Source organism: Aquarana catesbeiana, linkage group LG06 (assembly GCF_042186555.1).
Source record: "Aquarana catesbeiana isolate 2022-GZ linkage group LG06, ASM4218655v1, whole genome shotgun sequence".
In the NCBI taxonomy this organism is placed as follows: domain Eukaryota; kingdom Metazoa; phylum Chordata; class Amphibia; order Anura; family Ranidae; genus Aquarana; species Aquarana catesbeiana.
The window spans coordinates 105,938,472-106,005,885 of record NC_133329.1 but is presented as its reverse complement, the minus strand read 5'-3'; the positions used below and the strand labels follow the sequence as shown (position 1 = coordinate 106,005,885).

The window sequence follows — 67,414 nt, the reverse complement described above, 5'->3', positions numbered from 1 at the left end:
GGGGAAAAATCACTCAGCCAACAAGAAGACAGTCCACCCCAAGCCAAACATGATTGGGAAATCAGCCCAAGTCCCACTGAGGATGTGGAGGAAGGAGAGGTGGGCGACATGGGCACCCCACCAGGTGAGTGTCTGACACACCAGCTTACGGTAATCTATGCATGGCTGTCTTTTCTTTAATGTCATTTTTCTACTCTATTTTAGGGGATCTGGTTGTGCTTGATTCAAGCAACAGTGCCACCCCCGAGGATGTGGAGGAATTATGCTACATGGGCACCCCACCAGGTCAGTGTCTGAGAAAACAGCTTTATTATGGTAAGGTAAACTATGTATGTGTGCATATTTCTAAACACATTTTTTGGTTTCATTCCACTTTAGGTACAAGAAGTGACTATTTCACCTCAGACAGTGCCCAACGGCTAATTGGTCAGATAATGGCCTGGAACAGGGAGATCGATGAAATGCGTAATCGGCTGGATCGTATGCAGCAGGAAATGAAGGACATGATTGATGTTTTGGGTAGAATCTAAATGCCCTTTTTGAAAGCCCAAAACATCGATCATGTCCTTCATTTCCTGTTTTGCTGACCCCATTCTGGGCCTTCTCTTTTTTTTTTTGGCTGAACATATATGGCTGTTTAACATAATTTAAAAAAGGAGGGCTGTTTCTAGAAAATACATACAAAATCCACAAAAAAATAAAACTTGATTTAAAAAAAAAAAAAAAAACTTGATTTAAAAAAAAACAAAAAAAGATAAAACTTGATTTTAAAAAAAACAAAAAAATAAAAAAACTTGATTTAAAAAAAAACAAAAAAAAGATAAAACTTGATTTTAAAAAAACCAAAAAAAAAAAAAAAACTTGATTTAAAAAAAAACAAAAAAAAGATAAAACTTGATTTTAAAAAAATCAAAAAAAAAAAAAACTTGATTTAAAAAAAAACAAAAAAAGATAAAACTTGATTTTAAAAAAAACAAAAAATAAAAAAACTTGATTTAAAAAAAAACAAAAAAAAGATAAAACTTGATTTAAAAAAAACAAAAAAATAAAAAAACTTGATTTAAAAAAAAAACAAAAAAAAGATAAAACTTGATTTAAAAAAAAACAAAAAAAAAAATATTGATTTTCCAAAAAAAAAAAAAAAAAATTAAAAAACTTGATTTTCCAAAAAACCTAAAAAAAAAAAAAAAAATAAAAAAAAGCCTGTTTGCGAAAATCAAAAAGGCAAAAAAATTTTTTTGTGGATTATGTAGAAATATTTAAATATAATAATATTTTTGCTAATTATTAAGATATCATTATATTTTTGTCTATGAACATTTTCTACTAAATGCATAACTGAATGCATAACAACGATTAATAAAAACATCTCCTTATAGGAATTAAATAAATGTGTGGTTTGTTATTTCAATGCTCAGTATCAGTTTGGTTATAATTGTAAAAAAGTTGTTTACAGTGGCAATGGAGCTTATTTAGACATTTAAAAGGAAAATACAGTTGGCACTACAACTGCTCGACCATAACCTAGGAGAAAGCCCAAAAGAAAGGCAAGCAATAAATATAATTCCAGATTTCATCAATATTTTTTTTATTTTAAAAAATTAAATATCCTGGCCCATTGCAATGGCCCCCCTACCCATAAAATAATTAACATATTGCTGTCTAACTTGACGGGCACTTTGGGGGGCCAAGCCAGTACGGACAGTATCCAGGCCCGTAAGGTTGTCATCTATAAGTCCGGTCTCAGGCTCAACTGCTCCTATATAATTTACAGAATGTTTGTGTAAAAAGTTGTGCAGAATGCAGCACGATAAAATGATAAAATTAAGTTTGTATTCCGCCAAATTAATGGATGTTTGAAACAGGCGGAACCGGCTGGCCAGAATTCCAAACGCATTCTCAACCACTCTTCTAGCTCTGGCCAGCCGGAAATTAAAAACCCTCCTCTCCGGGGTGAGGGCTCTTTGGGGGAATGGCCTCATGAGGTGCTTGCTGAGAGCGAAGGCTTCATCGGCAATGAAGACAAAGGGGAGTCCTTCCACGTTATCCGCATCAGGTGGCCATCCCAGGCCACCACTCTGGAGACGCTGGCAGAACTCCGTCTGGGCAAATACTCCTCCATCCGACATCCGGCCATTCTTCCCCACGTCCACATATAAAAATTCATAGTGTGCCGACACCACCGCCATTAAAACAATACTGTGGAACCCCTTATAATTAAAATAGTATGACCCCGAATGGGGTGGTGGCACGATGTGGACATGTTTCCCATCTATAGCCCCTCCACAATTGGGAAAGTCCCAACGGCTGGCAAAATGGGATGCCACAGTCTGCCATTCCTGTGGCGTTGAAGGAAACTGGGGAATCAAACAAGAAAACCAAAATCATTAATTTTGAAGCTAACATTGCAAGAAAATTATACAATTAAAAACATTATTCCCCAGCATCAGTATAACATTAAATAATTTAATTCTTCTGGAATAACTAATATGGAAAGGCACACTTATCAGATTGCTCACCCCCTCTGATGGAACATTGGAAAAAGATTACTTTTAGGACACGCAGGAATTTAGGGACTAAAAAGGCTACAAGACTGCAGTTGTCGCACTCTGCAGGTGCAGTTGCTAACCAGCTTACAGTAAATGAGGTAAGGTAAAAAGGCATTCATGTTGCAAGGAGTACACAATCACATGCAAGGGCAATTAATGAAAACACTTTGTGGCTTGCATATGATTTGATGATGGAAATCAGCAGAGCTTCTGCTCATTTACTAAAGCACTGGAACAAATGCACTTGTAGAGTGCACATGCATTTTGCAAAGTGCAACATATATTTGCTTTAGACAAATCAACACCACAGAACATTCAAGCAAATTTTTACGAGGGTGGGGGAGGGTGGGGGGGGGGTGGGGGGGTTGGGAAATCAAGCTAATTGCTAATTATAACCACACTAAATACACTCAAACAAAATACATTCAAAATGAGTAGACTAGGTGGATATGTTCCCATCATTGCATGCTGGGGAGGTTATTGAAGGAAAATATACATGCATGACAAAAAATAACAGGAAAAAAATCCAGCATGTGTGAGGATAAAAAGGGGACATTCACACTATATTGCAATGATGGTAAGTAGTGTTTGAAGCAAGAAATACATTACATTATCAAAGATTACATAAAAGAACATGTGATGCTAATAAAAGAAAAATATCTTACCTTAATATAGTCCTTCTGCAGGACCTGGATGATGGCAGAACAGGTCTCTGGGATAATGATCCCCAGAGCCTGGGGGGAGATGCCTGTCGAGAACTTGAGGTCCTGCAGGCTTCTCCCTGTCGCCAAGTACCGCAACGTGGCAACTAGCCTCTGCTCCGGAGTGATGGCTTGCCTCATGCAGGTATCCTGCCTGCTGATATAGGGGGTCAGCAAAGCCAACAAACGGTCAAAAACGGGGTCCGTCATCCGGAGAAAGTTCCTGAAATCCTCAGGATTATTCTCACGGATCTCACGGAGCAATGGCATGTGACAGAACTGGTCACGCTGGAGCAACCAATTCTTGGTCCATGAACTCCTCCTCGCCCTGTTCATGGACTGGTCTTGGTCTGAAGAATAAACTACAGCACCAAGCACATACAATGCACGAGCTCAACGACGAGTACGTACAGGTAACATGGCTTCAAAACGGTCGGCTGGTCAGAACGCACTTAACAGAACGCACTGAAGAACAGCAAGGCCTGTGAAGAACGACCTGAAAATCAGGAACGAGCGGACAATAAAACAAAGATTTCTCAATGCCAACTGACCAAACGCACTGAAAAGCAGATACAAACCTCACAAGCACAGACTGAACAACAGTTAAAACGAACTGAAAAATACGAGTCTCACAAGCGCGAATCGTCTCTCACCAAACTTCTACTAACACGAGATAAACACGAGATTAGCAGAAGGAGCCCAAAGGGTGTCGTACGGGCTATTGAACTTCCGTTTTATAGTCTCGTCGGACTTGGTGTACGTCACCGCGTACTAGGCTGTCGTACTTTTGTGTGGTCGTGTGTAGGCAAGTCCGTTTGTTAGAAAGTCTGCTGCAAGTCCGCCGAAGGTACGCCGGAAGTATGTCGGACAGGCTGTCGGACTTTTGTAGCTGAAAAGTCCGACCGTGTGTACGCGGCATTAGAGGTTTGTTAGAGAATCTTAGTGAACAAACAGCATCATAAAGGTCAAGGAACACACCAGGGAGGTCGGGGATAAAGTTGTGGAGAAGATTAAAGCAGGGTCAGGTTATAAAAAAAATATCCCAAGCTATCCCATTCTCCCACCTGAGCTGTGGATCTCTGCAGCTCCTTCAGAGTTACCATGGCCCTCTTGGCTGCTTCTCTGATTAATGCTCTCCTTGCCCAGCTTGTCAGTTTAGGTGGATGGCCATGTCTTGGTAGGTTTGCAGTTGTGCAATACTCTTTCCATTTTCCGATGATGGATTGAACGTCTCAAGGAGCACTGTTCAATCCATCAAAATAGAAAGAGTATGGCACAACTGCAAACCTACCAAGACATGGCTGTCCACTTAAACTGACAGGCCAGGAACATAGCTCCCAACTGTCCCTGATTTGGAGGGAATGTCCCTGATGTGGAGCAATGTCCTTCTGTCCCTCTTTCCCCCTCATTTGTCCCTCATTTTGGTCTGATCTATATAGTTGTATATAAAATGCACTTTTTATCTTTCAAAAAGTGTTTCCCAGTGATAAACCTTTCATTCAAATTATAAATTGCTGCATTTGTAAATTTTAAAAGCCAAAATAAAACAGAATAGTAGTGGTGTAAAAAAAAGTCCCTTGTGGATTTAATTAACCTTTTTTTTGGTTAATTCTCCTTTAAGGGGGTGTGGCAGGGGGCATGACCTATGCCTACATACATTTGCTAGTAGGTGTCCCTCATTCCCATCTCAAAATGTTGAGAGGTATGAGGCAAGGAGAGCATTAATCAGAGAAGCAGCCAAGAGGCCCATGGTAACTCTGGAGGAGCTGCAGAGATCCACAGCTCAGGTGGGAGAATCTGTCCACAGGACAACTATTAGTTGTGCACTCCACAAATCTGGCCTTTATGGAAGAGTGGCAAGAAGAAAGCCATTGTTAAAAGAAAGCCATAGGAAGTCCCGTTTGCAGTTTGTGAGAAGCCATGTGGGGGACACAGAAAACATGTAGAAGAAGGTGCTCTGGTCAGATGAGACCAAAATTTTACATTTGGCCTAAAAGCAATACACTATGTGTGGTGGAACACTAACACTGCACATCACCCTGAACACACCATACCCACTGTGAAACATGGTGGTGGCAGCATCATGTTGTGGGGATGCTTTCCTTCAGCAGGGACAGGGAAGCTGGTCAGAGTTGATGGGAAGATGGATGGAGCCAAATACAGGGAAATTTTAGCAGAAAACCTGTTATAGTCTGTAAAAGACTTGAGACTGGGGCGGAGGTTCACCTTTTAGCAGGACAACGCCCCTAAACATACAGCCAGAGCTGTTTAGATCAAAGCATATTCATGTGTTAGAATGGCCCAGTCAAAGTCCAGACCTAAATCCAATTGAGAATTTGTGGCAAGACTTGAAAATTGCTGTTTACAGGTGCTCTCTATCCAATCTGACAGAGCTTGAGCTATTTTGCAAAGAAGAATGGGCAAAAATGTCACTCTCTAGATGTGCAAAGCTGGTAGAGACATCCCCAAAAAGACTTGCAGCTGTAATTGCAGAGAAAGGTGGATCTACAAAGTATTGACTCAGGGGTACTGAACACAAATGCACACCACACTTTTCACATATTTATTTGTAAAACATTTTGAAAACCATTTATCATTTTCCTTCCACTTCACAATTATGTGCCACTTTGTGTTGGTCTATCACATAAAATCCCAATAAAATACATTTACGTTTTTGGTTGTAACATGACAAAATGTGGAAAATTTCAAGGGGTATGAATACTTTTTCAAAGCACTGTATCCCTTAGCACAGAAGCAGAGATCACTATGGTCTGGTGGCAGAGGTGATGGTGTAGGTGTGCCCAATAACAATGGGAATAATCAGACTCAAGCACAGTTCAGTTCAACCATGCCCAGTGTGAGGGCACCCTGATTGTTATTCTTAATGGCGTTATGTTATACAATCGTTCTAAGTTCATAGAGTGCTGTAAGCCTACACACATCACAATGCATCAGACCCCAAAATTTAGCTATAGAAGTGTATATTTGCCGTTTCCATTCATGGTTGTCTGTTGTTTTGGACCATAAGGTCTTAGCATTGACTATGCTAGCTCCTATTTCAGTTTACTGTCTAACAATACTTATTATATAATTGGATCTGTTGCATGGAACTAGAGGCTACGTGACCCCCTGATGAATATTTTATAAGACCTGAAACTTGTTGCTCCTAAGATTACATAAATTGAAATGGCTGCAAGTGTTCTGGTTCCAGAGCCTGAAGAATAAGAGTGTATCACAACTTCATTAAAACTTTATAACGATGTCAGAGCCAGGAATTCTAATCCTTTCTCTTAATCCAGGTCCTGTGTATTCGACTGAGTACGGGTAGACTTTATAGAACAGCTGCCCAACCTCAGGGCTAAGGCTCTGCAGAGCTGTTCACAGAACCATACCTTTGGCTTGGCAAGCAAACAAATCTATGTCAATAGAAAGGATGGGGAGGGAGGAATCACAGTCGATCGTAGAAAAGTAGATAGTAAATAGTAGTAGTAGATGGTAGTGGAGCCTGTAGAGTCAGAATGGAATAATGTGATCAATTAATACTTCCCAACATTCTAATGCACAGAATCTGGGCATGTGGAGAGAGAAGATAAGAAGACCAGGTCAAAATGAGTGTGACACCATGATGATGCCTTCAAGAAGCTTAATAATTTGGTCATTATTCACACAAAGCACAGCTTGCCACCCTGCCTACCATTTCAGATATAAACTAGCCACTTCCTCTGGTTTCCATTTTTTTCAAACTATTGCAGCCACAATTTTCAGCCATTTGAAGATCCTGCCTTTGGACAAGGCAGAGGAGAGGGACAGGTGATGTCACTGTTTCTGCCTCGTCTATAGCTCCCAATTTTCTGTCATTTGGAACCTACGTTTACACTGACTGCGGGAATGAAATGGTGTGAGTTCAGCTGAACTCGCACCATTTCATTCCCGCATGTCAGTCCCGACTTTGGGGCCAATTTCAGAGACAACTGTGTGAGTTTCTGCACAGATGTCAATGGAAATCGCACCCCGAAATCGCCAAAAGTAGTACAGAAACTACTTTCTGGAAATCAGTGCGGCGCTGCAAAGTTGGCGCCGCACCGATTCGGACGGTTCCATTGCCGGCAATGTGAACCAGGGCGGAGGGACTGTCCCTCTACTGGAACTACACGCCTCTGTTCTCCCCAGTTGTCGCTGTTTTTTGGACCTCTATATATTTTATTGTAGCACAGACTCAGGACCAATCTGGTTGTTTGGTCCCAGGTTTATATTCCCCGATAGGCACGCAGCAGCCAGACACATGGTAGCTCACAGTCAATTAAAGGGGTTGTAAAGGGGTTTAAAAAACAAAAAAAAACAAACATGTTATACTTACCTCCACTGTGCAGTTCGTTTTGTACAGAGTGGCCCCCAAACTCTTCTTCAGGGGTCCCTCGGCGCTGGTGGCTCCTCCCCGCATTGTCAACATTGGAGAAGCGCTCTCCTTAGCGGGCACCCATGCGGGTGCGCTCCCGAGTCCCGCATCTGTGTCCATTCACACAGAATGCAGGACTCGGCCCCCGCCCCCCGGCGCCGCGTCATTGGATTTGATTGACAGCAGCGGGAGCCAATGGCTGCACTGCTATCAGTCTATCCAATCAGGACACAAGACACCAGGTAGAGCTGGTGTGCTCGTTCCCAGCCGGAGAAGGATCGGGGTCAGGTAAGTAAAATGGGAGGGCTCGAGGGGACTGCAGCACCACAGACGGTTTTTCACCTTAATGCATAGAATGCATTAAAGTGAAAAACCATGAGGGTTTACAACCCCTTTAAGTCAGATAAAAAAAGGCTTTACATGTTTTTTTGCAGTTTATTTTGCTAAAAGAACTGGGATAGGGTGAGGGCGAGCCTCGGGATCAGGGGCGGACTGACCATTGAGCCACTCAGGCACTGCCCGAGGGCCCTGGGCCACTAGGGGGCCCCATCAGGGTTGCCAGCCTCAGTAAAACCAGGGACAGCATGTATAAATCTGTGTTTTTTTTACATCTGTCTGTGTATACATGTATGTATATACTGTGTGATTGTATACTGTGTGTGTGTATACTGTGTGGCCCCATAATCTCTGATTGCCTGGGGGCCCCATAATCTCCTATTGCCCGGGGGCCCCATGAGTTATCAGTCCACCCCTGCTCGGGATACTTCAAAAACTGGTAAATTGTAATGGAGGACTCTAAATCTGATCTGCTCCTTCAAGGTGAGAACCACCCACTTGAATATGAAGGTTAGCTAGATTCCAAACAAACTCCTCGACAGGAGTATAATCCTAGATGTACTGCTGTAAACTCTCCCATATAGGGCAAAGGAAAATCTCTGGAATCCACATGGCAGGTACTCATAGCTCCCAACTGTCCCTGACTTTGAGGAACTGTCCCTGATTTGGAGCAATGTCCCTCTGTCCCTCATTCCTCCTCATTTGTCCCTCATTTTGGTCTGATCTGTATAGTTGTATATAAAATGCACTTTTTATCTATAAAAAAGTGTTTTCCAGCGCTAAACCTTTCATCTTATTTCTAAATGGCTGCATATGTAAATTCCAAAAGCCAGTATTAAAGCGGGGTTTCACCCACACCGCCAAAAAAAAAAAATATTAAAAGCCAGCAGCTACAAATACTGCAGCTGCTGACTTTTAATACATGGCCACTTACCTGTCCCAGGGTCCAGCGATGTCGGCAGGCGACGCCGAGAACCCGCTCGGTTCTCGGCAGCTGCCGCCGCCATCCTAGGTTAGGGAATCAGGAAGTGAAGCGTTGCGGCTTCACTTCCCGGTTCCCTACTGCGCATGCGCGAGTCGCGCTGCGCGTCCCAAGTGGTCCCCGCTCTCTCCTGGGAGCTGTGTGTTCCCAGGAGACAGCGCGGTGGGGACGGGAAGAGGCGTAGACTCCCATGGGAGTCTATGCCGGAAGTGGGTGCAAATACCTGTCTTAGACAGGTATCTGCACCCCCCTCCCCCCTGAAAGGTGCCAAATGTGACACCGGAGGGGGGGAGGGTTCCGAAAAGCGGAAGTTCCATTTTTGTGTGGAACTCCGCTTTAAGGAATAGTAGTGGTAAAAAAAGGACTCGTGGGTTTAACCAATCTTGTTTTTTTGTACAATTCTCCTTTAAGGGGGCGTTGCAAGGGGTGTGTCCTATGCCTGCATATTTTTGCTGATAGGTCTCCCTCATTCCCATCTCAAAAAGTTGGGAGGTAGGGGTACTTACTGTGCCCATTATACTGAGTAGTCACCAGCAGTACCAGTCAGCTTCTGTATTTGTTCCCTGCATCCTGGATCCCTTGGATAAGCTTTCTACATGCTTTCAAGAGGCAAGACCAAAGGTCCTCCAGCCCAAGCAGTAGCTGGAACACCAAAAATAATATTTTGAAGCTGCAGCGAGTCTCCCAGGGATGCCTCAGCCTTCAATCTGGGTCTTACTCCCCCCAGAAACAAGAGGAAGCTGTTCAGGCCCCAGCTTATTTATCCCCCTCTCAGCCTCCTGCTGGCAACTCACTCTCCTGAGCAGGGATTGGCTGAAAAGATATGGATATGCAAACCAGGGTCAAAGCTCCTATGCCCACTATATTCCATAGTTCAGTGGGATGCAGGAGAAAGTAGCTGAGCCTGCACCAGCAGAACCTAGAGCAAACACTAACAAACAACTGCCCCCCTGATTACAAGGAAGCCAAAAACAAAATTTACCAAACACTAGAAGCCTACTGGGGGCGCTACATTATTATAACTACCAATCCTGTCACACAACACTTTAGGGCCAGTTCACACTATAGAAACACAACCTGGATGCGTTCTAGTGTGTTTTTGATGCGTTATTGATGCAGTCCAGTGCAATGTTTTCCCCTCTTTTTTCTTAACCTTAAATAATGACATGTGTGTTTCAGTGTGTTTTTGATGCGTTTAGGTGTGTTCCGGTGCGTTTTTGATGCGTTTTACACCGTTCCAGTACAGTCCAGTTCAGGAAAAATGCAGCATGTTCTACTTTTTATTTTCTGGAACTGGAACGCACTGGAACTTCAAACACTGGTGTGAACTATGAAAACCATAAAACCTACTTTTCATGCGTTTTTGATGCAGAAAAAAGGCCCTGGACTGCATGTAGTGTCAACTGGCCCTTATACTATCATTTTACACTCATGAGTTCTTTGTGAGCCCTAAAAAGGGGGCATGGCAGGGAGTGTGTCCTTTTGTCTTCATACCTTGTGCTAAATGTCCCCTATTCCCATAGATCCCAACTGTCTCTGATTTCAAGGGACTGTCCCACATTTGGAACAATGTCCCTCTTTCGTCCCTCATTTTGGTCTGATCTATATAGTTGTATATAAAATGCACTATTTATCTATCAAAAAGAGTTTCCCCAGTGCTAAACCTTTCATCCAATTTCTAAATTGCTGCATTTCTAAATTCCAAAAGCCAATATAAAGGAATAGTATTGGTAAAAAAAAAAAAAATCACTTGTGGGTTTAACTAATCTTTATTTTTTGTATAATTTCTCCTTTAAGGGGGCGTGGCATGGGGTGTGTCCTATGCCTACATACTTTGGCTAATTGGTGTCCCTCATTCTTATCTCCAAACCTTGGAAGATATGGCCTCGACCAATCAGAAAACGGCTTGTATTCACTGGAAAAAATACAAAATGTTCTCTGAATGGCAGAGGTAAACATGCAACACTTTTAGTAGTTGAATATTACATCTTCATAGACATCTGTCCATCAGACCAAAAAGAGGCACAATTGAGAAGGAAAGAGGGACAGGGGGATTTGGTTCCACAAGAGAGACAGTTAGGAGGTATACAAGAATAGCGGAGAAATCTTTCGATGGGGACACTTATTGCAGTGACAGATAAGGGCCTATTTTCACCAATCTATCCTGGTGAACTGCAGAAATGCATGTGTGATCTTGCTGTTTGTTTTAACAATTTTTTTGACTGCTCTATCCTGCAGCCACATGTGTGCACTGTGAAAGGGGCGGAGCCAATACTTTAAAAGGACACAGCACACTGTTTACTTTTTTAACCACTTCCAGCCCAACCTATAGAAAAATAACAGCCGGGCGGTGGTTCCATTAGCCTGACTGGACGTCTTTCATGATAACAGCCAGCGCACGCCCGCAGGGGCGCACGGCAATCGGTGGTGCGACGTGTCAGTTTGACACACTGCAAAACCAATCTCGGTAAAGAGTTTCTGACGGAGACTCTTTACCACGTGATCAGCTGTGTCCAATCACAGCTGATCACGATGTAAACAGGAAGGGCCGTGTATTGGCTTTTCCGCATTTGCGTTTGACAGACGCGAGTAGAGGAAAGCCAATCGGCTGTTCTGACAGAGGGGGTCTGTGCTGATTATCAGGGCAGCCCCCCGTGGTTGCCCACCCAGGACCGCCAGGGATGCCCACCAATGATGACCACCAGGTATGCCACCCATGGCTACCAGGGATTATGCCAATCAGTGCCCATCAGTAATGCCTGCCAGTGCCTCCTTTACAGTGATGCCCATCAGTGCCACCCATCAGTGTCTATCAATGCCACCCATAAGTACCTATCAGTGCAGCCTTTCAGTGCCCATCAGTGTTGCCTATGAGTGCCGCCTATCAATGCCCATCAGTGCTCATCAGTGCTGCATATTAGTGCCCATCATCGGTTCCCAGTAGTGCCACCTACGAGTACCCATAAGTACCTATCCGTGCAGCCTTTCAGTGCCCATCAGTGTTGCCTATGAGTGCCCATAAATGCTGCCTATCAATGCCCATCAGTGCTGCATATTAGTGCCCATCATCAGTGCCCAGTAGTGCCACCTATCAATGCCCATCAGTGCTGCATATTAGTGCCCATCATCGGTGCCCATAAGTGCTGCCTATCAATGCCCATCAGAGCCCATCATCAGTGCCCAGTAGTGCAGTCTCATCAGTGCCTATCAGTGAAGGAGCAAACTTACTTATTTACAAAATTTTATAACAGAAATTAAGAAAAACATATTTATTTTTTCAACATTCTTGGTCTTTTTTTATTTGTTTAGCAAAAAATAAAAACCACAGAGGTGATCAAATACAACCAAAAGAAAGCTCTATTTATGGGAACAAAATGATAAAAATTGTGTTTGGGTACAGTGTTGCATGACCGCGCAATTGTCATTTAAACAGTGGTTAAACTTTATTGGAATGTAACAAAATGACTTCTTGTGCATGTTTATCCACTTCACCTCCGGAAGATTTACCCCCCTTTCTGACCAGGTCATTTTTTGCGATATGGCACTGCATTAATTTAACTGACAATTGCGCGGTCGGGCGACGCTGTACCCAAATAAAATGTATCCAATCCTGATATTCCCTACGCGCACGTTCATGGAAATGGCTGTAATAATGCTGGGTGCTGTAATGACAACAGGCTGGAAACCACCAACAATCTGAATGGAGAAATGTCATCAGCACACCAAGGATTCCTCAGAAGGGTCCAAAGCTCTATTTACATGGTCACAAGGTTACGCATACGGCAACGTTTTGGCACCACGCAGGGCCCCTTCGGCAGGCAAGCTTTGGACCTTTCTGAGGAATCCCTGATGTGCTGATGACATTTCTCCATGCAAATAAAATGAATGTCCCACAAATAGAGCTTTCTTATGGTGGTATTTGATCACCTCTTCGGTTTTCATTTTTTGCTCTATAAACCAAAAACGGCAATTTTGAAAAAACAAAACAAAAAAAAAACAATATTTTTTACTTTCTGCTCTAAACCACAAACAATAAAAAAAATGTAAAAAAAAATCGAATTACTTTATCAGTTTAGGCAAATATGTATCCTGCTACAGATTTTTGGTAAAAAAAAAAATCCCAATAAGCGTATATTGATTAGTTTGCGCAAAAGTTATAGCGTCTACAAACTAGGGGATAGATTTATAGATGTTTTATTTCTTTTTTTACTAGTAATGGCAGTGATCAGCGACTTATAGCGGGACTGCGATGTTGTGGTGGACAAATCGGACACCTAATGGACACTTTTTTGGGGACCATTGACACCAAGGGGTTATTTAATAAAACCAAAGAGTGCAAAATCTGGTGCAACTCCACATAGAAACCAATCAGCTTCCAGGTTTTATTGTCAAAGCTTAATTGAACAAGCTGATGTTAGAAGCTGATTGGCTACCATGCACAGCTGTACCAGATTCTGAGTGCTTCAGTTTTAGTAAATCTACCCATAAGGCTAAAAGGTGTACTAAAGCGCTGATATGAACTAGTAAATAAATAAGTGACAAATACTGGAAGATGACCAAATAATATAGCTGCAATTATTGTGTATGTGAACTGATATCACACAAAAAATATACTTTCTGAATATAATCTACCCATAAGGCTGCATTCACATTACAGCATTTTGAATTGCGGGCAGATCTGCCCACAAAATGACAGCGCTGATGTGTGAATGACAAAACACGGAACTTGCATTTGTGATGCCGTTCATTTGAATGACACCTCAAATCGCGGTGGGGGTCTGCCGCGCGATAAAACCTGCTGCAATTGCGGCAACCCACATCCCGGGACGCATGTCGCCCCAAAGTAGCTCCTGAACTATTTTGGGGGCGACGTGCGGGTTGCCGTGATTGCAGCACATTTTATCGCAAGGCAGAGCCGCACCGCGATTTGAGGGGTCATTCAAATGAATGGCATCTCAAATGTAAGTTTTACGTTTTGCCATTCACACATCAGCGCTGTCAAATCGCGGGCAGATCTGCCCCGTGATTCAAAACGCTGTAGCGTTGATGCAGCCTAATAGAGTGATCAGTGCTAAAAAAAAATATGCACTGTCAATGTACTAATGACACTGGCTGGGAAGGGGGTTAACATTAGAGGTGATCAAAGGTGCGTCTAACTAGTGATTCAGTGTAGTGCGGGGAGGTGCTTTGACTAGCGGAAGGCATGGATTGGTTTTCCTGCATTCTGTACTGACAGAACGGTGATCTGCCTGTGTACAGGATGATCAGCGGGGCCGGTGAACGTTGGGACCCGCTGGTCAGCTCCCGATACCCGGAAGTGCAGGATCTTGTGTGTGTGTGTATGTATGTATATATATATATATATATATATATATATATATATATATATATGTATATGTGTGTGATTCTGCGCAGTGCGGCCGCCCTGTAGCAGTAAATGTAATATGGGTTACGCAGCAGTTGTATTACAAGACGCTGCGCAAAAATACAACATGTCCTTTTTTTTACAGTGTAGATCACTGCAGCACAATGCTGCCCCATGCGTAGGACGCCCAGCACAAGCCAATCAATATGGTGTGAATGGGCCCTAATGGTTCTGTCTAGAGGGGCCCTCTGTGATGGAGGAGGAAGGGGTCTGACTTTTCCTATACACTCCCTGGACTGGACATGTCTCCACGCCCCTCCTCTCCATTACCATGGTAACTGAGAAGTCGCAGAACCATCCTCAGGCCCCTCCTCCCAGTTTAAAGAGCCGAGCCCCGCCCCCCGCCCAATCAGAACCCCAGCGTGTTTCGAATTTCCTCGCGGGCTTCACCCTAGCGCGTGCTGGAGTACAACTCAGTCCTCAGATAACCTCTGCCGCTTCCGGCTTCCCTCTGATTGGGCGCACCACGTGACGCCAGCACGCAACAGGTCCGGCCCGCCCACAGGCCAATACCAGCAAGCCTGCCTGAAGTTCAAAAAAATACGCGCTGCCCTCTGGGACAAGGCGTGGCTTACTCGGCGTGGACCGCCTCGCCGCCATGGTTACTAAGGGCACGCCGCGCAGTACTGCCCCGAATTACGTGATATAGTGGTGCTGGCGCACCAACAGGTACAGCGAGCATTGACTCACTTGGCACACCGAGCAGTGTGTTTAGTTTTGAGTGCACACCGAGGTAACAGTATCAAATGTAAAGCTTTCGGAATTTCTGCTGGGTTTCCATAGAAACGCTTCCGCCCTTTCTTAGCGTGCAGCGATAGGCTAGTCGCAGGATAGGGGGCGTGGCGAAGCTTTCATAGTAGTATAGTGAATGGCAATGGGGGAGGGGGTGTGGCCTGAGAGGTGGTGGAAGCGCGGCCCCGGCTGGGAGATCACACCGGAATCTGACTGCTGGACCAGGAGGCCGCGCTGCACTCTGTTCTCCATCCATCTACCTCACCCACCTACCAGGATGAAGGGAGGCGGTAAGTTACTGTCATCTGTCCCTGGGATTTGCTGCCACCCAACTACAATCACTCAACAAACTGGGTGAAACAGCTCCCCTTATCCCCAGGATTTCCTCTGCTAAACCTGATCGTGCACTGTACGATCTGATTGTATCGGCTACTATAGATTGATGATACACTGTACGATCTCCCATAGACTGAGGACAAAACCCCCTGTACCAGAGATTGTACAATCAGATTGTATAGTGTAGGGTCTGCTGGGTTTAGAAGTTTCCCCAGCTATAGGAACTCTACCATTTATAATTGGACATCTGATGTCCAGCAGGGAGAGTTTAGTACGAGATCTCAGGTGACAGGTCCTCTTATGCTGGGGGGGGGGTCCTTATCCCGATTTCTAACTGCCCCTCCAATAATAATTGCCCCCCCTCCTCTAATAATACTATACAATCTGATTGTACAATCTTGTTTAGGTCTCCCATCGGCCTGACTGATTTGTTGGGGGGGGTTCCTAGTTTTGATGAATCTAAAAGATTGTACAGTGAGGTTGCATAGTGTATGGCCAGCTGGGTGTGAACCCTGCTCTGATAACCGTGGATGATCTTGTACTTTCTGAGCTGTGATATACCGGAGGAATACAAGTCCCGTCATGTCTCTCTCTGTATCCTCTATAAGGGCTTCCTGGTACTTGTAGTTCCCCCCTGTAGTGACTGGTTGATGGCTGTTAGTGGACTTCCCTCCTTTTTCAGAATAAAGATATAATAGGATCATTTATAGGGGGGGGGGGGGGGGCAGATCTCAGGATTGGAAATTTTATAATGATGAACTACAAGTCTCAGCATGTCTCTTTATCCTCTTTCAGGGCTTCCTGATACTTGTAGTTCCTTCAGGTTGGTGGCTATTGGTAAACTGTTCCCTCCCTTTTTCAGAATAACGATCTAAAAGGATCATTATATGATTGGGGGGGCGGCAGTGGCGTTTGTTCAGATCTCAGGATTGAAAATCTTGTATTAATAAACTGTGATGAACTACAAGTCCCAGCATGTCTCTGTACTATATCAGGGATTCCTGGTACTTGTAGTTCCCTCTTTCTAGCAACAGGTTGATGACTATTGGTAAACTTTTCCCTCCCTTTAGTATGACAATGTATATTGGAGTGGGGGGGGGGGTGATGGATTTATACAAACTCCTATAATGAAGTGCTGGAATTCTGCAGTGTGGCCTGTCTGTGCCCCCCCTGCTGTGCTCAGCCCTCTGCCCCAATAGTCAGCCACTTCCTGCTTTAAGCAGTTTAAATCTCCCTCCAAAGTTGGTGGAGAGTTGAGGAGGAGGAGGGGCAGCTTCTCTCCAGAATTGTCACATCTGATTGGCTGCATGCCTGGAGGGAATCGCATTACTTACTGGGCACTTCTCCTAGAAGCCCCCTACTTGTTCCTTCTACTGGAAGACCCTCCATTAATAAAGTCCTCCAGTCCCAGCATGTCCAATGACTTCACTTCTCCTCTATAGAATCTATACATTGTTTCTGTTTTTTTTACATAGTAATGTAACAGTTTCCAGAATTCTGTCTTCCAGCTCTGTATAAGTTGTGATATAAAATGTGTGAGTTGTATATAAAAAGTACAATAAACTGTGAGATCTTTCTATATATAAAAAAAGTCGAATTGTGTCGTGTGTGTGATCTTAGTATGAAAAGTGAAGAGAATTGTGTGGTTTGCATATAAATAAAATTACATGAATTGTACTTCTTTTATAGAAAGATCCCACACATGTCTCACAATTTATTGTACTTTTATATACAGAGATCTCTCACATATCACCATTTATTGTACTTTTATATACAGAGATCTCATACATATCACCATTTATTGTACTTTTATATACAGAGATCTCTCACATATCACCATTTATTGTACTTTTATATACAGAGATCTCTCACATATCACCATTTATTGTACTTTTATATACAGAGATCTCTCACATATCACCATTTATTGTACTTTTATATACAGAGATCTCTCACATATCACCATTTATTGTACTTTTATATACAGAGATCTCTCACATATCACCATTTATTGTACTTTTATATACAGAGGTCTCGTACATATCACCATTTATTGTACTTTTATATACAGAGATCTCTCACATATCACCATTTATTGTACTTTTATATACAGAGGTCTCGTACATATCACCATTTATTGTACTTTTATATACAGAGGTCTCGTACATATCACCATTTATTGTACTTTTATATACAGAGATCTCATACATATCACCATTTATTGTACTTTTATATACAGAGGTCTCGTACATATCACAATTTATTGTACTTTTATATACAGAGGTCTCGTACATATCACAATTTATTGTACTTTTATATACAGAGATCTCACACATATCACCATTTATTGTACTTTTATATACAGAGATCTCGTACATATCACAATTTATTGTACCTTTCTATACAGAGATCTCACACATCGCCATTTATTGTACTGTTATATACAGAAATCTCATACAAACATCCTTTTATTGTACTTTTATATACAGAGATCTCATACATATCACCATGTATTGTGCTTTTATATACAGAGATCTCATACATATCACCATTTATTGTACTTTTATATACAGAGATCTCATACATATCACCATGTATTGTGCTTTTATATACAGAGATCTCATACATATCACCATTTATTGTACTTTTATATACAGAGATCTCACACATATCACCATTTATTGTACTTTTATATACAGAGATCTCATACATATCACCATGTATTGTACTTTTATATACAGAGATCTCATACATATCACCATGTATTGTACTTTTATATACAGAGATCTCATACATATCACCATGTATTGTACTTTTATATACAGAGATCTCATACATATCACCATGTATTGTGCTTTTATATACAGAGATCTCTCACATATCATCATTTAGTCCTCATTGACATTGACTGCGGCTTTGAAACCGTGCGACTTCATCTGAAATTGCACAATTTCAAAGCCGCGTGTCAGTGCAACTTGGAAAACATCTGTGCGGCTTCATCCACAGATATGCAAGTTGCACCTGGAATCGGCAAAAGCAGTGCAGGAACTACTTTTTCAAATTGGTGCGAAGTTCGAAGTCGCACCACTTTGAACAGTGCGACTGTCGGCAATAGGGTGTGACTTGTCGTGCGATTTGACCTGTCAAATTGCAAGACAAACTGCTCCAATGTGAACGAGGGATTATTGTACTTTACAGAGATCTCACAAATATCACCATTTATTGTATGGTTATATACAAAGATTTTACACGTCACACAATTTATTGTACTTTTTTTTGTTTTTTGTTTTTTTTTTTTTCAAAGATCACACACACCACGCAATTCGTTGTACTTTTTATACATTATACACAAATATCGCACGCTCCTCAATTTTTGTTGTACTTTTAAAGATCCCGCATATTACACAGTTGTGTGTGATCCCTTTGGAAAAAAGTATGTGATCTTGTGCAGTGAGTTGTATAGTGTGTGAGATCTTTCTATAAAAGAGATACGATTGTGTGATACATGAAATCTTTCATGTATAAAGTACAGTTGTGTGTGTTTGTGTGATCTTTATGTAAAACAAGGATAAAAGCTTGTGTGTGTGTGTGTGTGTGTGTGTATATGTATGTATGTATGTATGTATGTATGTATATATATATATATATATATATATATATATATATATATATATATATATATATATATTATAAAAAGTTCAGTCGTTTTTGAAAACACAAGTACAATAAATTGTGTAAAGTGTGTGATCTTTGTGTATAAAATAACACAATAAACTGTAATCTTTTTGTATACAGTACAGTTGTGTGTGTAAAACCAGTACAATTGATTGTGTGATGTGAGAGATCTTTGTATAAAAAGTGACTTGATTTGTGTTGATTGCATATAAAAATGACAATAGGTCGTGTGATCTATTTATGTAAAAAGCCCAGATAATTGTGCAGTGTGTTTGATCATTGTATAAAAGGTGCAATCTTTGTATACTACATTTAGTAGATGATTAGGCTGAGTTTTGGGCTGGGAGTTTCATATGGAGTCTGCTGGTATTTGGCCATTGTCTGGATTCAGATGTAAATAGGCGAGAGTACATGAAGTACAATTGTTGGTTTTTGTGGATGGGGGGGGGGGGGGTTAATTGATTGTGAATGCGCTGTGAGTGTTGGGCGGGGGAGGTTTGAAAATAAACTTACTGGCAGCCAGTAGCTGGTCTGGGTGTGTGGGGAGGGCTCGGGGATCATTGAGTAATCTCTTCCTGAAAGGGTGTGCTCATTTATCAATGGTATGTATGGAGTCACGTGGGCCGTATTCACTATATATCATAATATAGGTATCCCACTGATTACATTTTTTTTTTTTACATCACTTACTAAAACTGAAAAAAAACAAAGCTGTGGCACCTCAATTTTTCTTTAACAGCAGTTTGGATTTATCCCCGTTCACGCCGTCGGGTATCGCACGTTTGCATGCTTTTTTTTTTTTGCCCCCCCACACATGACAAAATGTGGCAACGAGGCTCATGCACCTCCTTGAGCTTCAAACGAAAAACCTGCGTCTTTGCTGCGTTTTGGGTTGCTGTTAACAATAAATGGCGCCGTAAGCACGACGGCATCATTTTGCACTCGTTCATATGCTCTGTACATGTGAATGCTATTAACGTAAAATAAGAAACCTAACTCATAAAGACCAGAAAGTTTGATCCATAACCACTTGAAGACCGGGTCTTTTCTGGCACTTTTTGTTCACAAGATAAAATCAGTATTTTTTGCTCGAAAATTACTTAGAACTCCCAGATAGAGATATATATCTATATATAGATATATATCTATCTATCTATCTCTAACTTCATCTGCTTTGATGTCTCTTTAGCTAACCCATAGTGCTCCGGGATGCTTTTGTCATGTATTAAATGTTAAAGTTATAAAAAAAATTATATATGTATATGTACCAAATACACGGGGTGTGTGTGTGTGTGTGTGTATATATATATATATATTATTTTATACCTTTTTTTTTTTTTTTTTTTTTTTTTTTTTTTTTTTTTAGCAGAGTCCCTAGGGAATGAAATGGCAATCATTGCAATTTTTATGTCACACGGTATTTGCGTAGTGGTTTTTTTAAACACAATTTTTTCGGGAAAAAATACATTTTAATCAAAAATAAAAACAAAAAATATATATATAACCCAATTTTTTTGTATAATATGAAAGACAATGTTACGCCGAGTAAATAGATACCTAACATATCGCTCTTTAAAATTACGCACACTTGTGGAATGGGGACAAACTACGGTACTTGAAAGTGTTGCCTATAGAGATTTTTAACGCCTTTACAGGTTACCTGTTTAGAGTTACTGAGGACGTCTAGCGCTAGAATTCTTGCTCTCACTCTAAGACCCCTTTCACACTGAGGTGGTTTTAAGGCATTTTAACGCTAGAAATAGCTCCTGAAAAACGCCTCCTATTCATTTCAGTGTGGCTTTTCACAATGGGGCGGTGTGCTTGCGGGAGGTTAGGAAAAATTCTGCAAGCAGCATCTTTGGGGCGGTTTAGGAGTGCTGTATTTGGCGCTTCCAAAACGCCCTGCTCATTGAAATGAATGAAAAGCGTTTCGGAAGCAGAGCAACACGGGTGCTTGTAACCACTTTTTTGGGGTTAAAAGCGCCACTTAAACAGCGCTAAGCGCCGCGAAAATGAGCAACGCTTTAGCGCTGCCGTGGCCCCAGTGTGAGAGGGGTCTTATGTTCATGGCAATACTTCACATGTGTGGTATGAACACCGTTTACATGTGCGTGCACGACTTGTGTATACGTTGGTTCTGAGCGCGGAGGGATAGGCGTGCTTTAAAAAAAAATTTTCCCTTTTTTTTTTTTTTTTTTTTTTAAATTTTTTTTTATTTTTTTTTTTTACACTTTCCGTTTAATTTTTTTGATCTCTTTTAGGCTGGGTTCACACTGATGGGATGCGGGAAACCCATTGCAGGTTCCCGCATTGCATCTGAATCGCAGGCGGCTCATGCTGACAACCGTTTCGGGTGTCTATGTAAAGCTAATGATACTCTCCAAATCGGTTCGCAGATTGCAGTGTGAACTGTGAAATGGCACAGGAATCGGATCACATAGGTGTGAACACCCCATGCGATCCGATTCCAGTGCAGTCCATCAGCTCATGAGCCGCTCAGAGCGCTTTTGAGAGAGAGCCAAATTGCATGAGAATGAGTGCGGGATCCTCAGATTTCCAGGGATACCATGGTGAGCTCAAGTGATAGCAGTGATTCATTTGAAGAGTAAGGTGAAGGGGTTGTGTTTTTTTTTTTTTTTTTTTTTCTCTTGTTTTTCCCATACATTTTTTTTATTTATGCTTGTGATAGTTTGGCATAATAGGTGAGAAAATCCCCCTCCTAATCCACGTATGGAATTTGTACTGGTTTCTGCATGTTTTCTTTATTAGGGTATTTTTTTTAAAAAAATCATATCTTTAACCAGCAGGTGGCACTTTTTTTTTTTTGTTTGTTTTTGTTTGTTTCTCTTTTTAAAAAAAAAAAAAAAAAAAAAAAAAAAAGCATTTAAAAAAAAATGTCGGCTATGCAGTTTACAGAACTTAGTGAGTCACCACAGCACTGAGTCATTTCTTATCAGATGCCTGCATTAGACATTACAGTCAGGCAAACCGCTTTAAAGGGAAAACAAAAGAAATTCCCATACACACTATTAGATTTTCTGCAGATTTTTGTCTTTAGATTTACCAAAACCATATAAATATGAGGTCAAACCTTAAGAGTTTCAATTTGTATGCAGTCAGGCAGGCACTTGCACTACATATTTTTGGTAAATCTGAAGACAAAAATCTGCAGAAAATCTAACAGTTTGTATGGGGGTCTTAGACTTCCCCCATCAAAGGTTATTTGCTTGTATATGCCCTGGGTATTTTGCTGGGTTCACAGTGGTGCGAACTAGGGCTGAAACAACTAATCGATTAATCGACAACTAATCGATTATGAAATTAATCGATTACTATTTTCATAATCGATTAATCGGCCAGTAACATAATGGGGTTAAAAATAATAAAATTAGCCCTTTATAGTACAAAAAGAGCAAATAATCGCTACTGTAAATATTACTTTCACAGTTCTACATTAAAAAAATTAACCCCTTACAGTAGTGATCATTTGCTTTTTTTGTACTATAAAGGGCTCATTTTAGTTTTTTTTAACCCCATTATGTTACTAAACATTTTAGACCTGGTTTACATCTTTGTGTTTTTTGGTGCTTTTTGCAGAAACACACTACAGTTCATTTAACATGGTTTTCTATAGGACACGTTCACAACTATACTTTTTTTCAGCCGCTGCGTATTTGGAAAGGGTCAGGGACTTTTTTTTTTTTTTTTAACGCAAAACGGTGCTTTTTTGGTTCAATATACTTCAATGGAGAAGCTGCAGAAAAGCATGTAATTTGTTTTTGCAGCAATTTGTATTTTTTAATCTGCCCAACAACAAATTGGCCAAAAACTGTATTTCTCTTCTAATAGTGTATATATAGTATATCTCTTCTGTCTGTTATTCTCAGAGTGGATTTAATATTTTGCTCCCTAACCATATAGTTGGTTGTTTATATTTACCACTGCATAGAGATATTTAAGAATACATTGTTTTTTTTTAAAAAAACTTTACATACTAACTAAATTATACACCACACTTTTTTTTAAGGTTATTAACCGATTAATCGATTAATCGAAACAATAATCGACCAACTAATCGATTATGAAAATAATCGTTAGTTGCAGCCCTAGTGCGAACACAGGCATCGCGTGTGATTTGCACCGCATTGCTGTGATGTCTGCAATGCAAATTTTGCCATACAAACTCTATGGCTAAAATTGCATTTGCACCAAAATTACGCTGGTTCCTGCATAGCAAATGTGTGAACGCAACCTTCCCCCCCGCCATCATCACTGCAATGATGCCTTGGGTAGCAGCATATTGCCGTTTCCCCTTTCCCTTGGCAGCTGGCACTCCAATATTCTCCCTGATGCTTCCAGTTATGGACAGTCTTATGACATCCCCACCTACAGTGCGGAGCTCATGGCTACTTGATGACATCACAGTGGCTGGGAGAGGAGGCTGCGGGGGCCAATCTTAGTGAGGAGGAAGCCTGTGGAAGTGAGGAACTGGGGTAAGTAAGGCAAGCCATGGATTATTCAAGTTTCTTTCTTTCTACCACAAGTTGAAGGAAAACAAATCACTCATTTTTTTTCCCATCAAAACAGTCAGTGTTGATGGGGAAATCCCTCCCACTGCGCTATTGTGTTCTGCAGGAAGCCTTCCCGGCCAGCAGAACTCAATGATTAGTGCTAGGGGCTAGAGCTGCCAGCAGTAATTGTAGGTAAAAAAAAACATCAGGCTGGTTGTACTGAAGTTGATCGATGGCTCGACTTTGGTACAACCAACCTGCCCGAAGACAAATCAAATCTCAGCTGGTCCCTGCTGAACTCAATCCATCTATGGCTGGCTTAAAGTGGAACTACTATTTACAGTGATTGTAAACGGTCACCTTATAAAAAAAAAACCCATTCAGTTTAAAATAGAAATGAAATGCAAAACATTTGTTTATAGATATAAAAAGCAAACATTATAAATACTTTTTTTCCCCCTTTTTTATAAGTGATCACATTCCCTCTGTTCTCAGCTGCATAAGAGCTGGAGGAGGAGGAGAAGCAGCAGCACACTGAGCTTCCCAGTGAATGGCTGTGCAGCAGGGGCACGTCCGGAGAAGTCTGATCATTGGAGGAGAGCACACACTGAGTTCCCAGCACAGCTAGAGAACTGACCACGCTGTGCTCTCCTGCTTAGTGTGGTCAGTTTTTAATAGGAAATCAAGGGGACTGGCAGGAACACCAGGGATTTCACACAAAGGAAGCAATACAAAGAGAACAGGATACTTTCTCATACAAGTACATGGTACACCAGGCACATATCAGGAATATGAAATGTTGGGGTAAAAAAAGCTTTAAAGTGGTTGTAAACCCTTACAGACCACTTTTTGCTACAGGTAAGCCTATAATAAGGCTTACCTGTAGCTACCCCAGATATTTCCTAAACCTGAACAGTTTAGGAGATATCCCCTGTATTTGCATGTGCCGACGTCATCAGCACATGCGCACTTAAGCAATGGCATGTACGAGGATGGCTGCGGAAGCTTTGATCTCAGGTAAGTAGTTCATTAATGAGCTAGTATGCTATGCATACTAGCTCATTATGCCTTTGTCTTGCCTTTGTCTTGCAGTTTACAACCACTTTAATTCATTTTTAATATTCAAAGCAAACTACCCCACCCATCCATGTCTTTGGGCTTTATTTTGCTGAGAAATCACTTTGAAAAACACCCCCCCAGCATTTCTGGCCATGACAATCTTAAAGCGGAGCGCCGCCGAAAAAATTTGTTTTAAAAGTCAGCAGCTACAAATACTGCAGCTGCTGACTTTTAAAACATGGACACTTACCTGTCCAGGGCGCCCGCGATGTCGGCACCCGAGGTCGAAGCGTCTCTCCGTCCTCTGGGTGCTGCCACCTCCATCTTCGGTAAGGGAATCAGGAAGTGAAGCCGTGCAGCTTCACTTCCCGGTTCCCTACTGCGCATGCGCGAGTCGCGCCGCGCAATACGAATGCTCCCTGCTGCCTCTGGGACCCGTGTGTTTCCCAGCAGGCAGCGGGGAGGGAGCAGGAAGTGGCGTAAATAACCGCAGATTCTGCGGCTATCTACGCCGGAAGTGGGTACAGATACCTGTAATATACAGGTATCTGTACCCCCCTCCCCCCTGAAAGGTGCCAACTGTGTCACCGGAGGGGGGGAGGAATCTGATGAGTGGAAGTTCCACTTTTGGGTGGAACTCCACTTTAAGTAAGGGTAGATGATTCAAGTAGCATTGACTTCCTGGAATCCATCTGCCTTCAGCTCAGGCATACAAGCAGGAAGGTGTGCTTAGCTGAGAAATCCCCCCCAGAAGACTCCTGGGATGTATGACTTCATTTGCCTAGGACTGGAAACCAGGAAGTTACTGAAGAAATGTAAAAAAAAAAAAAATGGTTTAAAACAAATACATATGATATACAGTACTTGCCTATCCATTTACCAATGCTAGCCATGTTGGTACACCCCGCACTGCTCAGCGCTCACACGATCCGAAAATCGTAAGAAAAATTCTGCATTCGGATCGTTAGTACAGAGCTTTCGAGAGCCGATCAGGACAGTTTATACGATATTATTCTATCGGACATGCACGGAAATTTTTTTTCGTACGATGCCAGATCGTACGATTTTCGTTTAATCAGTACAGCTATCGTTCAAAAATGCAATACAAATGCCTTACAACACATGACATGACTTCAGAATTTTTATTCTGTCGTACGGGAATTTTCGTGACTTTAGTAAACTCATCAGATTCGACGTGAGATTAGCATGCAAAAAAAAAAAAAAACGGACGATCATTCTTCCGCTAATCATGTCATGTGTACGGGGCATTAGGCTTTCAAAATTAAACCGCATCAGAGATGTCTATATACTATATTTATATACACTCACTTTATTACTGAAATTACTCTGAAATTCAAGCCGTAGCTGGGTGTAGTAAGATGTCCACTGCCACTGTTGTCAGCCAATCTGGCTCTGTTGCTAGTGAAGTGGAGAAATGTGTGAAACGCATAGCGCCGTGGAGCGCATAGCACATGCGCAGTAAGTATTTTTTGGTCGGAAAGTCGCTTCCGTTACACGGTCCGATGGGTAGTGGTAATAATCTGATAGAACACCGGCCTTAAAGCAAGCTGCATCTGCTTTGACGTTTCTTTAGCTAACCCATAGTGCTCTGGGATGCTTTTGTCATGTATTAAATGTTGAAGGAATAAAAAGTGTGTATGTGTGTGTGTGTGTGTATATATATATATAGATAGATAGATAGATATAGAGACAAACCTTCACCCTGTTCGTCCATTAGAGCCCTTGGAAATGCATACTCGGGTCAAAGGGAAAAAAAATATTCTTGGGCTCTAGTCACACCTGGGCAATTTGAATTGCAGCGATTCTGCCCACGATTCAGAATCGTGGCAGAATGCGGGTCAGGTTTGTGATGCCATTGTTTCTCAGTGGCACTCAAAACGCAGTTCAGTTTCTTTGCTGCGATTGTCGCGCTCAAAATCGTGTGTCGCACAAAAGAAGTTTCGGAACTTTTTGAGCGACACACCTCCTGTGATTTTGTCATGCGACAATGGCGGCAGAATCGCACCATGTTTAGGGTGCCGTTGAGAAATAATGGCATTGCAAACACGTCCCTCGTGCCACGATTCTGCCCGCAATTCAAATCGCTCGGGTGCTGCTGTTTATGATCCCATGTGTGAGCCTGGCAGATATAAAATAATATACGGTAGAAGTACATCGTGTATTTGGTATGATCAGGGCTATTGGTGTCGCAGACAGCCACCCTCTCTGCTCGGGCAGCACAAGCTCGCCATGCTGTAATCGGCAGTTGAAGAGTGTTGGCGTGGGGAAGTTCCGTCTCGCTTTTTGAAATCTGGAAGAGGAAGCTCCCCATCTCTCACATATTAGTGAGCCCACACATTGCACATTTCATTTATAACTGTTAGGTCAGACGGGTGTTAGATATCCGCTGGCAGCATGCCATCAACAGACTCACATGACCCGCAAGAATGCATTTCCTTTTAAATGTAGAGATGTATAACTGACAGCATATGGTGGGGACAATGGAGGGAGGAGGACCAGCTGCTTTCATGAATAATGTACAATCAGGGTGGCTTGTATAGAGCTTGTACCATTCTATTTGTATAATTGCGATGCTCTGCATAGGATATGAATCGCTAGTGTTGGCATTGCTCTGGTTCAGGTGTGTGCGGTCACCTGGATCTGCTCTGCACACATCTGTTGGCTGTCCTATTAGGAAACAATCCCTTCACTTTGACCGCTTTCATACATGTGGATGGTAAAAACAGGGAGTTGAGCCGTGGTTTTACACCCCCCCCCCAGCCTACAAATAGCTAGAGCTGGCTGTTCACATGTTGCATCGCTGCACCTGTAACGTGGCATGTTGAGTTGACAGGTGGCACCATAAACTTTCCCTTCTCTTTAGCCTCCATAACACAAAGATTGGATGGGGGGTAGGTAGGCTGTTCACATGCCGCACACAGTTGCAGCATCCTAGTACAGGATTCAAGGGGTTAAAACAAGCAGTGAGGAGGTGATACAACCCCTCCTCTTTGAAGGGCAGTCCAATGTTGATCACTCTTCAGAGATTAAAACACATGTGATTGTGCCCTTAAAGTGGTTGTAAAGGTTCACATTTAAAAAAAAAAATGAAAATAACAAACATGTTATACTTACCTGCTCTGTGCAAGGGTTTTGCACAGAGCGGCCCTGATTCTCCTCTTCTGGGGTGCCCCGTTGGCGCTCCAGGCCCCTCCTCTTCATTGGGTGCCCCCACGGAGAGCCGCTTTGATGTGAACTTTGCTATTGAAATCCATGTAACCTACTGTCCATGTGCAGAAAAAAAACGTACTGGACTGCATGTGGTGTGAACCGGCCCTGAATCTTGGTGTGCTTTGTGTATTTCTTCCAGATCTATGCGGTAATAAAGACTGCTCACTGCTGCTCTCTCTCCTCGTGCAGGGTGACAGGTCTTGTCTCCGCCCCCTCCTGACGTTTTCTGCAGGCAGCCTGTAGTGGGTTGAGCCTGCTGGGCCCCTCCCACACCTGCTCTCTGCACAGGCTGTGTACAGCACAGTGATGTCACTGCTACATTTTACAAGACAATATCTGGGTTTGCAAAGGCATTTGGTACACACAAAGTTGAGCTATATCCTTTGTGATTATTGATATATATATATATATATATATATATATATATATATATATATATATATATATATCTCTCATATAGCTTATCCAGTTTCCACCCAGGCCAATTCTGACATTTCTCTCTTCTGTGTAAAAATCTGTAATTTTTTTGCTAGAAAATTACTCAGAATCCCCAAACATTATATAACTTTTTTTTTTTTTTTTTTTTTTTTTTTTAGCAGAAGCACTAAAAAAAAAAAAGTGGTCGTTGCAATTTTTATGTCAAATGGTATTTGTGCTGCATTTTTTTTTTTTTTTTTTTCACAATTTTTGGGGGAAAAATCATATTTTAATGCAAAAAAACAAAATCTATAACCCAATTTTTAGGGGAAAATATTAACGCTGTTAAGCCGAGTAAATCAATACCTAACATGTCATGCTTTAAAATTGCTCATGCTTGTGGAATAGCGCCAAACTTCAGTACCTAAAAATCTCCATAGGTGATGCTTTAAACATTTTTTACAGGTTACCTGTTTAGAGCTACAGAGGAGGTCTAGTGCTAGAATTATTGCTCTTGCTATAATGTTCGCAGCGATACCTCACATGTGTGGTGCAAATACAGTTTACATATGTAGGCGTGAGAGGCGGAGTTTATGAGGATGTGATCGTGGCTCCCAATCGCAAGTAGCAATCATGAGCTTTCAGTTAGCCACCAGTAACTGCCGGGAGCGCGCAGGGCACCTGCTCTTGGCACAGCTGCATTCGCCCAAATATGCGGCCACTATGTGCCAAGGCCCCCCTGCTGAGAGGCTGCATATTTGCGTGTGGCTGGCACCAAGGGGTTAAACAAAAATGTGTTTTTTCTTTTTACACTGTCCCTTTTAAGATAAAAAAAATATTTTGATCGCTTTTGTTCCTATCGCAAGAAATGTAAACATCCCCAAAGGTCCTCTTTATGGAGATTTCTGGGGTCTATATGACCCCAGATGTCGGATATAAATCATTGCCATTTTTTCCCCCTAGAAGGCAGAGATCAATTTTTTTTTTTTTTTTGATCTCATGCTTTCCAGGGTAGAGGAGATATCTGGGGTCTATATGACCCCAGATATCTCCTCTACCCTGGAAAGCATGAGATCAAAAAAAAAAAATAGATCTCTGCCTTCTAGGGGGAAAAAATGGCAATGATTTACATCCGACATGTCATAATGTTGATTCCGACCTCCTAGGATCATAGAGCTTGCTGGGGACCATCTGGTCCACAGCTAGCTCTGTGGTAACCAGCCAACGGATCCCGGAGGGAGGGGGGCATCCCCTCCTGCTGCCTATAAAAGCAATCCAGCGGCTAATCGGCAACTAGGATGGCTTTTATATTGTAGAGAATTGCTGGTTGAAAAGAAAGATATCTGGATGATGCTTGTAGCTGAAGGCATCATCCAGATATCTCCACTTCAAGTCCACAATGTCATATGGTGTCCTACAGGTGGGACATGGTTAATGACTACTTACAGCACACGTCAAATTTAAAGAGGAGACAAAGTCTTCCTCTTCCTCTTTAATTGTACCTATAAGTAAGCCTATAATAAGACTTACCTGTAGGTACTGCAAATCTCTCTTAAACTTGCACCGTTTAGGAGATATTTACTATATGCATTGCCGCCGACGTCATCGGCGCACTGAAGGAACGGCCCGTGCCGTGAGCGGCGACACCCGCGCGCATGTGTGAGTGACGTAATTACGGCTCTGGCCAATCACCGCACCAGAGCCCACGAACCCGGAAGTAACTCCGGGAAACATGTCAGATGTGTGAGTGGTGTGCAGATCCAAGGCTTCGTTCTAACGTGAGTATTTCATAATGAGCTAGTATGCGATGTATACTAGCTTGTTGTGTCTTTTTGTCTTGCAGGTTTTTATTCATTTTATTTTTTGAGTTTTACAACCTCCTTTAAAGGTTTCCGCCTTTCCATTAACAGTTCCTCTGGTGAGATATACACTTTGAAATCTGTGACATGGTCAAAAGCTTCTACCATTCCACCAGGGGCCCTCTGCGATCGATGCTGTCAGCACTGTGTTGACAGTCGGTCTCTCGGCACAGCACAGGATTCTAAATGACTGCTGACACCTGTGACCACTAGAGAGAAGCACTAGATATTGGACGCATTATTGTTCCTGGGGGACTAAACACAGATGTTGGGAGTACATTTTGTACGCGTCAAAGAAGTGTAAAAAACCATCGATGTTTGAGTCATTGATACTGCAGTCAGTAGGAGCTCATAAAGCTGCCGGAATACAGTCCCATTACACCGCAATGAAGGATTTTGTGCCGGCGTGTGTATTGACGCATGCCTTGATTTATACAACTCTGCTTTTTCTTTTTTTTTTTTTTTTTTTTTTTAAACCTTAAAATGGAATAAAGCTCCCGCGGATAATATGCAGCGATCGGTGACGGAGTGTGACAATGACTTAAAGCTGTGGTTATTATTTTTAATTCAAACTTTTCAAGGAACATTGCCGAGCTAATGCAAAGCCATTACTTATAAATCTGCCAGATGCAGCATTAGGAGTGTGCGTGGGATTCTAATTAAGATTGTGACATTGTAGCAAATGATAGCAGAACTGAATTAAAGGATAGATGGACTCTTATCACACCCAGGCACATACCAAGCAGCCATGCATATATAACTTTATACTGCTGCCTTTTCTTTTCTATTGGCACACGGGCCACTGCAAGCATTGCTCTGCATTACATTAACCACATGCCTACTGCATATTTACTGCAGCAGGTTGCCGCTATTGCGCAAAATTGCGTACCTGTATGTCATTTCGTGCAATAGCCACTGGGTGGCGCACGTGCATATTTTTAGCACTGATTACTGTAATCAGGTCACTGGTCCCCCAAAAAAGTGTCAGGTTCCGAATTGTCCACCGTAATGTTGCGGTCACGCTAAAAATCGCTGATCGTCGCCATTGCTAGTAATAAAAAAAAAAAAAAAAAAAAAGCCATAAAAATATCCCGTAGTTTGTGGACGGGATACTTTTGTGCAAACCAATCAATATACGCTTATTGGGATTTTTTTTTTTTAACAAATATATGTAGCAGAATACATATTGGCCTAAATTGATGAAGAAATTTAGATTTTTTTTTTTTATAGCAGAAAGTAAAAAAATGTGTTTTTTTTTTTTTTTTCTTCAAAATTGTCGCTCTTTGTTTATAGCGCAAAAAATTAAATCCGCAGAGGTGATCAAATGCCAACAAAAGAAAGTGCTGTATCGCAAAAAAAATGGTCTGGTCATGAAGGGGGTAAAACCTTCCAGGGCTGAAGTGGTTAAAAAAGAGCTTCTTCCAAAAAAAAATTAAATAAAAGTCAGAAACTACAAACTGTAGCTGCTGACTTTTTTTAACCACTTTGTACACGGGCCATTTCTGACACTTCGCTCCTACATGGAAAAATCAACTTTTTTTTTTTTTTTTTTACTAGAAAATTAGAACCCCCAAAAATGATAGATATATATATATATATATATATATATATTTTTTTTTTTTTTTGGCAGAGACTCCATAAAATAAAATGTTGGGTGTTGCAATTTTTTATGTCACACAGTATTTATTTGTGCAGCAGTTTTTGAAATGCAATTTTTTTTGGGGGGGGGACACTTTCATGAATTAAAAAAAAAAAAAAAAAACATTAAAGTTAGCCCAAATTTTTTTTTGGGATGATGTAAAAGATGTTACGCCAAGTAAGTACATACCTAAAATTGCGTCTGCCCATACATCCGTTGTGACAGCATGGGCCATGACAGGTCCTCTTTATGGAGAGTTTTGGGGTCTATTAGACCCCAAATTTCTCCTCTGGCTACCCCCCCATGCAGCAAATCAGACAGAGATCCGGTCCGTTTCCTGGCTGCTTGTGGCCAGGTAAACAAAGGGGCGGAACCAGAAGTGACGAACTACTTGTCTCTCCTGGGTTACAGGGAGAGGAGAAATCTCTCTGTACAGGGCAACCATCCACGATGGTACAGGAGAGCCGGGAGAGGCAGCGGTGGGAGGGGGGTGGGACCCTCTTCCGCCACCCACAGAAGTAATTAAGTGGCTAATTAATTAGTCACTCAGATCAGTTCTGCCTGAAAGAGAATCACTGGCTGAAAAGAATGTAGTTGCAGGCATCATCCCGGTATAACCACTGAAACCCGAGGACGTACGTACCTTGGGTGGAAAGTGGTTAATGAAAGGACACTTACCTGTCCAGGTATCCAGAGCTCTCCTTACCCGGGCCGCTTCTTCAGCAGTCTTCAGGTGGTCCCCGGCACCGACATGTTAATTAAAGAAAGCCGGATGTGATTCCTTGCGGCTTCCTACTGCGCATGCCCGAGCCACACTGTTCCTTGTGAATAGACCCACAGCCTTCTGGGACCTGTGACGTGTCCCAGAAGGCTGCAGGCAAGTAGAGGGTGGGGCCAAACTTCCCCTCAGATCATCTAGACCAGGGGGTCTCCAAAATTTTTAATCTGAGGGCCATTTTACTGTCCTTGAAGCCCTGTATAAACGGGTCGAATGTCGGGCAGCATCGGCCGCTTCAATAAAAACCATCCAACATTCGGCCCGTTTGTACCGCAGCCGGTCCGACAGAAGCCGGCCGTTTGACCAGCTTCTTTTGAAGGGGCGTGACCAAAGAAGGTCTGCCAACTGACTCCCGATCAGCACTCTCAGCCAATGGCTATCCAGAGTGTTCTGGTGGGGGTCAGAACACAATAGAACAATAGGGAAGATCGCTGTGCTAACACCGGATTGTTAGTAGTACTAACATCGGATTGTTAGTACAGCCACTCTGCCCTGAGCTATCAGTTTTTTTTTTCATTCAGCCCGCTGGATTGAACGAAAGAAAATAGCAGTGTGTGTATGAGGCTTTAGACTTTAGGGGGTTGCCAGACTTGTCAGTAGGAGTAAAAAAATTTACATAGCGCTTATGGTCAGTAGAAGGAGGAATTGTGCCCCATCTTTGGTGTCATTGGGAGGAATTCTGCCCCTTGGTGTCAGTGGGGGAGAATTGTGCCCCATTGTTGGTATTCGTGGATTAAAATAGTGCCCCAAGGGCCAGATAAATGCAAGCAAAGGGCCAAATCTGGCAACGGTTTGGAGACCACTGCTCTAGGTCAACATGCCTTACTGCGTTGGACACGGTGTTGTCACGTGATCTATTATACCCAGAAATACCAAGCGGTTCCCTTCATTTCCTGCAGAAAACTGATTGATGGGGGCGTGAAGGGATGATGAATATATGCAAGCAGATTGTTGATTGCATGGTGACATAAGCCGGTCCATAATATTCTTGGTGACCTTGACAGCCTTTGCCTCTGCAAGAGCAGTGTTGTCACCCTAGCACAGGCTTGTTGGCTATGCACGTACGTGTGTGTGTGTGTGTGTGTGTGTGTGTGTATGTGTGTGTGTGTAACCAGCCTGTCCTACGGCTACTGTTCTGCCCATGTGCACGACTTATTCACTCCTAGTGGCAGCACCTGAGTGTAAACCTGGGAGACTGATACTCCAGGCTTGGAGCGTCACCGACTGTTATCGTATTACATAGAGAAAGGCGGTTATATTTGTTACTGTTGGTTTAGTTACCCATTTAATATCATTTTTTTTAGCTTAGCCTTCTAATACTGTCTTTCTCCCTACAGTCCTGCATTGTCGCTGCTCAAAATGCTTTACGGCCCCACCCAAGCGGAGGGTGAAACGACGTCCGCGTCTTCTAACGCTGCTCAATCTTCCAGAAGATGTCCTCTTGTATATCCTGGAGTGCCTGCCTGCCACGGATATCCTCTCAATGCGAAATGTAAGAGTATGAACTTTCATTATTAAGTAGTTCTATAGCACCGACAATTTACACAGCACTTTACCTACTGTATATTCACATCAGTCCCTGCCCCCAAGGAGCTTGCAATCTAATCTCGCATACATATTAGGGCCAATTCAGACAAGCGCTAAAAGGGGGGAAAAGCTATACTAACACAGAACATGCACAGGCTATGCAGGTGGTGGAACTCCAGGGTCCGGTTGCAAGTGGGACCTTTGCAACCCTGGTAGTTCCACCACCGGCATAGAATGTGCAAGAGATGTTGGGAGGGGCCCAAGATGGCAGGAAGGGGCCTGCTATGGGACGTAAAGACAGGACCACAATGTTATGCAATCGCACCAAAGTCGCAGAAATTTAGTGCAGGAAACTTTTTTTTTTCTTTCTGACTTGAGTTGCATTGATTAAGACAGCACCCATTGAAATATGTAGATGTGAGCGCTATGTTCACTATAGTCAGAAAACAGTTGTGGCCCCCAAACAATCTAACTGCAAATAAATGGGGTGATTAGATACTGTACAGATAATATCATGAAATAACAATCTGAAACTGTAAAATTATATAGGTAATCAAACAGCAAACTGTAAGCTGTTAGAGTCCAAAAAGAAACTGGGTTAAAGTCCAATTAAAACAGTTGTAGAAGGCAGCCCTGTTGGTAAAGAAGAAGCAATCCTCTGGAAACTGTAGAAGAAGAACAACAATGGCGCCACTCTAAGTGTAGTATTAAAAAAGGATTTTAATAAATCTTTAAAAACAGGTACTCACAAAGGTACATATGATCAGGCATGTAAAGTGTTGGACAGGTAGTGCCAGGTGTCCCAAGGGTATCATCCGGTCACCTCCTCAGATATCGTTCCGCTGTGGAGACAGGCTGCGCTGCTGTATGGACGGCAGATCCGGCCGCTGGAACGCACTGTGTGTGATCTGGGGGAGCGAAGGCACTTCCGGGTCCATGCAGGGGTAGCGAATAGGCGACGCGTTTGCGGAGCTACGCTCCTTCCTCAGGCCTAACGTGACCCGTGATTGGTCGAACGAGTTATAGTCTAAGACGGGCTGGGATTGGGGGAGATCTGTCTGTCACTGTGAGGCATAGGCTATGAGCTGGATGCTGTGTGCTAGTGTGTCAGCGTCTACAGCTGTGTCAAAACTTTACACAAGACTGCGCCGTGTACATGTGAATGGGAAAAAGGAGATGATGATACTTGTTCTATTTTCCATTAGGATAGTGTTATCTATGAAAGAAAAAAAAAGGGGTTTTTTGTTGTAACTCATAAGGAAAAGGCATGTATAGGTAGAATGTGTAGCTGGAACTAATGCTATTGAATGCACTAACTTTAATAGCCATGTGGTAGAATAGGGGATATGCGTACCTAGTAGGATGGGAAATAGGGAGATAAAAAAGCCTCAATGGACTATGGTGAACAAGAAAACTCATTGAAAATAAAATAACAATAAAAATAAGAAAAAGAAAAAGTGTTTATAGAATAATTATAATAGTAGAATAATGATGATGAACTGATAAATAAAATAATAAAAATATTATTATTGAAAAAATCTGAAAATGGATTGAAATACTTATAGTATTGGGGTGATATTGATGTTCTTGCAGAACTGCTAAATTATAAAAGGGGTGGAATATACTTTGATCGTATTTGGCTTTTTCCAATTGTTGTAACCACTCCATGATTGGCTACAATGCACAACTGCACCAGATTTGCACTCTTCAGTTTCGTAAATCAACCCCAATGTGTCATATGATAAGTCACAGCAGTGTGAGCCGGGGCTTCTAAAGGGCCCTGCGGTGGGAGTAAAGGAACCCGGGCTTGGAGGGAAGGCCCCCTGGACCGATGGAAGGTCAGGCCAGGGGGTCCCCTCATGGCTTTTTGCACTGTAGCCCTGAAGGTTCTGGTTATGCCTCTGCTTCGTACAGATAGTGTCCTGGTTGGAATTTAGATTGAGAACCCCAGCGCTGCAAGGCAGAAGTGCTATCCACTAAGCCACTGTGTGTCATTTTCTTATTTAATGTACCTGGGAGGGTGGAAGGGGTATACCGCTCGCATTGGTTAATGTGATTTTATTGTGTTTCTAGGTTCATCCTCACCTGAGGTCCCTGGTGGACACTCACAGCAGTGTTTGGGCTCGAGCCTGTTTTCAAGACGTGTGGCCTTCTCCAGAAAACCTGCAACTCTTTGAAAGGTAAATGTAGACAATTGGCACTTCTCTAAAAAAATCAATTCTTTCTCTTTTGGTACTAAAAGTTCAATCCACCCAAGGTGAAGTTTTAGTTATAAATGAAGTGTGAAGAGATGAGTCCATCTGCTGCTGCTTACATATTTTCGGGACTTCAAGTGAATGAATGTGCAGGGTTTAGAAACCCTGTTGGGTTTATGTTGCTGCCTGTGTCCCCGTTCAGGAGATTTACCCTCTTGACTTTCTCTGGTGACCATTGTCACAGAGACAGATGGTGAAATGCAAAATATAGAGTTGTCAGCAGAAGAAAAGGTGAGGGGGGGAATCTTCCAATATGGGACACCATATGGGGATGGGTTTGAGAAGCACTGCTGTACATGATAATGACTTCTTTTTCTTCTGATTTCTTCAGGGCAGCAGAATGTGGGAACTTTGAAGCTTGTGTGAAGCTGGGAATCGCGTACTTGTATAATGAGGGCTGTAAGTGCCTTTTTTGTCTTAATATTTATATCAGTATCTTTTAATCCTTTTAGTTAAGGCATCTTTTAGAAATGTGCACAATCCTGGGGCTCACCAGCCTGAGGGCTTGTTCACACCAGGAGGTGCGTCCTAAGCGCTCGCATGTGCTTAATTGCATGATCCCGCACATTGCAGTTTTTTAATGGGCACATACATACACGCATTTTGCTAGATTCATGGGGGTATCATTAAGAATTAATGCCACCCACGCAGGACTGCAAAAGCAGCACATTTTTCTGTGGTACAGAAAAACATGCAATTTCCCATGTGTTACCGCACTGCACCTGGTGCAAACAAGCCCTAAAATGTAGTCTGTAAGGCAGAGTTCAGTGATCTTCCCCAATTCCCCCTCCTAGCACAAATCCCCTCCCACGCCCCCAAATTCCTCCTCCTAGTACAAACCCCGCCTCAAACTCCCCTCCTCTAATGCCGCCTCCTGCTTCTAGCACAAATGCCCTCCTAGCACAAGTCCCCACTCCCCCAAACTCCTTATCCTAGCGCAAATTCACCCCCCACCCCAGAGCACAAATTCCTCCTCCTTGCACAAACCCCTCCCCCCTCTAATCCCCCCCCCCAAATCTCCTCCTAGCACAAGTCCCCACTCCTAGCGCAAACCCCGCTCCCAAAAAACGCCCTCCTACTACAACCCCACCCCCGGCACAAAACCCCCCTCCTACAGAAACAGTGTAGGGAGGAGATAGGGGGCATCAAACCCTGCACACTGAGATGTGAAAAGGACTCTATGTAAACTCCCTTGCACAAAGAGGAGACAGAGCACGCCTCACAGCCCTCTCCTCCTCCCTGCTGCTATGCGTACTATTGCGGGAAAGACAAAAAGATGTGTGTCGCCCAACGTATCCTTGGGAACCAATGACGTCATCGGTTGGCGGGCGGCCCGCACACTTTTTTTTTTTTGCAGACAATAGTACACATAGCAGCCAGGAGGAGGTGTGCGGTGTGTTCTCTCTCTTTCCCCTCTCTGTGCGTGGGAGTTTACACAGGGTCTCACCCAGACTGGGATGTTTCCGTGGCACCCCGGTTAAAAAACCACTGATTTATATACACTGTTTGGCCAAAAGTTTGTGAGCGTTTCTCCATCACACCTACCTATATGTGCAAAAGTGGATACTTAAACTTTACTTCAAACACTAGAACTAAATTTTAAACTGCTTCCGGACCAGCCGCCGCAGTTACACTGCAGCAGGTTGGCTCCGCTGTCGTAGCTGTACGCCGGCTCTTTAAGACGCTTCCAGAGGCTCTTTAAGACGCTCCCGCGATCGCTCGTGACAGAGCGAGAACCAGGATCTGTGACTGTAAACACACAAATCCTGGTTCTCTCAGGGGAGTAGAGACTACTAAGTAGGAACACCGATCAGTCTCCTCCCCTGGTCAGTCCCATCCCCCCCCACAGTTAGAACACACCTAGGGAACACAGTTAACCCCTTGATCGCCCCCCTAGTGTTAACCCCTTCCCTGCCAGTGACATTTATACAGTAGTCAATGGCTATTTTTAGCTCTGATCGCTGTATAAATGTATGATCTGTCCGTCACAGTCACAATAATAATTGAAGATCGTCACCATTACTAGTTAAAAAAAAAAAAATAATAAAAATGCCATAAATCTATCCTCGATTTTGTAGGAGCTATAACTTTTGCGCAAACCAATCAATATATGCTTATTGCGTGTTTGTTTTTTTTTTTTTTTTGTTTTTGTTTATTTACCAAAAATATGTAGAATACATATCGGCCTAAACTCAGAGGAAAACTTTTTTTTTTTTTTTTTTTCAAAATTGTCGCTCTTTTTTTGTTTAAAGCGCAAAAAAATATAAACCGCAGAGGTGATCAAATGCCACCAAAAGAAATCTCTATTTGTGGGGAAAAAAAGGACATCAATTTTGTTTGGGTCCAACGTCGCATGACCGCGCAATTGTCAGTTAAAGCGATACAGTGCTGAATTGCAAAAAATGGCCTGGTCAGGAAGGGGGTAAATTCTTCCGGGGCTGAAGTGGTTAATGTTAAAGTATAACTAAAGCCAAAACTTATTTTTATTTTTTTGTATCTTTGGATAGAGTGGAGAGGGATTAGAACATGTCAGGTTTTTATTGCTATCTGTGTCCCCGTTAGGAAGGTTCACCCCCTCTGTTTGTCATGTTTATCATTTTTAAAAGCGAAAGTAAAAAAATGTACATTTTTTTTTTTTTTTTTTTCCTAGTGTCTATGTCGGATGATGGCCGAGCTGAGGTGAATGGGTTGAAGGCCTCTCGCTTCTTTGCCTTAACCGAAAAGCTGAATTCTTCTGCGTACCCTTTTGTTTGGCTGTTCATTCGGCCACCTTGGTCAGCCTCCGGAAGCTGCTGTAAAGCTGTCGTCTTTGACAGCCTAAAGGAGGAGTGCCAAGGGGAGGCCAAGGAGGGAGAAAGCGTTACAGGGGTAAGTGATATCTGAATGTCGGCTTTCCTTTTTGATGACTGACATTTGTACGTTGTTCTATGATGTAAAAGTGGAGATAATCAAGTAGGGATCGACCGATACCGATATTTTGGCAGCCTCTCAGGCCGATAAACGATATTGTTTGCTGATATTCTGTAGATTTAAAAAAAAAAAAAAAATTACTTTTTTTTTTTTTTTTTTTATTACTGTTATTGCTGTCACAAGGAATGTAAACATCCCTTGTGACAGTAATAGGTGATGACAGGTACTCTTTATGGGGGGATTGGGGTTCTATAAGACCCCAAACACCTCCTCTGCACTTGAAAGTATTCAAAACGTCAAGATCTGTGTTTTTTGAATACTTTCTATTTTTTAAAACTGGCGCCTTTTAAGATGTCAGTAATCCGGGAAGTGATGTCATGACATCGCTTCCGGGTTTCTAGATCCGGGACCCGAACGAAGCATCGCCTTTGTTTGGATCTTCAGCCAGCGGACGTGTCAGCTGGTTGCTCAGGCCTCCCAGTGCGACGGGAGAGCCCAGGCGAGCGGCGGCAGGAGGGGGGATGTCCCTTCCTGCTGTTTGTAATAACAGCCAAGCGGCTGCTGAACCGCATTGGTTGTTATCACAATAAAGCCAACCGTCTGCTCTAAAAAACGGTACTGGGGTGGGGGGGGTGCCTGCAGCTGCAGGCATCCCCCCGGTAAAACCCCTTGAAGCAATATCGGTCTAGCTTGTGACCGATACCGATTTTTCAGAAAATGCTGATATCGGCCTTACCGATAATCGGTCGACCCCTTTTAATCAAGGCAAACTCTCTTTTGCCATACAGAGAGAGAAACTGGCTGAGACAGATTTTGCAAAAGTGTCTCTCGTGCATTCTAAAAGTGGCACAGCAGGGGGCCAAATTCAAGTACAAGTTCTATACAGGTATATGAATTTGTCGCATTCTGCACCACTTTTAGAACGCATTGAGAGACCCTTTCTCAAAATCTGCCTCCCCCAGTCTTTATAAATTCCAGGGATTCTATTTTTGGGCGGTTTAGTAATCTTCAGGCCCAAAATGATTTTAAACCTGAGCAAAACATGAAAAAATGGCTCTGGGAGTAAAATGTTTAAAGGAGAAGTCCAGCCTGAGCTCATTTGGCTGGGCTTCTATGCGCAGTTCGTTTTGCACTCCTATGACCCATTTTCAGCAGAGAGCAGGCCGATGTCCACTCTGCTGACATCACTAGAATCTGTCCAGGCACCGCGTTCTCGCGACAATGGGAGTCTGGAGCTGCCTGGACTAACACCCTCCTCAGCCTCTCAGCGAGGCACTGAGAGCCAGACGACCGCTCCCAGCCCCCCTCTACAGCTCAGCGCTCCAGCGAGCGTGGAGGAGCAGAGAAGAGAGATGCTGATTGACAGTCTACAGCTCTCTGCTCGGGGAGCTGTGAGAACCGAGCCATCGGCGATGCTGGATCGATTGGTTCTCAGTGTAGAGGCGCCAGGAACAGATGCAGTGTCGGACTGATGCTGCATGCACCTAGGTAGTTAGACATCAAAGACATTCGGGACAGTCACACTCCAAAAATATTTGCCTTTATTAAATAAAGTGTCATCCAAAAAGAGGTCACAGCAAAATGGAACAAAACTTACGCGTTTCGCACTACAAGGAGTGCTTAGTCATCAGCTATTGTAGTGCGAAACGCGTAAGCTTTGTTCCATTTTGCTATGACCTGTATTTTGGATGACACCTTATTGAATAAAGGCAAATATTTTTGGAGTGCGGCTGTCCAGAATTTCTTTAATGTCTAATTGCCAGCACTTGGACTTCTAGACTGAAGGAGATGCCTTTTACCTTGATCTGACCCACCTGGAGCGGTGATTCTCTCGCTCTCTCTCTCTACCTAGGTAAATATGAATGGGCAAAAAAAAAAAAAAACCCTTCTCTTTTTAAAGTGTATCTAAACCCAGAAAATTTTTATATATTGCAGCCTACCAATCCTTGGATGTGGTAGCTGCGTTAGTTTTCATTTTTCAGGCTGAGAACATTTTCAGGAAGTACAAAAAATACTTACTGATCTTGCCAGAAATTCAGTTTCCTTGTCACCTGTGAACTGAAAGAACCAAACATCCTTATCTTTCTTGTGTAAACCACTAATCCTATCAATCCTCCATGTAATCATGTAATGGAGATTAACAAAGGCAGAAGTATAAAGTTCAGCCTGTGTAACAACTATGGCTGACCCCATAAATGGTCTAATGAGCGTAGACATGAAGATATAGGAAGTGTGTTATTTGAAGGATCACCAGGTGAAATGAAGTAAAAAAAAAAAAAAAAAAAAAAAAAGGCCAGAAAAATGAAAATGAATGCAGCCACCACATCTAAGAATGGGAAAGCTACAATGATATACAATATTGGTTTTGGATTTATGTGTTCTTTTCTCTAGGTAATGATTCTGTGTAGTTTTTCATTATATGGCTTATTTTTTATGACTGTTTTGTGTGCAGATAGTTTCAAGTGTATTTTTACCTACATTCCCAATAATATGTAATGAATAATACATGTTTCTTTCTGTTTTTAAGGGTCTCCAGGGATCTTTACAGTATTGTCTGGCAAAGGTCCTAAGCCTGTTTGAGGTAAGAATCTGGCTTAACAAGTCGCCAGGCTTGTCCTATAATTGATTTTGTTCAAGTTGTTTACTATTCAGGAAGGAAGGAGCTTTACTGTCTACATTTTTTTTTTTTTTGTGCCAGTAAATCTTTGCGTGAAATATTGTGACAAATAACACTGCAAATTTGAAAAAAATATGTAATGTGTCAAAAATGGAAAAGTTGTAGGTAAATAAATTATCTGCAGTTCTAGGTTTTGCCTGCAGGAACACCTACTGGTGACTTTATGGTATTACAGTACAACCTAAAGGGAGCAGCTCACTTGCCAACCGGGCTCCTGTACATATATGTCGGCACTTTAAAGATCGATATCTCGGTAACGGCAGCAGCTGCTGCCACAACCGAGGTATCCAACTTTTCAGTGAGCGGTCCTGTTTATGATAATGGTGGTCTCTGCGGCATATTCGCCGCAAGATCACCACTATCGGCGGCGGGAGAGGGCCCCCACCCGTCTCCATACCATAGCAGGGCAGAAGCAACGTCAAAGCATCACTTCCGCCCATACGTCTTAAAGCGGAGTTGCACCCTAAAGTGGAACTTCCGCTCATCGGATCCCCCCCCCCCCCCCCCCTCTGGTGTCACAATTGGCACCTTTCAGGGGGGAGGGGGGTGCAGATACCTGTATAATACAGGTATCTGCACCCACTTCCGGGTATAGCTAGCCGCAGAGTCCCTGCCCACCCCCTTTGTGTTGTGGGAAGTACACAGCTCCCACAACACAACGGGGACCAGTGTAGACGCGCAGCGCGACTCGCGCATGCGCAGTAGGGAGCCGGGCACTGAAGCCGCAACGCTTCACTTCCCGATTCCCTCAGTGAGAATGGCGGCGGCAGGATCGAGGGACGGTTCGGCCTCGGGTGCCGACATCGCTGGACCCCGGGACAGGTGAGTGTCCTTATTTTAAAAGTCAGCAGCTGCAGTATTTGCAGCTGCTGACATCTAAAAAAAAATTTTTCGCGAAACTCCGCATTAAAGGGCCATTTTTTTGTTGTCATTTTTTCAAATGACAAATTTTTTAATTTTTTTTTTTTTTTTTTTTTATTGCATTTAAGTCCAAATATGAGATCTGAGGACTTTTTGACCCCAGATCTCATATTTAAGAGGTCCTGTCATGCTTTTTTCTATTACAAGGGATGTTTACATTCCTTGTAATAGGAATAAAAGTGACCCAATTTTTTTTTTTAAACGGTGTAAAAATAAATAAAATCAAGTAAAATAAATAAGAAAAAAAAAAACATATTTTTTTTTTTTTTTTTTGAAGCTCCCCATCCTGACGCGCTTGCGTGCAGAAGCGAACGCATACGTGAGTAGCGCCCGCATATGAAAACGGTGGTCAAACCACACATGTGAGGTATTGCTGCAATCGTTCGAGCGAGAGCAATAATTCTAGCCCTAGACCTCCTCTATAACTCAAAACATGCAACCTGTAGAATTTTTTAAACGTCGCCTATGGAGATTTTTAAGGGTAAAAGTTTGATGCCATTCCACAACTGGGCGCAATTTTGAAGCGTGACATGTTGGATATCAATTTACTCGGCGTAACATTATCTTACACAATATATAAAAAAAAAATGGGCTAACTTTACTGTTGTCTTATTTTTTTTATTCAAAAAAGTTTTTTTTTCCAAAAAAAGTGCGCTTGTTAGACAGCTGCGCAAATACGGTGTGACAAAAAGTATTGCAATGACCACCATTTTATTCTCTAGGGTGTTAGAAAAAAAATGTATAATGTTTGGGGGTTCTAAGTAATTTTCTAGCAAAAAAAACTTGTTTTAAACTTGTAAATACCAAGTCTGAAAAACAGGCTCAGTCTTTAAGTGGTTAAAAATTCCAGTGTGCATAAGGGGTTGTTATTATCCACATGTGTCTAGAGCAGTGCAAGCTCCAAATCTAGTCCTTGGTGAAGCACATATGTGCTGCAATCCCTGGACAGACCACACACACAACGTATTGCTCGCACACAAACAATCATTAATGTTTTTTTGATAGGATGAGGACCGGAAGAAAGAAGGTCTGGGAATGCTGGAGGCATCAGCTGCTCAGGGCTGTCTGCACAGTTCCTACCTCCTATGGGAATCCCGGCACAAAACTGCGGTGAGTAGAATATTTATTGATGGGAGAACATATTTGAAATGTGAAAAATTGCAACAGCTAAGATTTTCTTTAACCACTTCTGCCCCGGACCATTTGGCTGCCCAAAGACCAGAGCGTTTTTTGTGATTCGGCACTGCGTCACTTTAACTGACATTAGCGCGGTCGTGCGACGCTGTACACAAACAAAATTGACATCCTTTTTTTCCCCACAAATAGAGCTTTTATTTGGATGGTATTTGATCGCCTCTGCGGTTTTTATTTTTTGCACTATAAACAAAAAAAGAGCGACAATTTTGAAAAAAAAGCAGTATTTTTTACTTTTTGCTATAATAAATATCCCCCAAAAATATATAAAAAAAATTTTTTTTCCTCAGTTTTTTTGGTAAAAAAAAATCGCAATAAGCTTATATTGATTGGTTGGTTTGCTCAAAATTTGTAGCGTCTACAAAATAGGGGATAGTTTTTATGGCATTTTTATTTATTTATTTATTTTTTATTAGTAATGGCAGCGATCTACGATTTTTTTTTTTTTTTTTTTATCGGGACTGCGACATTATGGCGGACACTTTTGACACATTTTTGGGACCATTGTCATTTATACAGCGATCAGTACGATTAAAAATGCATTGATTAGTGTGTAAATGACACTGGCAGTGAAGGAGTTAACCACTAGGGGGCAGTGAAGGGGTTAAGTGTGTCCTAGGTAGTGATTCTAACTGTGAGGGGGCTGGGCTTGAAAACACAGGACAGTGATCACAGCTCTCGATCACAGAGCAGTAGATCACTGTCCTGTCACTAGACAGAACGGGGAATGCTTTGTTTACATAAGCATCTCCCCGTTCTTCCTCTCCGTGACACGATCGCAGGCACCTGGCAGACATAGAGTCCGTGGGACCAGCAGGGGCGCACTTGCGGCACCTCTTCTTAAAGGGAACGTGGATGTACGCCCTTTTGCCTGCCAGTGCCATTCTGCTGATGTACATCGGCGTGCGCTGGTCGGCAATCGGTTAATACACAAAAATATATATTTTCCATTTCTTATTTTTGTCTATATCTTATTTCACCTACTAGACATCTGACCCTGGAAGGTACCTACAAAGCCTCAGGCAGTTGCGGGATTTTGCAGTTCGGGGTTGCTGGGATGCACAGGTAAGAGAAGACCTAACAATGTGGGGAAGGAATATAGACAGACTTAGCATGATGGTATCACAATAATAATGTGAGTTAAGCTTGAGATGGACTTTGGTTTTTGTTTTATCAAGTAATTTTTTATTCATATAAAAAATATATATATATTTTTTTCATATAAATAGAACAAATACACATTTTTGTACATCCTTCACTTACTCTTAACCCACCACCCCAACATTTAGCACACATACCTTTTTTTATTTGTATAATGCATTTTTTCCCCCTAACAAAAATAATATACCATATTATTATTTTTTATTTACTTATTCACTATACATAGTTCCAAAAGGCAAAAAAGAAGAGAGAGAAAAAAATTTAAAATTTCCTGGAATCCACGAGAGAGAGAGCCCCATTATCCTTAATTCTGCATCACACCCTTCCCTTATCTGCTAATCCAGCATTCCCATATTTTTTTTTTTTTTTTTTTAAACATTTTGGCATTTCCCCTTTTGGTATACCCAAATCTTTCCTTTCTTATTGTTTTATTAACCTCATCCTCCCATTCTACGCGGGTTGGTGGGTTTAATGCCAGCCACCTCCTTGCTATCAATTAGATGGACTTTAATTATAATTTTTGTTTGCATTACAAATGAATATTTTAAAATAAAGATGAAGTTTAAGTGTGTCACTTTTTCCATAGTTTCATTGGGCCAGGTTGGACAAATGTAAGTGTATGCGTTGCCATACCCGTGGAAGCTGAAAAGCTGCATTGTGAATACAGGAGATCGTTCACTTTCCCTGGGCGCCATTTAGGGAACATGGATTGGACGAGGTGGAGAAGGGGGGGGTGGTGACATTATAATCTCTACCAATTATAGAACACTTGCATTTATTGAACAATGCAAGTTGTTCATTGAATGGCACCTGTGCCAAACAAGTGACCTCCTGTGTTCAGTAGGCAGTAGGGCACAGGAGCCAAACACTATTGGAGATCACGGAGTAGCCTAGTGTGGTGATTTCCAGCTTCCACAGGGATCCCAAAGATATGGACCAATATAACTTGATGCTCCACAGTTCCTTCCAATGACACCAACAATAGGGCCCAATGACGCCATTGATTGGGCACAATTCCTCCCAATGACACCAACGATGGGACACAATTCGCCTCGTTGACACCAAAGAGGGTATTGTTTACTACCACTGATGCCGGGACATTTTCAGCTCCCGAAGGCCCCAGTCCGGCCCTCATAAAGTCCTAAAGGACAGTAAACTGACCCTTTTTGTTTAGAAAGTTTAGAGACCCCTGGCCTAGGCAGTCCGAGCGGAAGTAGAAGTGGGCGCCTGTCAAAACCAGGTAATGGAGGACTTGCAGCAGAACGTCCCATTTTGGGAGAAATTGCGCTTTAGTTTGGTTCAGCTTTATGTTTTGATTATTTCAGCCTTATGATCTGTTGATGTGAACATTGTTTCCTCAAATAAAGGTTCTGTAGATAAAATATTTTTAGATTTGTTAGAAGGATAAGGGATTTCCAGAGGCATGCTTGCTTACTATGGGATATTTTCTGAATTCCTGCACTAAATCCCACCATTTTCTTCATATTTAGATTTCCCTGGCTAAGTCCTGCGGGCACAAGAATCAGCTGGGACAGGAGTACAGGGCGGCTTCTGAACTGGTCTCCCAAGTCTTCCAGTCCTCTGTTCCCATCAGCAAGGCCAGCATCTTCACCAAGCAGAAGGGGATGAATGACACTATGCGGTAAATGCTGAAACTTCTACTACACTGTGACATAAAAAGCTTTGCGTAATGGTGGGCTCTTATTTTATCAACACAAAGTGGTTTCTTTGTAAAGCTGAAAGGGGTTGTAAACCCTCGCCATTTTTCACCTTTAGGCATTGTATGCCTAAAGGTAAAAAAACATTTTTTTTAATGCAGCAGCGTCCCCGAGCTCCGCTTGTACTTACCTGAGCCCCGAAATTTGCGCACAGAAGGTTTTTTACCTTTTTAATGTATAGAATGGTATAAGGCAAAAAGAAAAACTTTAGGCTTTAAAACCACTTTCACCACGGACCATTTGGCTGGCCAAAGACCAGAGCACTTTTTGCGATTCGGCACTGCGTCGCTTTAACTGACAATTGCGCGGTCGTGCGATGTGGCTCCCAAACAAAATTGACGTCCTTTCCCCCACAAATAGAGCTTTCTTTTGGTGGTATTTTATCACCTCTGCGGTTTTTATTTTTTGTGCTATAAACAAAAAAAATAGCGACAATTTATGCTATAATAAATATCCCCAAAAAATATTTAAAAAAAAACATTTTTTTTCCTCCAGTTTAGGCCGATACGTATTCTTCTACATATTTTTGGTAAAAAAAAATCGCAATAAGCGTTTGATTGGTTTGTGTAAAAGCTATAGCGTCTACAAAATAGGGGATAGTTTTATGGCATTTTTATTAATCTTTATTTTTTTTTTTTTTTACTAGTAATGGCGGCGATGAGCCATTCTTATCGTGACTGCGACGTTATGGCGAACACATCGGACACTTTTGGCGCTATTTTGGGTCCATTCACATTTATACAGCGATCACTGCAATTAAAAATGCATTGAATACTTTGTAAATGTGACTGGGAGTGAAGGGGTTAACACTAGGTGGCGCTGTAGGGATTAAGTGTGTCCTAGGGAGTGATTCTAACTGTGGGGGGAGGGGGGTGTTGTGTGTGACACGACACTGATCACCGTTCCCGATTACAGGGAGCTGTGATCAGTGTCCTGTCACTAGGCAGGACGGGGAAATACTTGTTTACATTAGCATTTCCCCGTTCTTCCTCTCCGTGAGACAATCGCGGGTATCCCAGCGGACATCGAGTCGGCGGGACCTGCGATCACACTCGTGGAGCTCGCGCGATGGCACGGCGGCAAATGTAAAGGGACATACCTGTACACCCATTTGCCTGTCCGTGCCATTGTGTCGACGTATATCTACATGCGGCGGTCGGCAAGCGGTTTAAGTAAGTTTGTTAAATATAATTGTTAACCTTTTTACTTCTACTATCATATGAAAATATTTACTTGAATCATAAGGCATCTCAAAAATGTGTTCTCTGCAAAGTAAATGAAATTGTAGAAATTTTTTTTAGCATCCATTTAGATGTGTGTGCTGCCTTGGCTTGCTCACGATCGGATAAGCCAAGTGAACACACGTACAGTATAAAGAAATGTACTTCTACCTAGAACACTGCAGATTGCGCCCTTCCCCTCATTACATTTCCTTTTGTACATGCTGCCACATACTTTACCTTAGGCATGTACTGTATCAGTCTAATAGTTTCAGGGTTTTTGGACTTGAGCCAGATGTTTCTTCTTATTTTCATTAAAGATGTGGTTGTTCGTATATATATCTGGTTTTGACTGCCTGCTCTATTTTCTCCAGGTATATTCTTATAGATTGGCTGGTAGAAGTGGCAACCATGAAAGATTTCTCCAGCCTGTGTCTACATATGACTGTGGGGTTGGTCGATCGGTACTTGAAGCTGCGTAGTGTACCCCGAGCACGCCTTCAGCTAGTGGGCATCGCCTGTATGGTGATCTGCACGCGGTGAGTGTTTGATGTCTTTACCTTACCAATTAGAGGACAGATACTTCTACTACTACTGTAACCTAACTTATCTGAAACAGTACTAACAATATTCTAAATATTTCACAGGTTTATTAGTAAAGAGATCCTGACCATCCGAGAAGCTGTATGGCTGACTGATAACACTTATAAATATGAGGATCTGGTACGAATGATGGGGGAGATCATCTCTGCACTGGAGGGGAAGATTAGGGTAGGTGCTCTCTCTCCTTTTTCTTTTTCTTTCTCTTTTTTTTTTCTACTCTCCACCCCATTCACAAAACTGAGCCAGATATTAAAAGCCCTGTGTAAGCTCCAGGGTGGATTTGATTTAAATCAAGACGATTTAAATCACTAAAAAAAAGGCTTGATTTAAATCATAATTTTTAAAGAGCAACTGTCATCTCTGTCCCACAGCGGCTTCTCCTCTGACCCCCTGTTGACTCACCGACAGTCCCATTCACTTTAATGGGACGGCTGGTGATGCGGCAGTGACACGACAAGGTGAGGGATGTCGCGGCAGCAGGTGAGTGGATTCCCGCTAACAAGCACTGCCATGATGGATCTGAAATGACAGGTGCTCTTTAATTGTAAAGACCTATTTTTGCTGGTAGTTAGAATCTTTAATATTTACAAACAAAATGAAGGTTTCCTATTTAGAATAATAAGCTGTCAGGTTAGTAAAACAGAGATATCAGAACCGATTCAATCATACAGTTTGTATTGTACATAGATTAGCAAAACAATGAGATAAAAGAATATTCCTGAACTTTGTTTTATCTCATGGTTACTGTGAAATTGTGCAAATGCATCAATGCAGTGCATGTTATCTCAGCTTGCAGAACTTGGATTCATTGAATGAGTATACCAAAAAATGTAAATATTGCAGAATATACAGCCTCATGCTACATAACTAAGCTACATTTCATGCTGAATAAACTAAATTATTAATGTATCTTAAATAGAAAACTATCTTTTTATTTAAAATACATTTCATAAAAATCAAAAAAATCGATTTTTAAATTAAAAAAAAAAAAATTAAAATTTTTTTATTTTTTTTAAATCATTGATTTTTATCCACCCTGGTAAGCTCCAAGTCGGCCTGTTCAGAGCTTACACTTGGCTAAAGTCGCCCATAGATTACTTGCTTTTCTTTCCTTCCGCCCCGGGTGGAAGTTTATGGGGGAATGTCTCCCTCAGTTCTATTGTGTTCTCCCTGTGGGGGGCGTGGGCATTTCGTCACATGATAGTTTACATTTTTGGGGTTGTATTCGATATGTGCAAAGAAAGATCACACAAATACTTATAAGTAGAACATTTAATAAAAGTAATGGCGGAAACAGATAATATTAGAAAATATAACAAGAATACTTAATTACAGATGTCGGAGTCCCGTCTGCTCTGCGTGGCACACAGGTGGTCACAGATGATTGCAAGCTCTGATGTGAGACTGTTATTACAAGCTTTGTGTGTGTTATATAGAGGACTTCAATGTAAGGAAATGGCCAACCCTTCCCCCTTGGAGCAGTACGACCTTTTAAAGTGTTACTAAACCCCAGACCCTGCATTCACTATATATGGTCTCCCACAGTACACAGGACATGGAAATGCAATTATTTTAGTAAATATAAACTGCTAACTACCTTTTCTCATCAGCAGTATATAGCTGTCTTGTGACTTCTATCAGTGCCTGGTTAACGCTTGTAGAGGGTGTTTTTTATTCTCCTCTGACTGTCCTATGAGACTGAGTTTTCATACTGCACTGAGCTGTGCTATCAGGATCCAGGACCCCTGACCCTCTGTCTGGACAGTGCTGATTGGCCCTGTGCTGATCACATGCACTTTCCCAAGGAAGAAAAAAAAAATCTCTAGCAATACACACAAAACTGTGCATGTGCAGCCTGACTCCAAAGGCTCTGTCTTATCTGGACATGTTCTGGAGTCAATGGAAGAAGAGGAGGATCTGTGCATAAAGGATCAAACAGCCTTTTTACACAGTGCAGAAGATTAACCCCTTAGGTTCCACAGCGAGTATAACAAGTATGATTTACTGCATATACCAACTGATTTTACACTTGTGGGACCTGGAAATTGGGCACCCAGAGCTGCATCATGGAAGTAAGGAGTGTTATGTCTTCCTAGAAGTATCGGGTACTGCATTTGGCGATAGTGGGTGATTGGACTGCTAAGGGAGTGTGGGAAAGGCTAGTCTCTGTAGTAGAGTGTCAGAGGCTACAAGTGAACCTGTTACCTTGCAATGAATGGAAGAATCCATGTTCCCTTCAAAAATAATTTGTAACCTTGAATACAACACAGAAAATTGTCTTTGACCTGGAGCAACATCACCTACAAATGAAATCTAGGATTGCAACAAAGCCTTTAAATTAAAACAATTGCATATATTGGAGTTCCATGGAACCCTAGGGTTCCTCCAGAGATGGCTAGGGGTTACTTTCTTCCTTTCAGAGAAGTTCCCACTGACATCATTGATCTTTTTATCTATCTGACCACAAGTGTAAGAAGTAGTCTCCCCACTGGCCATCACACTGATGCATCATGAGTTATAGAGCGTCATTTTTAGCAGGGATTTCCTGTGAATAGAAAGTTGTGTCAAGGGTTCCTCTGTGTTAAGAAAGGCTGGCTTTTAGGATTCAGTCTTTTTCTCCACCACCTCAGGCCATACTTTAGATACTTTTGCAAGCAGTTCAGAGAAATGCCGATTGCAGCAGTGTTCCATCAGAAGATTTTAGTATTTTAGAGTCGTTCTTCTAGTGAAGAATGATTTCTTATTGGCCAGTATGACTTTAGTTTGCTTCCTATTGCTTTATCCAGTACATGTTAATTAAAAGGAGTTGTTTAAAACCGTTTTTACTGCTGACCAATGTTTGCTCCTTTTATTGCACATCCTGACCCTTGTCTGCTTTTATTATGCACTAAATAATTACAATGTCTTGTGTACAGAAGGTAGAGACTAGAAATTACCATTATCATTGTCTTTGCCCTGCTCTATGCTGGCCCTTGTATGAGAGGTGGGGATGATGACTTCTGTTTTTGAAGGAACAAAGCCATTGATGGTGATCTCATACAGTTCCTGGTGTGATCATTGGCCAAAGAAATGATGTCATAAATTTAATAAAGTTGATTTTTTTTTTTTTTTGTTAACTTCAGTCTGACAGTAAAGAACCCCTTACCCAGTTTAAGATTGAACTGCTTCTCATCCAATTTCATTGTGCGACCGTGTCTTCTTAAAGCGGAGGTCCACCCTAAAATAAAAAAATGACATTAAAATTCTACAAAAAAAATATATAAAAAGAATTTGAAAAAAAAATGTTTTACTTACCAGAAACCCCTGTTGCTAGGCAGTCTTACTAATCTGCCTCTTCCTATTCCGCGGTGCTGTTCTGTCACTTCCTCCTCTTTGGCGAGCTGCCCTGTTGTATTCTGGGACATGCGTGTGTCCCAGAAAACAATAGGGCTATTCACAAAGCGCCACACGACTCGCGCATGCGCAGTAGGACAGGTAAGTGTCCTTATTAAAAGTCAGCAGCTACAGTGTTTGTAGTTGCTGACTTTTTTTTTAAACAGCCGGACGTCCTCTTGGATTAAACCGTCTTCTTACTATTTAAATATTTGTATATTGCGATTATATCGCCTCTTAAAGTGTTACTAAACCCACAACAGTAAAATCAGTCTTTCTATGCAGTAAAGCATGCTTGTTATACTCGCTGTGGAACCTAAGGGGTTAACCTTCTGCATTGTGTTTGATCCTGTATGCACAGATCCTCCTCTTCTTCCGCTGACTCCAGAACATGTCCAGATAAGGAGTTAATACTGCACATTGTGTATAAAGGCTGTTTGATCCTGTTTTCTCTGATCCTCCCCTTTTACTGTCCCCAATCCATCTGCTGATAGCACAGAGCCCTGGGAGGCACACTGCACATGCTCAGTTTGGTGTGTGTTGCTAGAGGTTTGTTTTATTATTTTTTTTTTTTTTGGATGTTATCAGCACAGGGCCATTCAGCACTGTCTAGACAGATAGACAGAGGGTCAGGGTTCATCCAGCCTCATAGGACAGTCAGATGAGAATGAAAACTCCCTCTACAAGCTTTAACCAGACACTGATAGAATTTACAAGACTGCTATATACTGCTGATGAGAAAAGGTATTTAGCAGTTTATATTTACTAAAATAATTTGCTTTTCCATGTTCTGTGTACTGTGGGAGAACAGATATAGTGAATGCAGGCTCCTGGGTTTACTAACACTTGGAAGAATGTTTTATTTTTGTAGTTTTCTTATAACTGAGGCAGTTTTTTTGTTTTTTTTTTTTTTTTTTTGTTTTTTTGTTTTTGTTTTTTTCAATGACAGGATATCTTTAGATAACATCCATAAGGCTCGGTTCACATTGGTGCGATACGGGAAGTCCTGCGAGTCCACTGCCGCTTCCCGCATCGCACCCGACTTGCAGGCAGTTCACACTGCCAGATGCGAACTGCTGGGAGTGTCAATACAAAGTTAATGACACCCCCAGATCGATTTGCATATCGCAGTGCGAACTGTCAATTCGGACATGAATCGGATCTTTTTTTGGCGCGGACCAAAAAAAGGGTCCTGCACGACTTTGATCCGAATGCAATACTAATTCAGTCATACAATCTATATGGTTAAATACATATCACATGTGATTCGCAGTGCGGTGCGGATCACATGCAATGTTGCACAGCGCACTAATGTGAACCCAGCCTAAATATTACAGAGTCAAATACCAAACCTGTAATCTAAATCTGCTTTTTTGTATTTTTAGGTGCCCACTGTGATTGACTACAAGGATGTTCTATTTCATATTGTATCGGTGGACAGGAGTACAATGCATCTCTGCAGCTTCATCTCTGAACTCTCCCTGCTCTACACAGAGCTCTCTGTTTATTCTCCAGCTCAGCTTGCAGCTGGCGCCCTGCTGCTAGCCAGGATCCTGCACAAACACGGTGGGTCTGCACAGTCGCTGGAGCTATGTCTCCATGCTGCTTTACATTGCTAACAGCCTACAGCTTGTAATGGAGCCTAGCCAAATAATGCATTTGCTTAGGGTTTCCGTTTTGTAGAAAGCTTAAACTGAAAGGGCTTTGTAAGTTTTTTTTTTTTTTTTTTCTTTTTTTTTTTTTTTTTTATATATATTTTTATGTTGTGTTAATATGACTGAATGTTAAATATTTTAAAGCTGAACTAAATACACGATTTAAATGCATACAATGGATTTTTTTCCCCCTTTCAACCACTTCAACCCCGGACCATTTGGCTGCCCAAAGACCAGAGCGTTTTTTGCGATTTGGCACTGCGTCGATTTAACTGACATCAGCGCGGTCGTGCGACGCTGTACCCAAACAAAATTGACGTCTTATTTTTCCCCACAAAGAGAGCTTTCTTTTGGTGGTATTTGATCACCTCTGCGGCTTTTATTTTTTGCGCTATAAGCAAAAAAAGAGCGATAATTTTAAAAAAAGGCAGTATTTTTTTACTTTTTGCTATAATAAATATCCCCCAAAAGTATATTAAAAAAAAAAAAAAACTTTTTTTTCCTCAGTTTAGGCTGATATGTATTCTTCTACATATTTTTGGTAAAAAAAAAAGATCGCAATAAGCATATATTGATTGGTTTGTTCAAACGTTATAGCATCTACAAAATAGGGGATAGTTTTATGGCATTTTTATTTTTAATTTTTTTTTTTTTTTTTTTATTAGTAATGGTGGCAATCTGCGATTTTTATCAAGACTGCGACATTATGGCGGACACATCGGATATTTTTGACACATTTTAGGGACCATTGTCATTTATACAGCCATCAATGCGATTAAAAATGCATTGGTTACTGTGTAAATGTGACTGGCAGTGGAAGGGGTTAACCACTAGGGGGCAGTGAAGGGGTTAAGTGTGTCCTAGGGAGTGATTCTAACTGTGAGGGGGCTGAACTTCAACACACAGGACCGTAATCACTGCTCTCGATCAGAGAGCAGTAGAATCACTGTCCTGTCACTAGGCAGAACAGGGAATGCTTTGTTTACGTAGGCATCTCCCTGTTCTTCCTCTCCGTGACACGATCGCGGACATCAAGTCCGCGGGACCCACGGTCATGGAGACCGCGACACCGCTTCTTAAAGGGGATGTATCTGTACGCCCTTTTGCCTGCCAGTGCAATTCTGCCGACATACATCGGCGTCGCTGGTCGGCAAGCGGTTAAAGAGGGGCTCCTTCAGAAAAAATTAAGTCAGCAGCTACAAATACTGTGAAATAATGTACTGACTTTTAATATAAGGACACTTGCCTGTCCCAGGGATCCTGCAATATCATCACCTTGTGTTAGCAGTATGTTCTGAATTTGTTTAAATGGAATTTATATTGGCTTGCGGATCGCTTACTGCAGATTTACTGTGGCAGAGAGGCTCCGCTGCACTGGATCACGTACATGTACGTTATCCAGCACTTCTGGGTAGGGGGCTCTCCAGCACGTTCGCCACAGCATAAGCTGATCAGCGGGTTCCAGCCAATGGATTTATGGCCGAAACCCACTGATAGACTGAGCGAATGACAGAAGAGAGCTCTGTGTTTTGTTAGTAACCAACATAGAGGACTCCACAGACAGCAGCGACGTGCTGTTTGTTTTACCCATAAAAACTGGCACGACGCTCAGTAAAAAAACAGTAAAGATTGTAGGCACAGAGGAGTTCCAGTCTCCTGTGAAAAAAAATAAGTCGGCAGCTACAAAAACTGTAGCTGCTGACTTCTAAAAAAAAAAAACAGCCACTCACCTGTGTCACAATCCAGCAGAGTGCTCACCCCAGTCTGTTTCAATCGCAGTCTTCGTTCCGCTGCGCCCGCATCTCAACTATGGGCACCCGGCTGTGACAGCTTGTGGCTTCACAGCCGGGTGCCAACTGTGCATGTGCGAGTAGTATTTCACATGGTGGATGCAGTCTTCTGGGACTTGTCAGTGTCTTGGAAGACTGCAAGGAGGGAGAAGAACTTCAGTTTCCGATCGCCTAGGCGGTCAGAACAGAAGTGGGAGTGGGTACCTGTCAAAATCGGGTACCCGCTATGCCCCCTGCTCCTCAAAAGTGCCAATTCTTCAAGAACAGTGGGGGACGAGTCCTAAAAATGGAACTTCCCATTTTGTGTGGAGCTCTACTTTTAATCACTTGATTGCCCCTAAATGTTAACCCTGTCCCAGCCAGTGTCATTAGTAACACTGTATTGGTGTCAGTTAGTGGGGCAGTCAATCTGACATTAACTGATGCGGGGGGAAACTGACTATCGCAGTCCCACTATAATTAACTGATCGCCACTACTATTACTTTAAAAGGGGGGGGAAAAAAATTCCAGGATATATCTCATTGTTTGTAGACAATATAACTTTTACACAAACTAATCAATATACACTTATTGAAAATTTTTTTTTTTTACCAAAGACATGTAGCACAATACATTTTGGCCTAAATTTTATGAAAAAAAAAAAAAAAAACCCAATTTTTTTTTATTGAATATGATTTATAGCAAAAAGGGGGGAAAAAATTTTTTTTTTTTTTTCAAAATTTTCGATCTTTTTGTTTATATAATAAAAAATAAACCCAGTGGTGTTCAAATTCCACCAAAAGAAAGCTCTATTTGTGTGAAAAAAAATTCATATAAATTTTGTTTGGGTACAGTGTTGCATGACTGCTCAGTTACTAGTTAAGCATTTACAGACTGGAAGATTTTCACCTTTAATAACCAGGCCATTCTTTGAGATAGGGCACTGCGTCGCTTTAACTGACAATTGTGCGACGTTGTACTCAAACAAAATTGCCGTCCTTTTTTCCCACAAATAGAGCTTTCTTTTGGTGGTATTTGATTACCTCTGCGCTTTTTATTTTTTGCTCCTATAAACAAAAAAAAGAGCGACAATTTTTGAAGAAAAAACAATATTTTTTTACTTTTTGCTATAATAAATATCCCAAAAAAAGGAATTTCTTCATCAGTTTAGGCCGATGTATATTCTACATATTTTTGGTAAAAAAAAAAAATCACAATAAGCGTTTGATTGCTTTGCGCAAGTTATAGCGTCTGCAAAATAGGGGATAGAGATATGTCATTTTTGTTTGTTTATTTTTTTTTTTTTACTAGTAATGGCTGTGATCTGCGATTTTAAGCGGGACTGCGACATTGCAGTGGACAGATCGGACACTTTTGGGACCATTGACATTTATACAGCGATCAGTGCTATAAAAATGCACTGATTACTGTGTAAATGTCACTGGCAGGGAAGGGGTTAAGAATAGGTGGCGATCAAGGGGTTAATTGTGTTCCCTCATGTGTGTTTCTAACTGTGGGGGGGGATGGGACTGACTGGAGGAGACATCGCTGTTCATAATCACTAGGAACAGCAAATCTGTCTCTCCTCCCCTGTCAGTACGGGGATCTGTCTGTTTACATACATAGAACCCCTGCTCTGGCTCTCGTGCCCATGATTGCGCGTGGCCGGGCGGACATCGCAGCCGCCGGCCACGTGCATCGGGTCCTCTGTCATGCAGCCCGCGCGAGCTCCTGCTGTCGCCCTTAAAGGTGCCGACCTGCACCTATGGCGATTTGCGGGAACTAACCAACCTGCCGCAGTATAATGACGGCGGCTGGTCGGCAAGTGGTTATTAGCGCAGTCCCGAATAGCAAAAAATGGCCTGTCTATGAAGGGGGTAAAACCTTCCAGAGCTCAAATGGATATGCCTTTAAGAGATGTGTTCGTTAGGTAAATTATGATAATGGACATCAACATTTTTTACCAACAATGCACACGTGACCAACTGTATGAGCAGGGCTGGTCTTTTGTAAAAGCTCTGCTCATGTACGGTAGTTGTTTTAGTAGTACATAACATTGGGTGCAACGTGCTGTCTGCTTGATGTATGAAGAAATACATTTCATCTGTACAGATTAAAACACATTAAAAAGGATTTTTTTTAAGATAGGGATTTGTTTTTGCTAATAGTGTTCTCTCCTTCTGTCTCTTCTGCAGCACTTCCATGGCCTGCCCAGCTGGTAGAGAGTACAGGCTTCACGCTGGAACATCTCACCCCCTGCGTTCTTCTCCTGCACAAGAAATGGTGAGTGTAGCACATCAACTACGCTGAGATAACTAAGACATGAGTCAATCATTGGCTGCCTTCCCATGTAAACATATCTGTCTAGTGACTAATCTCTGGTTTGCTAGAATTTTCTAAAATTTTGTGATATCGGAGATGGATTACCAGTGATAATGAAATGTTTCTCATTTTTCCATAGCTTCCATGATGATGCACCTAAAGACTACAGGCAAGTGTCCCTCACAGCGGTGAAGCAGAGGTTTCAGAATGACCTCTATGGTCACATCAGCACTGAAAAGGTGAGACCAAGGATTAATATGAAATAACAGGTTTTATGATCAAAAGCCCTTCAACAGTTTCTGTTGCTTGATGCCCGTTTCACAGGGCCTGTCCAATCAGGTCTGCCTGTCAGTTTTTCAGGCGGACCTGATTGGACCCTCCACTCTCTGCTATGGTGCAGCGGATGTCAGCGGAGAAATGTTCGCTGATATCCACCGCCATCTGATCCAATCTTGTCTGCCAAAAACAGACAGATGGTGGTCCTATTCCCCATCATCCGTCTGGTGGATCAGATGGAAATGGGCAGGTGGTCTGTTTCCTTCTGATTGCCCCATAGAGGACAGCGGGACTGTGTCCGCTCTGCATAGTGGAGCGGACACTGACCTGTCATCCGCCTGCTCAGCAGAGATCAGCGGAGAAATCCCCCACTGAGCAAGCAGGTTCAGTTTAGCGGAGGCATCTGTGTGAAAGGGTCCTTTAGCAACCTTTTCAGATTTTCATTTTAATTCTGTCATACTACCCTAGAAACACAAAGTAGAATTGAGGCTGTAAGGCCATCCTATCTCCTTCCTGAGCTCAGTGTAAACATTACATTTATAAAATGTTACTTACTGTAATGGAGGCACTGTCAGGATTATACAAAAGGAAACATAGGACTTTGTGCTAATTGACAATTTTACCATCCTCCGGATTCTTGGACACAAAGGGGTTTATTTACTAAAGGCAAATCCACTTTGTACTACAAGTGCACTTGGAAGTGCAGTTGCTGTAGATCCAAGGGGGACATGCAAGGAAAATAAAAAAACAGCATTTTTGCTTGCACATGATTGGATGATAAAATCAGCAGAGCTTCCCTTCATTTCAGATCTTCCCCTCAGATCTACAGCGACTGCACTTCCAAGGGCACTTGTGCAAAGTGGATTTGCCTTTAGTAAATAACCCCCAAAGTATGTTACCAACCCTGAGAAGACAGGAGACAGGTCAGAGTTAAACCACCTGTTGACCCTGCCAGCAATGCAGCGCCTGGTAATTTCATGTGAGCTGAACAGAGAGCGCAAACACTTTTTATCCTTCTTTTTATAAACTACTAATCCCATCACTCTAAATGTAATTGAGATGAACAAGGGTAGACATGTTTGAAGTTCAACCTGGGTGACAACCATGACTGCACCATAGATACAGTGCAGGAATGAGTATAGCCACTCGGGTACAAAAGTTGTGTCATTTGCGAGGTTAACAGATGAAAATAAAGGGGGGAAAAATCTTTAAAAAAGAAAACTGATGCAGCCACCAAATTTAAAGAGTATCTTTAGCTGCCTGTACCCACAGCCCTAAACCACCCTCCACTTACCGGGTTGTCTGGGGGGCACATTTCTGATACTTGCTCACCCAGAGGATCCAGCATTGTCCTGCAGAGATTCCCTTGTATTCTGCTACCTCTCAGTCCAGCACCACCATGCTGACTGTGACATCATCAAGAGGCCCACTGGCTCGTCCTGTTTCAGCCGGCGCGCCTCCTGATGATGCGGCAATAGGCCCACCTTCCTCTTCCTTTCTGAATGAAGCAATATGTCTCCTGGGATATGTGATGTGCGCATCCTGGGGGGGGGGCAAAGAGAGGACATTGTTGAGTGACGTGCAAGGGGAGGCCACACTTTTTTTTTTTTTGATGAGAACACAAAAAGACATCCCTATTCTGGGGGGGTGGAAAGGAGGGAAGTTCCAAAAAAAGATCCACTTTAAACAGGAGCTTCAGTCTCCTGTGTAAAAATTAGAAGCTACAAAAAACTGTAGCTGTTGACTTTCAATAAACAGTCGCTCACCTGTCCCCAGATCCAGCAATGGGCTCCCCCCAGCCATTCTCCTCTCCTGTCATCCCTCCCCAGCGCCAGCATGTTACCTGTGGGTACCCGGCTCTGACAGCTTGCAGCTTCACAGCTTGGTGCCCACTGCACATGCGGCGATGCGCCTTGTGAATGGTCCCGTAGTCTTCTGGGACCTGTCAGATATTGGCTTTGCAGTACATAATGATCAGAATCATCCCGCTGGTCTTGCAGGTTGCTTTTTTGGCAGCGAATATTGGCTAAATTAACAGTGTGATTTGCTGTTGTCAGCAGGTGATGGACTACAGCCAGTTGTGTTCTTTGCTCGGGATTTCCATCCAGGATTCTGAAAACTCCACAACAACACTGAACCTCCCTGATATCCATCCCTTTCTGTGTTCCCCTGCTGGAAACAAGACAAAAAGGTAAGGACTGAAGGTGAACTGATTCTCAATGCACATATTTATCAATGGGGTGGGTAAATACTGGCTAGAAATGCCTAGAATATGTGTTTGCTAACTAGACTTTTACTTTTTACAGACGTAGAGAGGATAGCCTGCAAGAAGACCGGGACAGCTTTGTGACCACACCCACTGCAGAACTATCCAATCAGGAGGAAACACTACTTGGAGACTTCTTAGACTGGAGTCTTGATTCTTCTTGTTCTGGCTATGAAGGGGATCGGGAAAGCGAGGGAGAACGAGAAGGTGATGGTGAGTGTCTTCTTATCTGCGGGGTTTGTGTGGCGAGTGTCCTAATGACTCCTGCAGTCTTGAGAGAGTTTCAAATTAGATGTTAAAAGACTGAAATATCTTTATACTGCATTACCAACATTTTGATCAGTTGTGTACTGTCCTCTCGATCTTTGCGGTGTTGGAGTAACAGCTGTAATACTGACGATCACCATATTAATCTCCTACCTACACTGGTGACATCTAATTAGGATTAGTCTAAGGCTCGCCATACATTATACAATTTTCTTGTTCAATTTCATTTAGATTTACTTTCAACTATGTAGTGGAAGGGCCTGACTGATTGCATACATATTGAAGGTGTTTAGATTTGACCTCATATATAATTTTGGTAAATCTAAAGGAAAATTGTACAAGAAAATTGTATGGCCAGCCTTGGTCGTCTTTTTGCAATGCATAATGCCTAAAAGCAGGTTTAAAGGCTTGGTCCACCTTTAGGATCATGTTTCATATTACACACAAATTTAGGGTGTACCATGAAACACGGGCATATTTCCCAAACACACAAATTGCCCTTTAACTAACTTGAGCACCCATCACCCAATACACTTGGCCAGTTACCACCAAGTTGTTGTTTTTTTGCAGTTGGAAAGAAATAATTGTGTACTCAAAGAGGACCCCCCCCTCTATAAAACCAACAATAATATGTAATTGGGGGTAAATAAACTTGCTTATGTCCATGTGACTTTTCTTCGTTCTAAGCCGTTTTCATTCTGCTTCTGTGCTGCCTTAGCACCAGCACTGTCATTTTTTGAAAATTTACACCAATATTCTTTCAAAACTGCCTATGCATGAGATGAAGCCCAAGACGTTGTGTGCCTCATCTCACACATACACCATGTGACATTACATGCATCTGTTGAAATAAAAAAAAAAAAACCTTCCTAAGAGATCCCAGAGGATTTTTTTTTTTACACACACACACACACACACACACTGGAACCTTGGATTACGAGCATAATCCATTCCAGAAGAATGCTTGTAATCCAAAGCACTCACATATCAAAGCGAGTTTCCCCATGGAAGTCATTCCACATTGACTTCTATTGCATGCAATACCGCATGTGGCCAGAGGTTGGGGGGGGGGGGGGGGGCAGGGGGGGTGTGCTGGAGAGCCTCGGAAATGCTTGAGGATGGAGTGATTCTGAGTATTTCTGAATGGCTCCGAACTGTTCCGAGTGTCACCGGCGCCCCGCACCTCTGGCCAAATGCGGTACTGCACACCCCATTAGCTTGAATTCTGCTAGTTTTGCGAGACAACACTCGACAACCGAGTCAGAATTTTTTTTTTTTTTTTTTTTTTTTTTTTTTTTTTTAAAGTTGCTTGTCTTTCATAACGCTTGTTAACTGCGTTACTCGTTAACCAAGGTTCCACTGTACCAGCAGCAAATTAGAGTTATTCTGTATGGCACATATCATGCGCCAAATATAACAATACTGCAAGATCTCGTAGTTTAGATACAAGATTTTCTTGCTGGCAGTGGTGACATTACCTTCCCAGGGGGCCTTGGTGCAGCCAGGGCTACGTCACCGCTACCTTCAGGTAAACTAAGGGGAGACCAAAAAGGGTAAGTTAAAAAAAAAAAGCGGAGGTTCACACAAAAATTGAACCTCCGCTTTTCGGAACCCTCACCCCCTCCGGTGTCACATTTGGCACCTTTCAGGGGGGTGCAGATACCTGTATAAGACAGGTATTTGCACCCACTTCCGGGCATAGACTCCCCCGGGAGTCTACCCCCACCATAGCCCCCATCCACCCCCCGCATGCGCAGTAGGGAACGAGGAAGTGAAGCCGCAAGGCTTCATTTCCTGATTCCCATACCGAAGATGGCGGCGGCAGCATCCGAGGGACGGTTTGGCCTCGGGTGCCGACATCGCTGGACCCTGGGACAGGTAAGTGTCCTAATTTAAAAGTCAGCTGCAGTATTTGTAGCTGCTGACTTTTAAAAAAAAATTTTCACGGGACTCCCTCTTTAAAGGATAAGTTCACGTTTTCTAACATGTTACACCCGTATCCAGGGTGTAACATGTTACTGATGCAGCAGTCCCCGTTGTCATTGCGGGATGGAGACCTTCTCCCCACACCCTCTGTCACAATTTTTAAAAAACAACCTCGAGGGGCTCTGACCACACGACCGCACCATTCATTCAGAGTTCAGTGAATGGAGGCACTACAACTACCGTCAGCCATTGCGGCTGATGGCTTGTAGTTCTCAATTAACTACCAGGATGCTGATGAGCGTTCTAGGTAGTTTATTGATGTCATTAACTGCCTGCCTGTATGAGGTATGAGCAGAGGGCTACATTGACAGTCTGCAGGAGCCTGAGATTGCACCCGTGATCTGCTGATGGTGGTGCAATGCTTTACAGACTCCTAATAAAAGAAATAGTAAATGCATATTTTTTTTACCTCCAAAAAGATGTGCATTTATTAATTTTTTTTTTACAAAGGCCAACTTCTTCAAGCAGTTTTTCACATCCGCATGCCTCCCATTTTTCATAGTAGTTTTTTCTGCCTCTTGGTTGTTCAGTCTTCTAGTCAAGCTGTGATGTTGAAAGCACTGAATGCTAAACGGATCGAGTCAACAGTCCAAGACTGCATAAGAGCTGAACATGGCATCTCATTTATCTCCGCCACCAATTTTTTAGTAGTAAAGTGAAGGTGTGTCCAACTGGCAATACCGGTTGTTAATATGATGTTCTACTTTTTTTTTTTTTTTTTTCTCCCTTTCACCTTTTGCATGTTAATGCAGTCATTTTACATTTTGTTTTAATTATACAGGTCAGGATGTAGACTGCATGAAATAGAAATAAACTATAAATGCGCTTCAAATGTTTGCTTAGCAAAATTGAGGTGTCTATTAAACATTTCCTGAATTTCTCTGGGTGACTGGAACACCTGGGACATGAGCCCTGTCTGTAGACAGATAGGGATAAAATGTCCTTCCTCTAAAATTATACTGCAGGAAGAAGAGCAAGCACAATAGTTGGGTGTTATAGGGTTGATTTACTAAAACTGCAGACTGTGAAATCTGGTGCAGCTGTGCATGGTAGCCAATCGGCTTCTAACTTCAGCTTGTTCAGTAAAGTGGTAGTAAAGCCCCATTGTCTACTTGTACCTACTCGTAAGCCTAAAATGAGGCTTCACTGAAAGTACAGTAAATATCTCCTAAACATGCAACGATATTTAATGTAGTACCACCTAGCATGCCGTGCATTAGGAGAGCGCTGTGCCACTCCAGTGTGGGAGTGACAACATAACTGCCCGGCCAATCAACTGGCCGCAGCCCGCAAACCCGGGAGGAAGACCAGATGAAGATGGAAGCCATGTCAGTGGTGACAGCGCACCGCTGGAGGGCTTCGTTCCAAGGAAAGTCTTTTTTAATGTGCTAGTATGTGATGCTTACTAGAACATTATGCTATTATTTTGCAGGGGAATTTATTTATTTTTTGCAGTTTACTGCCGCTTTAAGATTTGACAAAAAAAACCTGGAAGCTGATTGGTTTCTATGTAGAGCTGCACCAGATTTTGCACTCAGTTTTAGTAAATCAACCCATATGTGAAGTAAAACACCTGTATTAGGCCCTGATGGAAGCAGCCATTTCCTGAGTTAGGTGCCGTGTATTTTTTAAAAAATGCCAAAATATCTGCCAAATTTGTGTTTTACAAATCTGTTTTGTTATCTGTGTTCTTACAGTCACTTGTCCCAGCGGCATCCTAGACATCTCCCTGATCCATCCAGAAGAGCATCATTGCCAGGACTCCAGTGATGAGGACGCAACAAACCTTCCGCTGCTACCTGCAAAACCAGAACTCTCATTTCATTCCTTGATAATCAGCACAGACAACAGTTCCGGCTACTCCTCAGTCAGCAGTCCCACTACTTCTCCTAATGGTCTTCCTTTCACCCCGACCCCAGGACTGCCCCACAATAAGCTGACCCCTATCCCTTTCCCCCAGCCTAGCCCAACTCATTTCAAAGCTTCCCGAAAGCAAGTGAAGAGGAAGAACCAAGCACAGCACAGTGACGAAAATGTTGCCGATCCCTTGTAAAAGAACCCCCTATCCTTCTTAATGTACAGAGAAACTTATATATGTAAATATATATATTTTTGTCATTTAAAAGAAACTTGCCTGTCGGTCTTATTTGTACCATCTGGTCAGGGTGTTAGAGTAAGGAACAATTGCAGGACAATATTATATCTTGAGTTGGGTTACAGTAGGGATATATAGTAATCCAGAATTATCTGTAGTTTTCTTTTTATATTTAAGGTAGAACTCCAGCCTTATGTTTTCCTACATTAATGAGTCCGGAATGTCCTGTAAGTGCTTTGTGTGGGAAACACTGCTCCAGGTAGCTGTACACCACTATGCAATTTCACATATTACTCCTCCACCTCTCCACACGGTTGCCAAACCACCTTGTCAACTGCACACGGTGATATGGAAGAAATGCCCTGGACAGTTACCTTGATCCACCTTTTTATTGCTTCTTGTAAACAGAACACACAAACAGTGGGGGAAAGAACAGGTTGAAGCGTTTTATAAACAGGCCGGTGCATTTCATGCTTCCTCTAGCACTTAAAGTGGAAGTTCAGCCAAAAACGAACTCTAAATCTACTGGCAGCCACGTTCTAAGACTAAAGCCTCGTACACACGGTACGATTGTTGGCAGGGGATTGTCTGTGGACAGACTGTTGTCCTAAAATCTTACCGTTAGTACGCTCCTTTTGACAACTGTTGTCCATCTTTCGGCCAACAAATGTTGGGTGGCAGGCTAGTAAATTTTCGGTGGACAACGTCAGATTCACGTATGCTCGGAATCACTGCTCACCAAACACGAAATTAGCAGAAGGGGCCCAAAGGGTGGCGCCCAAGAGCTGAAATTCCTCATAGTACGTCACTCTGTTTGTTGCACGACAATTTGTGTACCATTAGTATGCAAGACTGGCACACGCCCTTTTGACAAAAATCAGACGCTCGGTTGGCCAACAATCGCTCTGTGTGTAGGCTTTAGCTATCTAACCCTATAAAGCAAAAATCTCTGTACGTACCTTTTCTGCAGCCAAACTGATCTGGTCTTCAGCGATGAATGCTGTTTGCAGGAGACAGCCGGGATGCAGCCGCTGAAAGTTCAGCGTGGGACCAGACCATGGCCGCTGCAGGAAAGGCATGTATAGTGATTTTTGATTTAGAGGGTTAGATAAATTAGTCTTGGAATGAGGCTGCCAGTAGATTTAGCCTGGGTTCACACGTGCGGTGCGAATTGAAGCTCAGAATCAGATGCGTTCACATAGAAGATAATAGGCTTGTAATTCGCACCGCAATACCCAGAAAACGCACGCTTTTTTGTGCAATGCGCAGTGCGAATGCAACGCACATATGTGAACCAAATGCATTCATATTAATGTATTTTAAAATGTCCTGCAAATTGGATGCGGTGTAAGCCGCATCTAAATCGCATAGGTGTGAACGGGGGCTGAGAGTTTGTTTTTTTTTTGTTTTTTTTTTTTTTTTTCTGAACTTCTGCTTTAATCTCATCAACAGTGGCGATAGGCTAAAGTGAAGCTTCAGAAGCAAATTGCGAACGGTGAAAATGCTTCAGAGGGGAATCACTCAGGACAATGCACTTAGAGGCTCATTCATTTAGCAAAACATGAGGCTGGAGTCCAATCTCAACAACGTCCAATGTCATCCAGCCTCCTGATCTGCAGCCCAGTTCTTAGTGACAAAGACCATGGAGTCCACATTTTGGTGGCCACTTGTAGGGGGTTATATGCAGCAATCTGCACACCTTTTGTTTTCATGCATCTAATACAGCGGTCCTCAACCTTTTTGGCTTCAGGGAGCGGTTTCATGGGAGAATATTTTTGCAAGGACTGGGGGTGGGGCAGTGGGCGGAATCGGGATGTGTTGCGTTAGTGCTTCAATCATCCCAGCACCATGGTATCAGGATAAGTGAAGTGTGTTATTTCTCCTATTACTTTATACTACATACTGTACATAAACCGTGCTGCTGTGTATTAGGCTTCTCACCTTACAATTTGACCCCTGTTTGACCAACAGGTCAAATAAAGCAGTTCCCCTCTGGGGATAGCACAAGGGACTGGCATAAAGCTGACACCGGAAGTCCTCAATTCCATACACTTCCTCTAAGTGGTTGACAAGCTCTCCAAGTGTGCAACGATCAGCATATTTATAAAAACAGAATGGCAAGATCTAGTGCTCTCCGTTTAAAATCATTACACTACATGCTTAAATAGTTAAACTCTCCATAGGGCAGAATCTGTGGGAACACTGCGCTGCCACCGGGTGCAGGGTGTCACTATTCTGCCAGCGGATGCAGGGTGTCACTATTCTGCCACCGGGTGCAGGGTGTCACTATTCTGCCACCGGGTTCGTACATTGAAGGACACAACCACACTTTGACAGATGGATTCCTTCAGTGAACTCGGAGAATGGGATTTTATGGAGAGTACAAAAATCCAATTTTTTCCTTTTTTTTTTTTTTTTCAACAAAAAAATTCTGATTCTCACCCGCAGCTAAATTTGATTACTTTAGGAAGACTCAATTCTTTCCTTGCGCATCATAGCTTGTTGATCCTTTGGGAGTGACTCATTACTTTCTGTGCTGACCCAGCTCCTTCACTATTTCCTTCACCTGCCTACATAACCATTTATCTAGCTT

The 67,414-nt window shown here is 42.3% G+C and overlaps 1 protein-coding gene and 1 long non-coding RNA gene across 3 annotated transcripts in view; both read left to right on the top strand.

The window, feature by feature from the left end:
- LOC141147666 (uncharacterized) overlaps positions 1-684 on the top strand; it is a 4,679-nt gene extending 3,995 nt beyond the window's left edge. The window contains exons 2-3 of the long non-coding RNA XR_012245091.1: positions 2-285; positions 379-684. This is a non-coding gene — a long non-coding RNA (uncharacterized lncRNA). The remainder of the gene's footprint in view (position 1; positions 286-378) is intronic.
- Positions 685-15,254: 14,570 nt separating this feature from the next.
- CCNF (cyclin F) lies at positions 15,255-64,855 on the top strand. Of its 2 annotated transcripts, none has more exons than XM_073636620.1 (17): positions 15,255-15,411; positions 33,964-34,118; positions 36,227-36,333; positions 36,740-36,807; positions 39,059-39,276; positions 41,846-41,899; positions 43,922-44,026; positions 45,098-45,175; positions 46,762-46,913; positions 48,584-48,748; positions 48,857-48,980; positions 53,570-53,750; positions 57,805-57,892; positions 58,071-58,170; positions 60,268-60,398; positions 60,514-60,686; positions 64,424-64,855. In XM_073636620.1, the coding sequence occupies exons 1-17, from the start codon at positions 15,258-15,260 to the stop codon at positions 64,777-64,779; spliced, it is 2,409 nt and encodes an 802-aa protein (XP_073492721.1). In that variant the 5' UTR covers positions 15,255-15,257; the 3' UTR covers positions 64,780-64,855. The 2 variants fall into 2 exon arrangements, with proteins under 2 accessions (XP_073492721.1, XP_073492720.1); XM_073636619.1 differs by having other exon boundaries at positions 60,265-60,398.
- Positions 64,856-67,414: the final 2,559 nt, after the last annotated feature.

Bases quoted from the DNA above. Each gene is read 5' to 3' on its own strand.
- CCNF (XM_073636619.1), top strand. From the start codon at position 15,258: ATGGCAATGGGGGAGGGGGTGTGGCCTGAGAGGTGGTGGAAGCGCGGC. The intron at 46,914-48,583 runs GTAAATGCTGAA...TATTTTCTCCAG, and splicing joins GGGATGAATGACACTATGCG to GTATATTCTTATAGATTGGC. The intron at 53,751-57,804 runs GTGGGTCTGCAC...TCTCTTCTGCAG, and splicing joins CAGGATCCTGCACAAACACG to CACTTCCATGGCCTGCCCAG.